This window comes from Phyllobates terribilis, unplaced genomic scaffold (genome assembly GCF_046119375.1).
Source record: "Phyllobates terribilis strain yellow unplaced genomic scaffold, ASM4611937v1 Scaffold_12__6_contigs__length_324123572, whole genome shotgun sequence".
Taxonomy (NCBI): domain Eukaryota; kingdom Metazoa; phylum Chordata; class Amphibia; order Anura; family Dendrobatidae; genus Phyllobates; species Phyllobates terribilis.
Window position 1 is genome coordinate 28,547,999 of NW_027362772.1, and position 72,089 is coordinate 28,620,087.

General features: G+C 46.1%; 1 protein-coding gene across 1 annotated transcript; it reads right to left on the reverse strand.

Moving 5' to 3' along the window:
- Nucleotides 1-18,987: 18,987 nt before the first annotated feature.
- LOC141172975 (phospholipase A2 inhibitor gamma subunit B-like) lies at nucleotides 18,988-48,073 on the reverse strand. The gene is made up of 5 exons (XM_073657585.1): nucleotides 47,795-48,073; nucleotides 43,174-43,293; nucleotides 20,348-20,491; nucleotides 19,951-20,106; nucleotides 18,988-19,688 (listed from the first exon to the last, which is right to left on the reverse strand). Exons 1-5 carry the CDS (start codon nucleotides 47,847-47,849, stop codon nucleotides 19,480-19,482), a joined length of 684 nt encoding a protein of 227 aa, XP_073513686.1. The 5' UTR covers nucleotides 47,850-48,073; the 3' UTR covers nucleotides 18,988-19,479.
- Between the last annotated feature and the right edge of the window lie 24,016 nt (nucleotides 48,074-72,089).

The following is a 72,089-nucleotide window of genomic DNA, read 5'->3' on the forward strand; positions in this document are numbered from 1 at the left end:
GCATCACTGACTCCGTGTCGTTACTGCTGCTGCCCTGCACCATCACCCCCATCCTCCGCATACACTGCCCTGAGGCTATACTCCTCCCGTGGGGAGTTATGCTACGCTCTGCTGCACCCACAACACCAGCCTTAGCGGTCTGCCCTGTAGCGGCGGTTCACTCTGACCGCAATCCACGGGTGGCGTAGTCGGACATTTAAACATCAAAACCACATAAATAGTTCCGCCACTGGTTTGACCGCCCTGAGCCACGGAACCGGATCGCCGCCACGAAGACTACAACCACCAGCATCCACCAAAAAGGGTCCGGCTCCGGGTGTCCCAAGGCCCAGTGGGTGCGTCAGAACATTTTCATCACCTTTCACAATCACCAATGGGACAAGGCAGGGATGTCCTCTGTCCCCTCTCTTATACATCCTAGTGACGGAGCACCTGCTCTCATCAATTCGCCATAACCCCAATATTAGGTGGATTGAGGTGGGAGGCACCGAGTACAAGTGCTCTCTATTTGCTGATGATGTCCTAGTATATATCACTCAATCACATATATCGATCCCTGCTGTTATGGCTGAAATAGATCACTTTGTTACATGGTAAAATTTTAAAATCAATGCAGCGAAGTCTGAGGCCCTCGATGTCTCCCTCCCTAAATCCATATAGGATTCCATCCAGTCCAACTTTCCCTTTGCCTGGCCCTCACAGGGTATCAAATACTTAGGAATTCCTATTCATAGAGACCTCTCCCATCTATGTTATCTTAATTTTGGGCCCTTTATTGAACAATTCCATACAGACCACGGTTGGCAAGTTAGAACTGTAAGATTCACTACGTGAACCACTGGTGTTTTGTGGAAAAGCACATGTACACCGCGTTCCAAATTATTATGCAAAAAGTGTTTAGGAGTGATAAGGGAAGAATTTGTTTGTTTGTCAGTTAAACTCATTGATGGTGATGTGTGTCAGGGCTCTTTATATCACTGTAAGCAATTGCAGACACCTGTGCTAATTAGTTTGGCAGGTGTGTCCAATAAAGGCAAGACTACTTAAGAAGGCTCTCTCACATTATTAAGCAGCCTACATTTTCTGCCAAAATGGGAAAGAAAAAGGATGTGTCGGCTGCTGAGAAGCAACAAATTGTGGAGTGTTTAGGTCAAGGCATGACTACAATCAACATTGTGCGATGATCAGGATGAAGTGTCTTGGCAATCAAGAAGTATGTAGCTGATTCACAGTACACACGTGTGCGTGCTGATAAGGGCAAATTGAGGACTCTTTCCTACAGGCAATTACGTCAGGTTGAAAGAGCAGCGGCAAAAAAGCCTTGTCATAGCAGCAGACAAGTTTTTGAAGCTGCTTGTGCCTCCAACGTCCCCCGAACAACAAGATGCAGGGTCCTTCAGAGGTTTGCAGCTGTGCATACGCCATCCTGTCGACCTCCTCTATCCACTTCACACAAGCAGCAACGGCTCCAGTGGGCCAAACATTACATGAAGACTGATTTCAAAACTGTTTTGTTCACGGATGAGTGCCGTGCAGCGCTCGATGGTCCAGATGAATGGAGTGGAGGATGGCTGGTTGATGGACACCCCACGCAAACACGGCTACAGCGCCAACAAGGAGGAGGTGGAGTAATGTTTTGGGCTGGAATCATGGGGAGAGAGATTGTCGGCCCCTTTAGGATCCCTGAAGGCGCTAAAGATGAACTCCATAATGTATGTGGATTTTCTCAAACAGCACTTCCTGCCATGGTTCAAGAAGAAGAACCGTGTATTTCACAGCAAGATCATTTTTCTGCATGATAATGCACCATCTCATGCTGCACATAAAACATCTGCATCTCTGGCTGATATGGGCATAAAAGGGGACAAACTTATGGTGTGACCCCCATGCTCCCCTGACCTCTACCCCATTCAGAACCTTTGGAGCATCATTAAAAGGAGTGTCTATGATGGCGGGAGGCAGTTCACATCTAAGCAACAGCTCTGGGAGGGTATTATGTCCTCATGCAAAACAATTGAAGCAGAAACCATCCAAAACCTGACAAATTCAATGGACGAGAGAGTTCAGAAGCTCCTTTCGAACAAGGGGTCCTATGTGAAAATGTAACATCACCTAGAATAAAGTTTTGAGTTGAAAACTGTTTGATTTCAGTTTCTAACAACCTGCTAATGCTTATAATTTCAAAAATGACCATTTTTTTGGTCTTTATTAAAATGAAAAGGTTGATCGAAAAGTTTGGGGGATCTAAGAGTGTGGCAACCCAGTAGTCATGATTACTTCGAATTCTGACAATATGAGGGTCATGCTGCAGGTAGTGCAGCAAGAAGGCACTTATGTGTCTTGCGCATCTCGGAGCCCCAAAATTATTTTCCGGGCTAGATGCAGCTAAAAATTATTTTTAATTTTAAATCTGGTGAAGCTTATTATAGATGGCCTAATAGGATCAGTGCTGCACACTGCTACAAAGCCCAAATTATTTTCCAGTCAAGATACAGATAAACATGATTAGTAATTTGAAAGCTTAAAACGGTTGGTAGGGTGATTTTAACCAATCATCAAGCTTTTACTCTCCCCAGGATGACACAGGGGTAGAAAAGTCGTTTCGGATCCATGATTTGTTCATCTTTATGAACGTGAGTCTGTCTACATTATCAGTGGAGAGCCGCGTGCGCTTATCTGTCAGCACACCACCAGCAGCGCTGAACACACGTTCAGACAGAACGCTGGCTGCGGGGCATGACAAGATCTCCAAGGCGTAAGTGGCTAGCTCCGGCCATTTATCCAGATTGGAAGCCCAAAAAGAGCAAGGGTCCAGTGACACAGTCGTGGCTTCAATGTTTACTTGGAGATACTCCTGTACCATCGTCTCTAGGCGTTGACTATGTGTCAGACTTCTTGTCTCCTGTGGCCTTGCAAAGGATGGGCTAAAAAAGTGGTGAAATGATTCCGCAAAATTGATGTTACCAGCAGATACTGTGGTTCTGTTACGGTTTGAGTGCTGAACACTTGACGGTCCCACGGTTGGCAAGTTGGAACTGTGAGACTCACTACGTGCACCACTGGTATTTTGTGGAAAAGCACATGTAAGATTCTGCAACAGTCTCTGCTGATACTCCTGCATGCGTGCATCCCTTTCTATGGCAGGAATAATTTCTGCAAATTTACTTTTGTACCGGGGATCTAACAGTGTGGCAACCCAGTAGTCAGGATTATTTCTAATTCTCACAATTCGAGGGTCATGTTGCAGGTAGTGCAGCAAGAAGGCACTCATGTGTGTTGCGCATCCAGGAGCACCAAGTCCCTGTTGTGTTGGTGGCGAGGTAACAATCATGCTTCCTTCCTCTGTCCTCTCCCCCCAACCTCGCACAACAGAAATGTGATCAAGGTCTCCCTCATCTGATGAGTCTTCCATCAGTTCGTCCTCCACTTCTTCCTGGGCTCCTGCACCTTCCTCACTAGTTTGGCTGCTACCATGCGCCCTGGTAAAATCATCTCCCCCACCCTCACATGCCTGCCGCCCTGGTGCTGCCGACCGTCTGGACCTTGCAGATGTTAGCCCTTCCGCATACAACTCCTCCTCCTCTACTTCCTCCACCTCCTCTTGTGCCACCACCTGACTCCGAATTCTGTTTAACATGTGCTCCAGCATGTAAATCACCGGAATAGTCATGCTGATAATGGCATCGTCAGCACTAAACATCTTCGTCGCCATTTCAAAACTGTGCAGAAGGGTGCATAGGTCCCTGATCTGAGACCACTCCTCCAGCGTGATTTGCCCCACCTCTGAATCTCGTTGGCCCAGGCTATACGTCAGAACGTATTGCACCAGGGCTTGTCGGTGCTGCCACAGTCGCTGCAACATGTGCAGAGTTGAATTCCACCGGGTAGGCACATCGCATTTTAGCCGGTGAAGTGGCAGGCCCAACGACTTCTGTAGAGATGTAAGTCGCTGAGCTGCGGGATGCGAACGGCGGAAGTGAGCACACAGCGACCGTGCCCTCTGCAGAAGGCCATCTAGTCTGGGATAGTGGGCTAAAAATTGCTGGACAACCAGGTTCAACACGTGAGCCATACAAGGCACGTGTGTGACATTGCCCCGGCGAAGGGCCGCACCCAGGTTTGCAGCATTGTCGTACACGGCCTTCCCTGGTTTCAGGTCCAGTGGAGACAACCATTCATGAAATTGGTTCTCCAGAGCTGACCACAACTCCTCAGCTGTGTGACTCACATTTCCCAGACATTTCAATGTAAAAGCCGCCTGATGACGTTGAGCCCTACTGCCAGCATAGTAAGGAGGTGTGCAGGATCCCTTCTGCGCAGTTAGAAAGCTTGTGGCATGACCAGACAGGCTTTGGGTGCAGGTGGAAGACCGAGAGGAGGTTGAGGAGGCAGAAGCAGTGGAGGAAAAATGACATAAAGAGGATTGACGCACAACTCGTGGGGACGGCAAGACTTGGACAGCAGCCCCTTGTCCTGCTGTCACCATAGTTACCCAGTGCCCAGTCAGCGACATGTAACGCCCCTGTCCATGCCTACTCGTCCAAGTGTCTGTGGTAAAATGCACCCTGTCACACACAGAGTTTCTCAAAGAAGCGGTGATGTTGTGTGCGACATGCTGGTGGAGCGCAGGCACACCGTTCTTTGAGAAGTAGTGCCGACTGGGCATCTGGTACTGGGGCACTGCGACGGACATAAGGTCTCGAAAATCCTCTGTGTCCACCAGGCGGAAAGGCAGCATTTCTGTAGCCAAGAGCTTGCAGATGGTGAAATTCAACCTCTTAGCTTTCTCATGGCTAGGAGGAAATGGTCTTTTACTTGTCCACATCTGAGGGACCGAGGGCTGGCTATTGTGCTTAGACGGGGTTGATAAGGGTGTCCCCGGCAAACTGCCGGTCTGTGAGGAAGATGCAGGCGGACATGTTAGGTTGCCTTGATCCAAAGGTGGTGCTATTGATGTCGGACAGCGCTCAAGACCAGCTGGTGTTACCACCTCCAAAGAAAATGATGACCTGCCAATCACGCTGGCTGTTGCGGGTAAAGAGGTGGCAGGTCTGCGCCCCAAAACAGGTGTGACTGCTGTCCCCCCCAGTCACAGAGGATGAAGAGGCCGCGGATGCACAAGATATGGCAGACGGTGGTTGGCCCGGCCGGCTAGACCGCATTGTAGCACACTGAGCTTCCCACTGCAACTTATGCTTCATGTCCATGTGCCGGTTCATGCATGAAGTACTCAAACTATGTATTTTTTGGCCTCTACTTAGCTTTTGCTGACAAATGTTACAGATAACACGAGTTGGGTCATCTTTATCGATCTGAAAAAATGCCCAGGCTATGCAAAGCTTAGCACCCATGCGACCTGAAGAGCCACCACGACTTGTGGTGAGAGGCAGAGTTGTGTTTGAGGATGCAGTTGTTGACGTGCTTCCAGTACTACGTCTCTGTCCAGGAAGGCGCAACCTGACCTCGTCGTCACTAGCATCTTCCTCCACCTCCTCTGCTGACCTCATCTCTTGGCTGACTGTGGGTTGACAGTAAGTGGGATCTCCGACCTCATCATCATCACCCTGTGCGTTATCACACCCGTCGTCCTCAGAGCCAACCTGTTCCTGCCCTGACAAAAAACTAAAGTTGTCGCTCCAATCAGGTATTTGAGTCTTATCATCGTCTTCCTCATTGTCTCCACCAACAGGAGTTACAGTTTGGGAATGAGGGTCTACATTATGGTCAGAACCTTCTGCGTCTGGTCCTGGATCCGACTCATAAAGATTCTGGGCATCAGTGCAGATCATTTCCTCGTCTGGATTCACAGAAGCGCTGGAGTCGACCTCTGATTCCCAGGCTATAGTATGAGTAAACAGCTCTGCAGACTCAACCATCTGTTCTACCTCATACTCAGACGGGCAGCTGGAGATTTGGGAGCTGTGAGGAAGCAAGTGCGATTTGGGTGACACCTTTGAGGACTGGAGTATTTGTGATGTTGAAGTTGATGTGGAGGAGAGCCCACTTAAAGGAGCACTTGACATCCGTTGAAGCACCTGCTGTTTTTGTGCCTCATCTGGAATTTGTAGCGATTGGCTTGGCCGTAAGAAAGGGATCTTATCACATTGTCCGCTAAAAGAAGTAGACATTTTAGTTTGGCTGGAAGATGGTCTTTCTTCTGCACCTACCCCACGGACACAACCTTTTTTCCCCTTCCCAACACGCCTATTCCCCTTTCCACCAGCAGCAGGCCTTTTTCCACTCATTTTGGTGGTTAACTAATTCACAACTCTGGAGTTGTTTGCACAAAAAAACAATGGATGGTAACCGAGCAGAGCTGAGTGGCCAAACTGTGGTATTAGGCCAAAACTATTGGCTGGGTTAGATGCAGAAAAAAATTATTTTTAATTTGCAACCTGATGGAGGTCAGTATAGATGGACTAATAGACCAAGTCCCACACACCGCTAGAAGCCCGAATATTTTTTCAGAGCTAGATGCAGAAAATTTTTTTATTCAATTTGCAACCTGATGGAGGTCAGTATAGATGGACTAATAGACCAAGTCCCACACACTGCTAGAAGCCCAAATATTTTTTCAGAGCTAGATGCAGAAAAAAATTATTTTTAATTTGCAACCTGATGGAGGTCAGTATAGATGGACTAATAGACCCAGTCCCACACACTGCTAGAAGCCCAAATATTTTTTCAGAGCTAGATGCAGAAAAAAATTATTTTTAATTTGCAACCTGATGGAGGTCAGTATAGATGGACTAATAGACCAAGTCCCACACACTGCTAGAAGCCCAAATATTTTTTCAGAGCTAGATGCAGAAAAAAATTATTTTTAATTTGCAACCTGATGGAGGTCAGTATAGATGGACTAATAGACCAAGTCCCACACACTGCTAGAAGCCCAAATATTTTTTCAGAGCTAGATGCAGAAAAAAATTATTTTTAATTTGCAACCTGATGGAGGTCAGTATAGATGGACTAATAGACCCAGTCCCACACACTGCTAGAAGCCCAAATATTTTTTCAGAGCTAGATGCAGAAAAAAATTATTTTTAATTTGCAACCTGATGGAGGTCAGTATAGATGGACTAATAGACCAAGTCCCACACACTGCTAGAAGCCCAAATATTTTTTCAGAGCTAGATGCAGAAAAAAATTATTTTTAATTTGCAACCTGATGGAGGTCAGTATAGATGGACTAATAGACCAAGTCCCACACACTGCTAGAAGCCCAAATATTTTTTCAGAGCTAGATGCAGAAAAAAATTATTTTTAATTTGCAACGTGATGGAGGTCAGTATAGATGGACTAATAGACCAAGTCCCACACACCGCTAGAAGCCCAAATATTTTTTCAGAGCTAGATGCAGAAATTTTTTTTATTCAATTTGCAACCTGATGGAGGTCAGTATAGATGGACTAATAGACCACGTCCCACACACTGCTAGAAGCCCAAATATTTTTTCAGAGCTAGATGCAGAAAAAAATTATTTTTAATTTGCAACCTGATGGAGGTCAGTATAGATGGACTAATAGACCAAGTCCCACACACCGCTAGAAGCCCAAATATTTTTTCAGAGCTAGATGCAGAAAATTTTTTTATTCAATTTGCAACCTGATGGAGGTCAGTATAGATGGACTAATAGACCAAGTCCCACACACTGCTAGAAGCCCAAATATTTTTTCAGAGCTAGATGCAGAAAAAAATTATTTTTAATTTGCAACCTGATGGAGGTCAGTATAGATGGACTAATAGACCAAGTCCCACACACCGCTAGAAGCCCAAATATTTTTTCAGAGCTAGATGCAGAAAAAAATTATATTCAATTTGCAACCTGCTGGACGTCAGTATAGAAGGACTAATAGAACAAGTCCCACACACTGCTAGAAGCCCAAATATTTTTTCAGAGCTAAATGAAGAAAAAAATTATTTTTAATGTGCAACCTGATGGAGGTCAGTATAGATGGACTAATAGACCAAGTCCCACACACTGCTAGAAGCCCAAATATTTTTTCAGAGCTAGATGCAGAAAAAAATTATTTTTAATTTGCAACCTGATGGAGGTCAGTATAGATGGACTAATAGACCAAGTCCCGCACACTGCTAGAAGCCCAAATATTTTTTCAGAGCTAGATGCAGAAAAAAATTATTTTTAATTTGCAACCTGATGGAGGTCAGTATAGATGGACTAATAGAACAAGTCCCACACGCTGCTAGAAGCCCAAATATTTTTTCAGAGATAAATGAAGAAAAAATTATTTTTAATTTGCAACCTGATGGAGGTCAGTATAGATGGACTAATAGACCAAGTCCCACACACTGCTAGAAGCCCAAATATTTTTTCAGAGCTAGATGCAGAAAAAAATTATTTTTAATTTTCAACCTGATGGAGGTCAGTATAGATGGACTAATAGACCAAGTCCCACACACCGCTAGAAGCCCAAATATTTTTTCAGAGCTAGATGCAGAAAAAAATTATATTCAGTTTGCAACCTGATGGAGGTCAGTATAGATGGACTAATAGAATGATGCTATGCCCAAAAGATTTTACTTCACTAGGTGCAGTAAAAAAATTGGTATTCTATACACAGGTGGTATATCTTGCAACACAGATAGGCTACTCCACTGACTAACACACTCTGCAATAGGCCAAAAAGGATTAGCTTTGCTAGATTCAGCCAAATGCTGTGAAAATACTTGCACAGCACTGGCACAGACCTGCCTGGCAAAAACTGATAGGAACTGATGTAACCTAGTCCTGAAAAGGACTCCAATTACAATTAGTCTTTACTCCCACAATCTATCTATTTAAGAGCACAGACCTGCCTGATAAAAGTTGTAGGAAATGCTGTAACCTAGTCCTTAAAAGGACTGCAATCACAACTATTCCCTACTCCCAAGCTATCTGTATATTTGTGCGAAAATTGGCTTGAAATTAACAAGGTATAGCGCACACAGCAACAGCGGTGCCGTCTAACACGCAGCTGCAGCAGTGAGAAAATGGTGGCGACGGGGAAAATGGCTTGGTCTTATAGGGCAAGGACATGTGACATACACTGCCAATCACACATGCCCTTGCTTGTGTGAAAAAAAGCACTTCGCTCCGTGTGTGTGCTGCTGATAGGCTGACAGATTGCACCTCCCCACTGCAAATGCGGGAAAGAGAAAAAAAAATGGAGATCTTCATTGTTCCTGCAGAGATCCATCCCCTGCCCCTCCCCCCGCCCCGCTGTACACTCAAACTGCGTATTAACATTAATTTTCATCATTACTGAGAAAAAATCCAGTTATGATTTTGGTGCACGAACAGTTATCGAACATAACCTCGAACAGCCGAATTTTTCTCAAATTGTTCGTGTTCGCCGACCGGCTCGAACACCGCCCAAAACAGCTCGAATTTGAGATTGGCGAACAGTTCGAGTAGAACAACGCTCATCTCTACCGCCGAGCTCGATCCTTATAAAAGCTTTTTAACTGCAGCAGCTTTAGTGGACGCTACTGGAACTGGAATTACGCGGCTGCTGGCAAGAGACTTGCCCTCCAATAGATCCTTGTAAAAGGATTTAAAGTGTATTCATTCAAATTAGAGAGACAATTTAAATTAAAAAGCTTAGACCTGCCTCCACCGCAGGGGGGCTCGCTCGACCCACCAGCGGACAGGCACCAGTATTGGGAGAGGGGGGCTGGCCATCCGGGTCCCCTGCAGCTCTGGCACAAACCCGGCGACACGGAGGTCGCACGGGCAGGAACGGATTGGCCATGTCGGATTCACACTTTTTTTGTTTTAGAAGGGCATGACATGCCTATATCTGTGTCTCCCCCTCCTTTTACTCCTCCACCTCTTTTCTTTTCGCATGGCTACATGTACTTGTCACTTTTCCATGTGTTAGTTGTGTCTTCTGAGCAGTTTGTCAGCTTTTGGACACCTTTGAAGGTGTTTTCTATGTGTTTCTATGTGTTTTTGTTTGCCTGCCATTGGTTTTAACGGTGTTCGACGGTGTTCGACGAACAGTTCAACGAACAGTTCGGCGAACATACGAGTGTTCGACGAACCGAACCGAACTCGAACACTACGGGGGTGGCTCAACACTACTTTTTATTACCCTTTTTCCATTGATAGTGCGAGTGTAAGCTATTTTACTTACTTTGCAATGGGCAAGGCGCGTGGCAAGGGACGTGGAAATGGACATTCTGGTGATGTTGCGTGCAGAGGACGGGGCCGTGGCCATGGCAATAATGTGTCACAACCAACAGCCACATCTTCTCGCTCCCACTTTTTGACCGAATTACTAGGGAAGCACAGAACAACACCAGTATTGCGAACTGATCAGAGTGAACAGGTTATTAATTAGATAGCAGATATTACTTCCAGTTACCTGGGCACCACCACCTCCGGCCTGTCTTCCACACGGTCGACTCTTAGTAGCCATGAGTCTCAACCGCATCCTCCTCCTCACCTTGATGCTCCTTCCTCCCACCATGCCGAGTGTCATCAGACAGCAACTGATCCCACACTTGAACACTTTGAAGAGCTGTTCACTTGTCCATTTCCAGATTTGTGCCCCTCGCCTGCTCCCCTTGAAGTGGTGGAAGAGGAGATCCCATGTAGCGATGCACAAATATTTGAACAGCCACGGCCACAGAAAGTAGACGCTGGCAATTTGTCACAAGAGGTGGACGATGACGAGACACAATTGCCTGGAAGTGAGGAGGAGGATAGTGGTGCGGAAGTGGAAGAGGAGGAGGTGGTGGATGATCTAGTAACTGACCCAACGTGGCAGGAGGACATGCAGAGTGAGGCCAGCAGCACACAGGGTGAGGGAGGCAGAGTACCCCAACAGGCTGGAAGAAGCAGTGTGGTGGCCGCAGACAGAAGAGGGGCAACCATTCCCCATAACACCAACACGAGGGACGTTGCCAGTACAAGCGGTAGGTCTTCCAGAGTCTGGAATTTTTTTAAAGACTCAGCTGATAACCCCAAAAAGGCCATTTGTACCACCTGCCATGCCAGCATCAGCAGGGGTGACAAAACTACCAGCCTTACCACATCCAGCATGATCAGGCACATGGCAGCAAAGCACCCGACTTTGTGGGGCGAACCCCAGGGTCCACGACCAGTGTCAGCGGGTGTCACCACTGCTTCTTCCGCTCTTATGCGTGCAATAGAACCCCCTGTTGTGTGTGCAAGGCAATTCCCTGTCCATACTGCATGCAAATATGCCCCCTCCTCTCAGTCTTCACTTGTTATGGCAGTTTCTCAAGAAACAGCATCAACGTCCACGTCCACGTCCCACCGCAGAGTTCAATTGTCCATATCCCAAACCTTTGAACGAAAGCGGAAATTCGCAGCTAACGCCCCACTGGCCACAGTCCTAAATTCACACATTTCATGACTGCTTGGTTTGGAAATGCTGCCTTTTAGGCTGGTGGAGAAGGAATCCTTCTGCAACCTTATGGCGGTGGCCGTCCCTCGGTACTCGGTCCCCAGCCAACACTATTTTGCCCGGTGTGCCATCCCCGCACTACACAAGCACGTGTCCCAAAACATCTGCCGTGCCATCAACAACACAGCTACTGGGAGAGTCCACCTGACAACGGACACGTGGACAAGTGCTTGTGGCCAGGGATGGTACATCTCCCTGACTGCACCCTGGGTAAACATAGTGGAAGCCGGGACCCAGTCGGACCTTGGGACGGAACACATCCTCCCCACACCGAGGATTGCGGGCCCTATGTCAGTCAGAGTTGCCCCCACAGTGTACAGCTCCAGCGCATCATCCTCCTCCTCCTCAAGTTCAGCCTCCATCTCAGATATCAACACATCAGTTACAAGCTGCAAGCACTGCAGTACTGCCTCCGCCCAGCGGCAACAGGCTGTGCTGAAACTCATAAGCTTAGGTGAGAAACCTCACACTGCTTGTGAGTTGTGGACAGCTGTGAAAGAGCAGGCAGATCTATGTCTGAGACTGCTGAACCTACATCGAGGCATGGTCGTGTGTGACAATGGCCGTAACCTGGTGGCGGCTCTGAGGCGAGTCGAGATCACACACGTACCATGCCTGGCTCATGTGCTTAACCTCGTGGTTAAACGATTTCTTAAATCGTACCCCGAATTGCTAGATCTCCTCGTGTCAGCTCATTTTTGCAAGTCGTCTACAGCTTCCGCCGCCCTTGCTGTGTTGCAGCAGCGTTTGCAGCTTCCGTCACACCTACTGGTGTGTCATGTCCCCACACATTGGAACTCTACCCTCCACATGTTGCAAAGGATTTGTGAGCAGAAGAGAGCAGTTGTGGAGTACCAGCTGCAACAAGGCCGTCGATATTCAGGTCAGACTCCACACATAAGACCTCAGGAGTGGACCTTAATGTCTGACATCTGTACCATCTTTACAAACTTTGAGGAGTCCACCCAGATGGTGAGTGGCGATGATGCAATCATTAGCGTAGAAATTCCACTTGTCTGTCTTTTGCAACGCTCTATGCAGAGAATTAAAGAGGAGGCATTGCAGCCAGAGTATGATGAGATGGATCAAGAAGCAGTAGCGGTCGCTTACACACAGCCCAGCCTCATCTCATCCCAACGTGCATTGGGGGACAATGAGGGAGAGGAGGAGGAGGAGGAGGAAGAAGAACAGTAGCTTGTGTCATGCGCTGTAGACGTTAGGAGGAGGAGGAGAGTATGGTCAGTCATCATCTTGATGAGGACACGGAAGTCTTGCCAGTTACCAGTCTGGCACGCATGGCTGATTTTATGTTACGCTGCCTTCACCGTGACCCTCGCGTTGTCAAAATGTTGGGTGACAGTCATTACTGGTTGGTGACACTTTTAGACCCCCGCTACAAGGAGAACTTTCACTCTCTTATTCCTGAGGTGGAGAGGTCTACAAAAATGGGGCAGTACCAGAAGGCCCTTGCTGCAGAACTGTTAAAAAAGTTCCCATCTTAACACGCTAGCGGCAGAGGTCACAGTTCATTGACCAACCAAGGCGTACATGCGAGAGAGTGGAAACTCCAATCCAGCAGAGGCAGGGGAACACTGTCAACGTTCTGGGACAGTTTTCTGAAACCCGCCCAGCTTACAGGCCCTGAGGCGCGGGGTACTCTCACAAGGAGTGGAAAGTTTCAAAAGATGGTGAGGGAGTATATTGCCGACCGTACCAGCGTCCTCCGTGATTCATCTGTGCCTTTTAATTTTTGGGTATCCAAGTTGGACACTTGGAATGAACTCGCTCTGTACGCCTTGGAGGTCCTGGTCTGCCCTGCCGCTAGCGTGTTATCGGAGCGTGTTTTTAGTGCCGCTTGGGGAATTATAACTGATAAGCGCACTCGCCTGTCAACTTACAATGGTGACAAGCTGACCTTTATCAAAATGAACAAGGGCTGGATTGGGCCAGACTTCTCATCACCACCAAATGACAGCAGAGTAACATAAAGTCAAATCCACTGTGTTTTTTCAGGAGGTGTATTCACATGCACCGCTTCACACCCACACATGGGTATACGCTTCCTCATTTCGGATGTTTTATGTTCTTCTCCTTATCCTCAGCCTCCACTATACCACCAGGGTGACCGTGGTCCGTGCTGCCATTATTGAAAGTTCCTCCGTCCTTATTTTTGTCAGCTTTTGCTTGGAAGGCATAAGCAAAGACTGTGGGAGACCCACTCCCCAATAATGAGAATAATATTTTTAAGATGCTGCTGTACTGTATGGCTCCTGTAAGGGGCATTGCAAGTTCCTCCATCCTAATTTTTGGCAGCTTTTGCTTGGAAGGCATAAGCAAATACTATGGGAGACCAACTCCCCAATCATGGGAATAATGTTTGTAATATGCTGTACTGCATGGCTCTTTTAAGGGGCACTGCAAGTTCCTCCTTCCTAACTTTTGGCAGCTTTTGCTTGGAAGGCATAAGCAAAGACTATGGGAGACACACTCCCCAATAATGGGAATAATGTTTATAAGATGCTGTACTGTATGGCTCTTGTAAGGGGCATTAAAAGTGTCTTGTTAAGCTACTGCGACCTCCACCACTTTTCCAATCGCCATTAAAAGCATCTTGTTAAGCTGCTGTGACCTCCACGTCTCTTCTGAGGGGCATTAAAATCGTCTTGTTAGACCACTCTGACCAGGAGAAATAGGGGCGGCTGGGGACCGTTTATGGACACCCGGCCGCCCCAGGCGCCTGGGGACCGAGTATGGATAAAAGGGCCGCCAACGCAGCCATGACATGGTGGCCGGCGTCTGCCTCCACATGCCTAAAAGGCCCAATTTCAAGTACAAGAAAGCTAGCAGTATGGCATTGCAGCCTGGGGGTGGGTGGGTGGCAGGTTGCACAGTTACGCTTGCATTCCAGCAAAACAAAGCAGATGCTAACTTCTATCATCATCATCATGCTCCTCACCTTGGCACTCTCAACTGCCCTGATGGAGAAGCCAGGGCCCACCGGAGGAGTCTGGTTCTCTGGTGGGCTCGTCCAATGCTGCCCTAAAGTACGCTGGGCTAAGAAAAGTCTGTGGGGATGTTCCGCAGAGAAATCGGGGCGGCTGAGGACCGCTTATGGACACCCGGTCGCCCCCAGGCGGCTGGGGACCGTGTGTGGACACCCGGCCGCGGAGTGGCTGGGGACCGAGTGTGGACACCCGGCCGCCCCCTGGAGGCTGGGGACCGAGCGTGGACACCTGGTCGCCAGGCGGCTGGGGACTGAGTATGGATACCTCGCTGCCGAAGCAGCCATGAGGTAGTGGTCAGCTTCGGCCTCCTCAAAACTAAAAGGCCCCATTTCAAGTGCAAGCTAGCAGTATGGTATTGCAGCCTGCGGGTGGGTGGGTGGTTGGCTGCATATTTGCGCTTGCATTGCAAAGAATGGGGGAGGTACAATTTAACACTGCCCTCGGACAAGGACTTGCACGGGGATAGTTGCAAGTCTGCATCTTCTGATGCGGCAAGGATCACTTCTGATGGGCACACTTTTATGTAGTGACCTGGGAGTCAGAGATGCTTCCAGGGGTCTTCCCCATGCTGTACCCATATCTTTTCAGCACTGTATGCATGTGTCACACAGAACATGGCCAAATAAGGTTGTAAAATGTTAAAATGACATTTCCCGGTGAATGCATTTGTCACAGTTAAAAGCAATGCAAAAGTGCAAAACCGCATAAAAAATGCTACTTGTGAACCTTTGACCAAGCTGTGGAGGAGTATTTTTGTTTTTGGTTATTTATTTTACCTTATACACAAGTCTTTACCCTGGAAAAGAAATTCCTTAACATATTTCACAGGAAAAAAGTTTCACTTTCGTTTTTGAACGTTTTATTATGAGCCTGTAAAAGTGGCTTAATACCTCTGACCACGTTGTTGACAACAGTGACCTAGGGGTCAGAAATGCTTCCTGGGGCGATCCCCATGCTGTCCCCATGTCATTTGAGCACTGTCACTATCGCTTTGGGCACTTGTTAGGCTTTTAAAAGACTGCCGGGGGTGCCGCCGCAAAAATGCTCGGGTCTCCCATAGACTAACATTGGGCTCGTTGCTTGGGTCGAGCACCCGAGTATCATGGCGAGCTCGGCCCGAGCTTCGAGCACCCGAGCATTTTAGTGCTCGTTCAACACTAGTCTTCCTGCGGGGGAAGAGGAGGTGGTAGAGTTGTTATGATCGTATTGGGCTCTGTGATGTGACCCCCTGCTGCCCCGCCATGTTCTTTTGGCTTTTATAGTATATGTCATGTTTTCTTTTTTCCCCCATTTTTTTCCCTTCCCCTTTTACCCCTTCTTTTGTTTCCCTCTTCTGTTGTTGTCTCCCTCCATATGGACATTTACATACTTCGTGCTTGTAGCATTCAGCTGCGGTGAATCACTCATTAATTCACGTTCTTTATCCCAGTCCCCAGTTACGCAGTGGAACGCATAGCTTGCATTCCATTGCTGGATCTGGCCCGGCAGTACGCATCCCGCGCATGCGCGGTGATGCGTTCCACCAAACCGTAACTTGCGTTCCAAAAACTGGAAACAGGAAATACAGCGCATGGTATAGCGCGATTTAAGGCCAGATGGTCGCATTTACAACACACCACAGCCACCTCCATAAGACGCAATCCGGTTCCACAAATCACACAGGTATGATCTACCCATATGGCAAGATCTTTATTTTATGCAATGATGCATCTCTGAACCATCTTGCTTATAAGGACCTATTTCATTTTTAGACTGGCAAGCACAGTTGTCTTGCAGTCCTTGGTGGCAACACCACGAGCACCCACTTTAGGTGACACACTGGACACCTTAATCCACTAGTATGTAAAGTTTCACTAAGCTCTATTTAACGATACATCCATTATATTGCTTTTTCATATGGGTCTCTTTTTGATTATCAATAGCAGCAGCATTAGCTGCCTGGGTATTCCACATTGTTCATGAAGACTCTCCAGCTTCATTGGTCTAAAAACCTACAATCCTGGGAATTTACATACTTCTGTCATATTTCCCTTGCCTCTCTGGTCCATATTTTTTGCCTATTTCTACTATTTGATGTTCCATATGGAGTATATACATTGAAGATATACAGTACAGACCAAAAGTTTGGACACACCTTCTCATTTAAAGATTTTTCTGCATTTTCATGACTATGAAAATTGTACATTCACACTGAAGGCATCAAAACTATGAATTAACACATGTGGAATTATATACTTAACAAAAAAGTGTGAAACAAGTGAAAATATGTCTTATATTCGATGTTGTTCAAAGTAGCCACCTTTCGCTTTGATGACGGCTTTGCACACTCTTGGCATTCTCTTGATGAGCTTCAAGAGGTAGTCACCGGAAATGGTCTTCCAACAATCTGGAAGGAGTTCCCAGAGATGCTTAGCACTTGTTGGCCCTTTTGCCTTCACTCTGCGGTCCAGCTCACCTCAAATCATCTTGATTGGGTTCAGGTCTGGGGACTGTGGAGGCCAGGTCATCTGGCGTAGCACCCCATCACTCTCCTTCTTGGTCAAATAGCCCTTACACAGCCTGGAGGTGTGTTTGGGGTCATTGTCCTGTTGAAAAATAAATGATGGCCCAACTAAACGCAAACTGGATGGAATAGCATGCCGCTGCCAGATGTTGTGGTAGCCATGCTGGTTCAGTATGCCTTCAATTTTGAATAAATCCCCAAAAGTGTCACCAGCAAAGCACCCCCACACCATCACACCTCCTCCTCCATGCTTCACGGTGGGAACCAGGCATGTAGAGTCCATCCGTTCACCTTTTCTGCGTCGCACAAAGACACGATGGTTGGAACCAAAGATCTCAAATTTGGACTCATCAGACCAAAGCACAGATTTCCACTCGTCTAATGTCCATTCCTTGTGTTCTTTAGCCCAAACAAGTCTCTTCTGCTTGTTGCCTGTCCTTAGCATTGGTTTCCTAGCAGCTATTTTACCATGAAGTCCTGCTGCACAAAGTCTCCTCTTAACAGTTGTTGAAGAGATGTGTCTGCTGCTAGAACTCTGTGTGGCATTGACCTGGTCTCAAATCTGAGCTGCTGTTAACCTGCGATTTCTGAGGCTGGTGACTCGGATAAACTTATCCTCAGAAGCAGAGGTGACTCTTGGTCTTCCTTTCCTGGGGCGGTCCTTGTGTGAGCCAGTTTCTTTGTAGCGCTTGATGGTTTTTGCAACTGCACTTGGGGACACATTCAAAGTTTTCGCAATTTTTCAGACTGACTGATCTTAATTTCTTAAAGCAATGATGGCCACTCGTTTTTCTTTACTTAGCTGTTTTTTTCTTGCCATAATACAAATTCTAACAGTCTATTCAGTAGGACTATCAGCTGTGTATCCACCAGACTTCTGCACAACACAACTGATGGTCCCAACCCCATTTATAAGGCAAGAAATCCCACTTATTAAACCTGACAGGGCACACCTGTGAAGTGAAACCATTTCCAGTGACTACCTCTTGAAGTTCTTCAAGAGAATGCCAAGAGTGTGCATAGCAGTCATCAAAGCAAAAGGTGGCTACTTTGAAGAACCTAGAATATAAGACATATTTTCAGTTGTTTCACACTTTTTTGTTAAGTATATAATTCCACATGTGTTAATTCATAGTTTTGATGCCTTCAGTGTGAATGTACAATTTTCATAGTCATGAAAATACAGAAAAATCTTTAAATGAGAAGGTGTGTCCAAACTTTTGGTCTGTACTGTAGGTCCCATGAGTTTATTATTATACGTATATTATTCCTTAATATATCCCACAGCACAATATTTGTTCGACGTTATTTATTTGTCTTGTGGGATACCGATTCATTCACCATTTCTCTAGCTTCATTGTTGTTATAATCACAATGTACACATATTGGTGGTTTTCTAACTACAATGATGTTAGCCTATAAAGCATTAATATTATGTTTTTCTTTTTTTTCTACTGTTTTTATGGTCTTGTATTAGTTGATTTGAAGCCCCCGATGAAAACCCCGGTGGGGTTGAAACGTTGGGCAGTCACTTACCGGAGAATCATTAAAAGAAATTTTGATTTGGAATTGAAACTACTGACTCTTTGTATCTATTTTTGAGTGCCGGAACCTTATTCTACTTACAAAACCTTAGGATCTGGTGTTCTCAGGGGTTCAAGAACTTCTTCAGATATGGGGCCAGTTTGAAGTCTCTCTTAAAGTCCCTACTTATCTATTATCTATTTATCTATATATCAATCCAAGTATTTATCTATTTATCTAGCCCTTAAGTATCTATCTAATTTATCACATCCATCTATCCTTCTATCTATCCATTCCTTAAGTATCAAACTATCTATTTATCTATCCATTCATTCATTAAGTGTTTATAAAATTAAGTATCTATCTATATGTCTGTTTATTCCTCTGTCTCTCCCTACCTACCAATCATCTGTCTGTACACCCTTCACCCACCGCTCTCTAATGAACCTCAGTGGGATAACAGAAAATCACCAGGTTAATTCTTATTTTAAATATATATTTTTATTATAGATCTAGCGTATAATTGACTGCTTTGCACACAACATATAAAGTCACTGTAGTAGATCAAATAGGTAATTTTGAAAACTTTTTTTAAAATAAGGTAATTTTGAAGTTCAGGTACTCTTCTCTCCATAGATCTCAGTAAGCAGCTGTAATCTGATCCCTGAGTGAGCTGATCATCTTTCTTATTTTGATCAGGATGTTTTTTAGTCGTTTTTCAGAGTCAATTATGAGAACAGGAGTTAGAACAACTGGCTCATTAGTGGAGAAAGAATCATATGTCTCTTATGCGTATACAGGTACCTAACAATAAGGTCTGATTCAGCAAATGTCTCTTTTAATATATATACATACATATATAAATAAAGTTTTTTACAAGCTTTGGATGTGAATGGAGAAGAAAGCATTATTTATCTGAATATTATCCATAAGTATATTTGCAGTAGTATTATTCTTAATTCTTTTAGGGATCAGTAGTTTTGCTCTGCTCTTCTTGATGTGCTGACGGACATCACGTGTCTGTCGTAAACTTGGAGAATAGGGCGGCCGCAAGGACAAGCAATAATAGACTGCTGTGGATGCTCTCACTGTCATCCGAGCATGAAAATTTGGAAATTATTTCATTGTTATCTATGTTCATGATCATTTCTGTGCTTTTTGTGACTCCACACATTTCCGTCGTGGCGCAGCCACGAACGACAGCTGCATGGTTGTGAGGCCCTAGGGGAAAAAAACGAAAAAACGCTGCATTATATGTCCTTCTACTCAAAATATGCATCTTACAACATTGCATTAAGCTAAACCTAATCATAATAATTTTAAATATTTTCCTAATTCACCAATCTATGGAGGAGGATTTGCTTTAATTTTTTCATGTGACTGCAACCGGACAAAATTTGAAGAACAGCAAGATTCATCCAGAAGACAAAGTATCATGTTTAGATGCGGTGGCAAAGATGATAGATATTTCTGTAGAACTGACCTGATATATACCGTGACATACATTTTTTCTCCTCTCCGATGCATTCCAAAAAGATATTACAATCACATTTTGTAACGTTGAAGACGTGGCACGTATTACATGATTTCCCATTGCTCTTGAATTTGTCATCTTTAATGACAGGTTTATCGAGTGGAACTTGTAGTGAAAGAAAAGAAAATCATGAAAAATACTTAACTTAATACAAAACGTAATGCTAGTTTCTCCTTTTCACTAGTAAGGCAGGAAAATTATTCTATTATATGACCAATTCTAATGTGTGCATGCTGGGTCACAATAATACACAAATATAGTGTTGTGCATTCCCACCCAGAATTGTAATTATTCTATACATTTTATATCAGGTAAATCATGCAATAATATTCTCTACATCACCTACCGGTGGGGACAGGAGGAGTGCAGTCGCTGTTATTGCAGCAGGTTGCATTAATCTTCAGGATACCTTTGTCAAACCGAACAAACCCCCTCTGTTGTTGTGAGCAGTTACCGCAGAATCTCATAAAGAGAGTAGTCGTTCTCATTTCTGTGCAAAATATTAAAATAATCAGTGATGTCAATGGAAGCAAAAGATTTAAAGAAATTGTCATGCATTACATGATATAGGACTTGTTGGCATGACCGGCGCGTAGTCGCGACTGCTCATTGCCATATGCAGAGGACTGGAAGAAAGCTCCATGCACTAAGAATACAATGTTATTTTTTTGTTTTCCCTTTTTCTGATTCCTACGACACATGAGATTATCCAAAAGGTGACTATGACCCAAGACAGATCTTCTTTTACTTATCTAGGAAATTGTGACCTGACAGGTTCCCTTTAAGCACCTTTTATGTGCACTGTAGAGATCTGAGGTTGTGGGTTGTAAGTAATCACCTAGGCAGGTTAACGATGAAACAATATTTTATTGATCACAGCCATGGTAATAAAGCAATTCCAGGTAAATGGCCAAAATACAGTTCTCTCAGTACTTAAGTTCCCAATCTGGGTTCAGTAGTTCCACTGGCTTTGTATAAGGCCATACTCACAGTCTCCCAACTGTTGGTTGGCCCACAGATTTTGTATCTCCAGCCAGTGTAGTCTGTAGCCACAGTCCATTATCCTCTATCCAGTAGCAACAGTTCTTGTAAGAAATTTTAAATCCAACTGACATAATGCATAATGGTAACATGTTTATCCACCCATCCTTCCAAATCCATGGTCTCCATCCTCTTCCTTCAATCCTTCCACACAACTCTCTAAAACATGTCTCCACTTTCTTCCACAGGCATCAGTCCCCTCCCAGGTCAGAACCCTCCCCCTTAAACATTCACTGTTCCCTAAAACAATGAAAACTATTCTAGAAGCCTTAATCTGAGACTGCATGTAAGACCCCCTGTGGTGACGGCTCCACTGTGTCTACAATCTACACACACATAATGAGATTATTGGCTTTTGGAACAATGGTTAGATACTCCTGAGATACATATATCCTGAGATACAGATTAGTGGAATCCTGGACATTTTACAATGGAATATAGTGCACATACTGACAAGTTAGCAGAACTACATAAAACATAACAAGTAAGTCACTAATAAAACACAATAATAATATTAACAAAAATGGTGGTCCGTTGCTGGAAAAGTATCATAGTCTTCAGAAAGTGGGCAGCTCCTCACATGCACAAATTGTATTTTATCCATACACTGTAATGTAATCTCATATATATTAATAATTACAATGTTATATCTGTTTTACAGCAATAATAGAATTATAAATATTTAGTCAATCGAATGGTATTCCAGCAACTAACTCAGCCACGAAGTGGAGTCCCCATAAAGTTACAGAGCGGGGGCCGAGTGCTGAGGAGCAGAGGGCATAAAAGTCTCCACCGTTCTCCTGACTCCATAATTGCAGAGTCCAAACCTCCTCTGGTATCAGCACAAACACTGCGCCCCCGCCGGGATCTTCATGACTGAGCAGCTGCATGCAGCCGTACATCACCAAGCATGCTGTGGAGTGTCAGATGGAGTGGTGTAAAGCCGCCACCACTGGACTCTGGAGGAGACGTGTTCTGTGCAGGGACAGATCGCACTTCTCTATCTGCTGATGGAGGAGTCTGGGTTTGGTGATTCCAGGAGGACGTTACCCCATGACTGCATTGTGCAGCTGTACATATGGTGGAGGATAATGCTATAGGCTGTTATCAGGGGTCGACCGTGACCTCTTAACACTAGAAGTCCCAGAAATTTCGGGCTCCCCCCTGAAGTCCCGAAAGAGGGTCAAATGACCCTTAGTCCAAACTGACAACTCTGATGGCTCCAATTAGCATCCTTTCATTTGTAAATGTGGCCATTGCCTGAGGAATCTGCAGGGGGCAATTGTGTTGTGTTGATCTGCCTCAACAAAGGTCTTGTAAAAGAGTGTAAACAAAATAATGTAAGCTGCTCCTGAGTGTGTCTGCCCACACCCCAGCTGCATTGTTGTTTAGGGGATATGCATAAGGTTGCTAACACCTTAGCAAATTTGCATGCAGCCTTTTGTGCTGTGGGGGATAAATAGGTGACTGCTTCACCTATTTTGTTCACAAGAAACAAAATGCAGAGAAGGCACACCATTCAACAGGCATTGGAACTGATCCTGAGCAACACCAACCCTTCTGACTCAGATGGAGAAGACATAGTTCTTCAACCGGATTCAGACTCTGAGCTGTCTTCAGGTTAGATTTTTCAAATTACCTATTTTTATTTCCTGACTATTTATTTTATTTAGAACCAAAACAAAATGTTAATTTGAAATTATTTATCTTGCAGATGAGGAGACTCCTCCTCTACCGAAAAGAGAGCTCGGTTGGCGAGTGAGACGACAGAGACCGCAAAAGATGGCACAGTGTGGCATGAAGTACAAGTGGGGAAACATCTCCATTTCACCCCAATAGAACCATACCCTACAGATGGAGAGCCAAGTGCTAAGGCCAGACAAAGTGTCCGGAGTCGCCTTCAGAGCTTCCTCTGTTTTATCACTCTTGACATGCGTCGTAGCATTCAAGAATGGCCTACTCAACATGCACGTAACACGGAGCAGGTGGATTGGTTCATGGGTCTCCCGGAACTAATGGCATTTATTTCAGTCATTATCTTGCGGGGGTGACCAAGGTTCCATCACTACGTGACAGCTGGTCAGCAAACCTGGCAAACCCAAGGATGATGGCAACTATGACCCGAAACCGCTTCCAAGACATCATGCAACACCTACACTTTGATGACATGTTCACACGCAGTGAGCGAGTGGAGACCGATAAGTTTGCTGCAATCTCCGATGTGTGGAGATCGTTTGTCACCAACTGCATCGCATCCTACAACCCTGGCCGACACATCACTATTGATGAACAGCTTTTCCCGTCAAAGACTCGCTGCTGTTTTCTGCAATACATTGCAACAAAACCAGACAAGTTTGGCATCAAGTTTTGGGTGGCTTGCGACTTGAAATCAAAGTACATCTGTAATGTCCTCCCATATCTTGGCAAGGACCCCAGTCGTCCCAGCGGGGAGAGACTGTCCGAAACTGTTGTGATGAGGCTGATGGAACCATTCATGGACAAGGGCAGAACTGTAACCACGGACAATTTCTTTACATCATTGTCACTTGCACAACGACTGCTTAGCCGGAAAACCACTATCCTCGGCACAGTCAACAAGAGTCGCCGGGAAATTCCTCATTCTGCTAGACAGATGGACCGCACTGAATTCACCACTCAGGTGTTTTCAACCACTGGTGCCACACTGACAGTGTATGCACCCAAACGAAAGAAGGCCGTCTACATTCTCAGCAGCATGCACAGCGTGGTTGAGACTGAGGATACTAACAAAAGGAAGCCAAACACGGTCACACAATACAACCACACAAAGTGCGGTGTGGATGTAATGGACCAAATGGTGCGGGAGTACAGCGTGCGTGCAGGAACACGGAGATGGCCAGTCGCCGTGTTCTACAACATGATTGACATGGCAGCACTGAATGCTCATGTTCTTTATCAGGCATGCACTGGGGTGCAGGAGAGACGGGTGGACTTCCTGGTTGAGCTTGCAAAAAAGTTAGGTGGCTCTCATGTGACTGAAAAGAAGGAACGCAAGGAGAAACTCCTTCGGCAACAACCTTCCACACCAAGCCCTGGCAAAAGGGCGAAGTGTCAGGTCAACCATTGATGCACGATCAATTGTGCAACTGAGAGATGTGTTGACTGCTACAAATACACATGTGGCAAATGTACTAGGGACATACCCAGGCAGTGCCAGGTATGTTCCGACAGTGCAGACAGACTGCTGTGTGAGTGCTGAAATGCTAGTCGCACAAGAAGGACATGCCACTCACACACACACATGCAGCCCCCCACTGCAGCCTATTGTAAATATGTATGGAATTGTTTTATTCCTTGTATTTTTTTTATTATTTTTATAACAAAAATAAAAAGCATCCTTTGATGCGTGCTCCTTTACTCCCCTACCCACATGTATTTGTCTTTACCCTCCCCCCCTCCCCTCTTCCCACTTCTCCTCCCCCAACATCCCTCCCTGTTGTATAATTTGATGATATTCTTGCTCACTGTCTAGTCACATTTGTTTGGCCATACACTGCTCATCTTGAAAATGTGACTATTGTTTGATGTTGGTGTGAAATAACCCTTTACTGAAAATAAAAATAAAAAAAAATAAAAAGCATGGAAACAAATAACAGTTGTTCTTTTGTATATTTTTCACACTGAAATTTCAGTCCTCTGTGAATTTCGCGTGAAAAAATCACACAAAAAAAATCGCAGCTTATTCAAGTCAATGGGTGCGGAAAAAAATCGCAAAAAAATCGGAGCTACTCGCGATTTTTTTGCGATCTGTCCCATTGGTCATATAGATCACTCCTCTGGGATTTTTTCGCACGGAAATCGCAGGAAAATCGCACCTATGAAAAAAATCGCACAAAAAAAATTGCAGGTGTGCTTGGTGCCATTGAAATACATTGGCAACTCGCAGAAAAAAAATCACATCGCATTGCGATGCGATTTTCACGCGATTTTTTTTTTGCTAGTGTGCTTGAGGCCTTAGACACAAATGCTTCTGGTCATTACTCACAGCTGTACCTTGCTCTAAAATTTCTAATTCTCTATTTAAAATATATAAAAATTATTCATTGTTTCAGTGCTTTTTTGCTTAAATAAAACTAAACTAAATACAATATGTATAGTCTTTATATTATCAAATACAATAAACTGAATAGAACTAACTAGAAACTAAATGGCTAAACTCAATGGAAAACAACAACCTCCTGTGGTGCGACAGTAATGGCCTTAATTACAGAAGAAAAGACGGTGATTATAGGATGTTAGCTAAAATCCTTCAGGTCATTCGACCCGTCTCTGGGTTCCAAAAGTAGAAATGTTAAATGACCCCTCTCTGGGACTTCTAGTGTTAATTCCAGAGAGGGGAAATCTAATGCTTCAGCACATTACATTGTGGACAATTATAGCTTTGTGGGAAATGGGAAGACCCTTTTCTGTTCCTCATGACTGTGCCCACTGCACAAGCTCCATAAAGTTATGGAGGGGAAATCTGGTGGAAGAACAAGGCCGGCTGCAGAAAGGGCCATGCTAATCTACATCTAATCCCTCTGGGATGAACTAGAACAAGACCATGAGCCTGGTCTCTCCCCAGCATCAATGTCCGACCACACAAGTTCTCTACTGGATGAAGGGGCAAAACATCTTACAATCACCTCCAAAATCTTGTAGAAAGTCTTCTCAGAAGAGCAGGAGCTGTTATATCTGCAGAGGGGGTAACACCAAATTAAATGTCTATGGATGTAGAATGGAGGAAAACTCCTGGAGGGGATGTGAAGAGGGCACCATACTTCTGTCCTCACATTATAGTTTTATATAATAATATTTTTGATTTTCCATTTTTCTAGTTTCTAAAATGATGTTTAAAAGTTTCTTCTACTGATTTAATGTTTTATGTTGTTGTGTCTCTTGTAATTAGCGGCTTCAGATCCGCAGCCTGATGTCCTTACTTTCAGGAATTCATAGCTTACTCATTAGCACAAACCTCGGTAATGTGTGCGCTTTCTTTCTTTCTTTCTTTCTTTCATTTTTTTAATGTTTCCTGTTTCTTCCTAATGATTTTCAGATCTTTAACCACTTAAATTGCAGAGGAGACTTTACCAAGAGAAATGCCAGGTGCATGTAATACTGGGAGTATATGGGCAAGTCATGGGGGATGCACCAAGAAAGGCATCAACTTACTCTAAACTTAAGAATAACAGCAGATTTTTTTTAAATGAAGGTGACAATACTAAGCCATAGAGGCGAAGAACTAGCTCATGTCACAGATACACCAAACACACAACATACACACATACACTATACACAAAACATACAGACAGATACTGTACATACTACATACACAAATACACTATGCAGACAGCATATACACATACACTTATACTGTGCATACTACATACACAGATACACTATACATACAACATACACTGTACATAGTACATACACACACAACATACACACATACACTATACACACACATACTGTACATATACATGCTATACATAATACACACACAACATACACATATACTGTACATACACATGCTATACATAATACACAACATACACACATACAATATACACACACTATACATACAACACAGTATACATGCAACATACACTATACATATATACTGTACATACACATGCTATACATAATAGACACACAACATACACATACTATACACACATACTGTACATGCACACATATACTGTACATACTACATACACACATACACTATACACACAACATACACACAAATACTGTACATACTACATACACTGTATATGCAACATATACTGTCCATACTGTAGTGCCGGCGTCCCTGCCCTCTGCTAGGCAGGGACGCTGTTCCCCTCACCGCTCTGCTCCGTGCCCGGCGTCCCTCTCCCGCTCTGCTGGCAGCGCGCGCTCCTTCCCGGCCACTGTGCTTAGGGCGCGCGCGCGCGCCCTCCCTCCCTCTTAAAGGGGCCGCGCGCGCCGTCCTAAGGAGTCTCCGGCCAATGGCCGGAGGACTTTACCATATATAAGGCACCTCCTCCAAAATGGAGGTGCCCGAGCAATGTTGTTGCACCGTTCTACTCTGCTTCAGCCCTCAGGTCCCGTTGCCAGTTACCTGCCAGTTACCTGCCAGATTCCTGCCAGCTTGCTGTCCTAATCCTGCCTGATTTCCTGTTACCTGCCTGCCTGCCTGAGGTCCGACGGTCTGCCTTACAACTCCGGTCAGTCTGTCTAAGGACCAACTTGCCCGCTCACCTGGGAGCGCACATCAGCTACCTGCCTGCTTGCCTGAGGTCCGACGGTCTGCCTTACAACTCCGGTCAGTCTGTCTATGGACCAGCTTGCCCGCTCACCTGGGAGCGCTTCTCCGCTACCTGCCTGCTTGCCTGCCCGGAGGCTCCGCTGTCACGTGCTGTGACCACCAGCTATTCCAGACTCTTGCCCGCTCACCTGGGAGCGCTTCTCCACTACCTGCCTGCTTGCCTGCCCGGGGGTTCCGCTGTCACGTGCTGGGACCACCAGCTATTCCAGAGACTCTTGCCCGCTCACCTGGGAGCGCTTCTCCGCTACCTGCCTGCTTGCCTACCTGGAGGCTCCGCCGTCACGTGCTGTGACCACCTGCTATTCCAGAGACTCTCGCTTGCTCACCTGGGAGCACACATCCTCCATCTGCCTTGCTAGCCTACCTGGAGGTTCAGCCATCACAGGTCGTACCTACCCTTTACCTAGAGACTGCCCCGGTCACTTGCCGTGACCTCCAGCCCGTTCTTCCAGAGACTGCCCTGATCACTTGCCGTGACCTCCTGCCCGTACACCCAGAGACTGTCCCGGTCACCTGCTGTGACTGCCTGCCTGGTCGCCACCCGCTCCCTTACAAGGACCGCTCCCTTGTATAGTAGCCCAGAGGTTCCGCCTCCCAGACCCGTTACAGTTTGCTCGGGCCATGGAACCCGGTGGCACCCAAGCTCCCTCGCTCTCGGACCTGTGTCATGAACTGTCCCGTCAAAGGTCCCAACAGGAGTCCATCCTGGGTCACCTGCGGAATGTCAATACTCGCCTGGACACTCTGACTGTTCCACCAACAACCTCCGCCAGTGCCATGTCTCGCAATCCGGCAGCTCCGCTGTCCACTAACACCATGATATCCTACCCCGGACCTCGGCTTTCTGCACCTCCTCGCTTCGGAGGCGACTCAGCCCAGGCTCGGGGCTTCATAAATCAGTGCACCCTGCACTTTGAACTATTGTCCCACCAGTTTAACTCCGACCGAGCCAAAATTGCATTCATCATGTCCCATCTCACCGGGGAGGCCCTGGCCTGGCTAAATCCTCTATGGGAGAGAGGAGACCCCCTGGTGTCCAACTTGCCTGCTTTTCTCACGGCGTTCCGGAAAGTCTTCGACGAACCCGGACGGAAGACCTCATCCGCATCATCGTTGCTACGCCTCCGTCAGGAAAGTCTCACCGTGGGCCAATATGCCATACGGTTCCGTACCCTTGCCTCGGAGCTGGCCTGGGATAACGACGCTCTGGTTTCCGTCTTCTGGGAGGGTCTGTCCGGCCGTATTAAAGATGAACTTGCCGGTCGGGACATTCCTACCACTCTCGATGACTTAATAACTCTTGCCACCCGGATTGACCTACGGTTCCAGGAGCGTGCCAGAGAGGTCACCCGTGAGAGGAGGTTACCACGTCTAGCTCCTACTTTTCAGAAACCCGTCACTCCTTCTGTCTCTAACCAGGTACACCCTCCTGAGCCTATGCAGGTCGACCAGACCAAGATGGTCAAGACCCGTCAGGACTTACGCCGTGCCGAGGGGATCTGCTTCTACTGTGGCAGTAAGGAGCACCGGATCCGTGCCTGCCCGGAGAGGTCGGGAAACGCCTGTGTCTAGGTTCGCTCAGAGAGGTCCACCTAGACAAGAATAAATCCTCTCCATCCCTGCTGTTGTCAGTTTCAATCGTCTACGGGGAGAACCGTTATTTCGAACTAGCCCAACTGGACTCTGGAGCAGCCGGGAATCTTATTTCACAGTCCCTGGTAGAGAAATACCGCATCCCCACCAAACCTCTGGCTGTACCCTTGTCTGTTGCTGCCGTGGATGGGGGGCTCTTACCACGCCCCATCCAACTCATCACCGAATCCATTACTCTGCAGGTGGGAATGCTGCATTCTGAAAGTATCTCCTTCCATGTTCTGCCTGGACTCTCTCACGCCCTCTTGCTAGGCCTACCTTGGCTCCAGAAACATGCACCCGTTCTTGACTGGCAGATGGGAGAAGTCCTTCGCTGGGGACAGGGCTGCCATAAGACCTGTCTGGTTCCCGTTCATCCCGTCCGTCCTTCTCCTACCCAAGCTAATCTACCTGGACTTCCGATTCCTTATTGGTCTTATGCTGATGTCTTTAATAAAAAGGAGGCAGAGACACTACCCCCTCATAGACCATACGACTGCCCTATCGACCTGTTACCTGGTACTTCTCCTCCCCGTGGGCGTATTTATCCATTATCCGCTGCTGAGACCCGGTCGATGTCCGAATATATTGAGGAGAATCTGGCCAGGGGATTCATCCGGAAATCTACCTCCCCGGCGGGAGCAGGCTTCTTTTTCGTCAAAAAGAAGGACGGCTCTCTCCGTCCCTGTATAGACTATAGAGGCCTTAACCAGATCACGGTGAAGAATAAGTACCCCCTTCCGCTCATTCCGGAGTTATTTGACCGTCTGAGGGGGGCTAGAATCTTCACCAAACTGGACCTCCGTGGGGCGAACAACCTGGTTCGTATCCGTCAGGGGGATGAATGGAAGACGGCATTCAACACCCGGGACGGCCACTATGAATATCTGGTAATGCCCTTTGGCCTCTGTAACGCTCCTGCCGTCTTTCAAGAGTTGGTCAATGACATCTTCCGGGACCTTCTCTACTCCTGCGTAGTGGTGTACCTGGATGACATCTTGGTCTTCTCTCCGGATCTCCAGACTCACCGGAGGGATGTTCGTCAGGTCCTGCTCAGGCTCAGGCAGAACCATCTCTACGCTAAATATGAGAAGTGCCTCTTTGAGAAGACCTCGCTTCCGTTTCTGGGCTACATTATCTCTCAGACCGGCCTACAAATGGATCCTGAGAAACTGTCTGCCATCGAGAAATGGCCCCGACCAGAGGGGTTGAAGGCTATTCAACGGTTCCTGGGCTTCGCCAACTATTACCGCCTCTTCATCCCACACTTCTCTTCCCGGACTGCCCCAATTTCCGCGCTCACCCGTAAGGGTACTAATCCCAAAGAGTGGCCGCCCGAAGCAGAGGAGGCCTTTCTTTCCCTAAAACAGGCCTTCTCTTCCGCCCCGGTGCTGCATCGCCCGGACGGCAACAAGCAGTTCTTCCTGGAAGTTGACGCCTCCTCCTCTGGAGCCGGAGCGGTACTTACTCAAAAATCATCTTCCGGGAGAATGGTAACTTGTGGCTTCTTCTCCAAACTGTTCTCCTCTTCTGAGCGCAACTATTCCATAGGAGACCGAGAGTTATTGGCCATCAAGCTGGCGTTGGAGGAGTGGCGTTACCTACTCGAGGGGGCTCTTCATCCGGTAATAATTTACACTGACCACAAGAACTTGGCTTACCTCCAGCATGCCCAGAGACTTAACCCGCGCCAAGCCCGGTGGTCCTTGTTTTTTGCTCGCTTTGATTTTGTTCTTCATTTTCGCCCGGCTGACAAAAACGTCAAAGCAGACGCCTTGTCCTGATCCTTTCTGGTGTCCGATCTCGAGGAAGAACCTAAACATATCATCGATCCCGCCAGAGTAATGCAGGTGGCTCCCGTGAGTCTAAATCGTCTCCCTCCCGGTAAGACGTTTGTTTCAGTACCTGATCGGGAGAAGATCCTACACTGGGGCCATTCGTCTAAACTAGCTGGCCACGCCGGTCAGAAAAAGACCCTCCAGCTTATTGCCCGGCACTATTGGTGGCCTACCCTGCACAAGGACATAATAGACTTTGTTTCTGCCTGTGTGTCCTGCGCCCGCAACAAAGTCCCGAGACATCTGCCAGCCGGACGCCTCCTTCCGCTTCCTGTACCTGCTGCCCCCTGGCAGCATATAGCAATGGACTTTATAACTGATCTCCCCGTCTCTGCCGGTTGTACGGTCATTTGGGTGGTCGCTGACCGCTTTTCCAAGATGGCTCACTTTATTCCCCTGCCAGGCCTTCCGTCTGCACCCGAGCTGGCTAAAGACTTTATCCGCCACATCTTCCGTCTTCATGGCCTGCCCCTCCACATCGTGTCGGATCGTGGGGTACAGTTCACCTCACGTTTCTGGAGAGCCACTTGTAAACTACTAGACGTCACCCTGGACTTCTCTTCCGCTTACCACCCACAGTCCAATGGTCACGTGGAGCGGATCAATCAGAACCTGACCAGTTACCTCCGGCACTTCGTTAATGCCCACCATTCTGACTGGGTGGATCTCCTACCATGGGCCGAGTTCTCTTATAATAATCACGAGAGCGAATCCTCCTCCAAATCCCCGTTTTTTGTAGTCTTTGGTCAGCATCCTCGGATTCCTTTTCCTGTCTCCACCTCTGTGGACAACCCGGCTGCGGAATCTCTCGTTAGCAAATTTTCCTCCATATGGGAGAGTACCCGGTCCGCACTACTTCTGTCATCCGAGCGTATGAAAAGACACGCTGACAAAAAACGCCTGGATCCTCCACAATTTCGTCCAGGAGATAAAGTCTGGCTCTCATCTAAATATGTTCGACTCAAGATACCTTCTTACAAGTTAGGGCCTCGGTTCATCGGTCCTCTGGAGGTCATCAGTCAGATCAACCCGGTGGTCTATAAATTGAAACTCCCGGCCAACTTACGGATCCCTAACTCCTTCCATGTATCTCTCCTCAAACCCGTGGTGCTTAACTCTTTTTCCAAGTCTACAGGTACGCCTCCTGCTCCGGTTTCTGCTGAGGACGAGTTTGAGGTAGAGAACATTCTTGCCACCAAAAGGGTAAGAGGAAAGACCTTTTTTCTGGTAGATTGGAAGGGGTTTGGTCCTGAGGAGAGAACGTTGGAGCCCCGGGAGAACATCCATGCCCCTCTCATCCTAGCTAAATTTCTATCTGGCCTAAAAAAGGGGGGGCCTAAAGGGGGGGGTACTGTAGTGCCGGCGTCCCTGCCCTCTGCTAGGCAGGGACGCTGTTCCCCTCACCGCTCTGCTCCGTGCCCGGCGTCCCTCTCCCGCTCTGCTGGCAGCGCGCGCTCCTTCCCGGCCACTGTGCTTAGGGCGCGCGCGCGCGCCCTCCCTCCCTCTTAAAGGGGCCGCGCGCGCCGTCCTAAGGAGTCCCCGGCCAATGGCCGGAGGACTTTACCATATATAAGGCACCTCCTCCAAAATGGAGGTGCTCGAGCAATGTTGTTGCACCGTTCTACTCTGCTTCAGCCCTCAGGTCCCATTGCCAGTTACCTGCCAGTTACCTGCCAGATTCCTGCCAGCTTGCTGTCCTAATCCTGCCTGGTTTCCTGTTACCTGCCTGCCTGCCTGAGGTCCGACGGTCTGCCTTACAACTCCGGTCAGTCTGTCTAAGGACCAACTTGCCCGCTCACCTGGGAGCGCACATCAGCTACCTGCCTGCTTGCCTGAGGTCCGACGGTCTGCCTTACAACTCCGGTCAGTCTGTCTATGGACCAGCTTGCCCGCTCACCTGGGAGCGCTTCTCCGCTACCTGCCTGCTTGCCTGCCCGGAGGCTCCGCTGTCACGTGCTGTGACCACCAGCTATTCCAGACTCTTGCCCGCTCACCTGGGAGCGCTTCTCCACTACCTGCCTGCTTGCCTGCCCGGGGGTTCCGCTGTCACGTGCTGGGACCACCAGCTATTCCAGAGACTCTTGCCCGCTCACCTGGGAGCGCTTCTCCGCTACCTGCCTGCTTGCCTACCTGGAGGCTCCGCCGTCACGTGCTGTGACCACCTGCTATTCCAGAGACTCTCGCTTGCTCACCTGGGAGCACACATCCTCCATCTGCCTTGCTAGCCTACCTGGAGGTTCAGCCATCACAGGTCGTACCTACCCTTTACCTAGAGACTGCCCCGGTCACTTGCCGTGACCTCCAGCCCGTTCTTCCAGAGACTGCCCTGATCACTTGCCGTGGCCTCCTGCCCGTACACCCAGAGACTGTCCCGGTCACCTGCTGTGACTGCCTGCCTGGTCGCCACCCGCTCCCTTACAAGGACCGCTCCCTTGTATAGTAGCCCAGAGGTTCCGCCTCCCAGACCCGTTACACATACTACTTACACAGATACACTATACACACATATACTACACAAACACTATACTTCTTATATACATACTGTGAGGCAGTGACCGGGATCGCAAACGAGGGATGTTATATATCCCCCAGAATGAGTACAGAGACCTATTAAACCCGTTGGAGTGCATTGCAGTCACAGACACCGCTGCGGCTGCAATGCAGGAATAAAGGTGAGCATTGACCTGGTCAGGCTATCTGGCTAAGGCAGATTAAGGAAAACCCGGCAGGGCCTTCATTTCTTGGAGGAGGCTACATGAAGGCAGTGGGGCGGCCTCCTCCCTCCAACCTGAGTTTTCCAGTGGCTCTTGCCACAGGTCCTTTAAAAACCTTGCATTAATGGTTAGTGTTGTTCAGTGTTGGGACCTGCTAGGAGCATAGCAGGAAAGCTCGGCGGGTCTGTGAGTAGCTGAACCCACGCCTGAGAAGGCTCTGCACCCGACAGGTGCTGAGCAGCCCAGCGCGGCCGTTGCCCCGGCAACCATTGTTCATGGACTTATGTTAACCCAGCTGCGAATCGGAGGACTTTCTGTTTTACCCGTGAGTTGCTGAATACAAGCTGCTTATGTTGGACTTGCTTGGGTCTCTGCCTCGCCTCACTTACTGTACGGTGTGAACACTGCTACCTTACAGCTTGGTGGAGAATGCGAGCATAACCGCCGAGTCTCAATGTACTCCCAGAACATCTGCACTGCGAGTGCTGACCCCCCGGTCAGTGAACCCCAACTGTGCCAGGTACTGGTTAATGGGTACCCCACGGAGGCCCTCCTAGACTCGGGGAGCCTAGTGACCTTGGTACATGGGTCGCTGGTGGCAGGAGGCAACCCCAGTGGACGGACAGTCGGGGTTGTGTGTATCCATGGGGATCTCCAAGAGTACCCAACCCCGGAGGTAGTTTTGTCCACACCATGTGGAGACATGAAACATGTGGTCGGGGTGGTAAAAACTCTTCCCTATGGGACTGTGTTGGGAAGAGACTTGCCCCTGTTCTGGAAAAACAAAATCCACTCTCCCCCAGTAAAATTTATTACAGGAGCTGTACCCGAAGAACCCGAGTCAGGGATACCTGCCGTAGGGGTGTCCAACCTAGGGACAGAGTGTGACCCCGAAAGGTCTACCCTAGAAGTGTTGGCAGGAGAGGTCGATGAGACCCCATCGATCCCCGAGCTGGAAGTGTCCCGGGGCACGTTTGGGACAGCTCAGCTACAGGATCCCACCCTGACTCGAGCGCAGGAAAGAGTGTTAGAGGTAAATGGTGTAGCTCAACAGCCCAGTGCAGATACTGTGTTTCCCTGCATGGTGGTCAATGGTGAGTTGCTCTATAGGGTAGACAAAATCAGGGACAAGGTCATGGAACAGCTAGTGGTACCTCAGTCGTACCGTCGGGTGGTTCTGGAGATGGCACACGCACACCTGCTGGGTGGACACTTAGGGGTTAATAAGATGCAAGAGCGTATCTTGCAGCAGCTCTTTTGGCCGGGGATTTACGCGGAGGTCCAAAAGTACTGCGAATCCTGCCCCTAATGTCAGCTGACCACACCCACCGCAAGTTTCCGCAGCCCATTGGTACCTCTGCCAGTGATAGAGGTACCTTTTGAATGGATTGCAATGAACTTGGTAGGGCCCATTGTAAAATCCGCTCGTGGCCACCAACATATACTGGTGGTCGTTGACTATGCCACCCGGTACCAGGCGGCTATACCGCTTCGTCACACCTTGGTGAAACTGATTGCACGGGAGCAGTTTGCCATGTTCTGTCACCATGGGCTACCTAAGGAGAACCTGACGGATCAAGGGACCCCTTTTATGTCCAAGGTGACGAGGGAATTGTGCAAACTGCTAAAAATAAAACAATTGCACACCTCGGTGTACCACCGTCAAACAGACGGGCTAGTAGAACGATTCAATAAAACCCTCAAGTCCATGTTAAAAAATCGGTAATGGTTTGGTAGAACCCTCAGGCAGAAGAAGCGTTTCAGTCCATGAAATTGGCCCTGTGTGGACAGCCAGTCCTCATCAGCCCCAACTTCAAGGAAACCTTCATTGTACAGACAGATGCCTCGAAAGTAGGCCTAGGGGCTGTATTGTCACAAAAAGTGAATGGTGAAGAGCACCCGGTCACCTATTTGAGCAGAAAGCTTACCCCGGTGGAGAAAAACTATAGCGTGGTAGAGAAGGGGTGTTTGGCTATTAAGTGGGCCTTGTAATCCCTACGTTATTATTTGCTCGGGCATCAGTTTCACTTGGTGACGGACCACTCACCCTTGGTATGGATAAGGAAAGCCAAGGAGAGGAATGTGCGAGTCACCAGGTGGTTTCTGTCACTGCAAAATTTCAGTTTCTCTGTAGAACATTGCACTGGGATGTCACAGGCAAACGCGTATGCCCTGTCCCGGGCACCCTGTGACAAATGTTCAACCCCACAAGTTTGAATGGGGGGGGGGGATATGTGAGGCAGTGACTGGAATCGTATACGAGGGACATTATATATCCCCCAGAATGTGTACAGAGACCTATTAAACCCGTTGGAGTGCATTGCAGTCACAGACACAGCTGCGGCTGCAATGCAGGAATGAAGGTGAGCATTGACTTGGTCAGGCTATCTGGCTAAGGCAGATTAAGAAAAAATCTGGCAGGGCCTTCATTTCTTGGAGGAGGCTACAGGAAGGCAGTGTGGTGGCCTCCTCCCTCCATCCCGGGTTTTCCAGTGGCTCTTGCCACAGGTCCTTTAAAAACACTATATTAAGGGTTAGTGTTGTTCAGTGTTGGGACCTGCTAGGAGCATAGCAGGAAAGCTCGGTGGGTCTGTGAGTAGCTGAACCCACACCTGGGAAGGATTTGCGTCCATTAGGCTCTGAGCGTCCCGGTGTGGCCATTGCACCCGGCAACTGTTGTTCATGGACGTATATTAACCCGGCTGCGAACCGGAGGACTTTCTGTTTTACCCGTGAGTTGCTGAATAAAAGCTGTTTATGTTGGACTTGCTTGGGTCACTGCCTCAGTTACTGAACGGTGTGAACACCACCGCCTTACAATACCTACACTGTATATGCAATATGCATATATACACTATATACACATTCACTCTAGACACACAACATACACACATATACTATACACCAACATACACATATACACTATACATACAGTATACACACCTACACTATACACACACAACATACCTGTATAAACTATACACGAGTACAGACACTATTTAAACAACATACACACACATTCACTATACACTGTAGCATCGGCGTCTCTGCTCCTTGCTAGGCAGAGACGCCGTCCCTCTCACCTCCCCGCTCCTGGCGCGGCGTCCTCTAGCGCTTCTCTCCCCGCTGCTTCCGGCACGCGCTCCTTCCCCGGCTGTGCGCTTAGGGCATGCGCGCGCTCCCCCTCTCTTAAAGGGACCGCGCGCGCCGTCCTAAGGAGTCCCCGGCCAATTGCCGGAGGACCTCCCATATATAAGGCACCTCCTCCAAAACGGAGGTGCCCGAGCAAAGTTGTTTGCACTGTGTCTGATCTGTGCTTCAGCCCTCAGGTCCCGCTGCTAGCCTGACTTCTCGTCCTGCCTGCCAGCCTGTTTTCTGCCCGTTACCGGCCGAGCCTGCCAGCCTGCTCACCTGGAGCGCTCACCTGTTACCTGCCTGTTACCTGCCTTGGCTATCTGTCCGCTCACCTGGGAACATCCGCCTGCCTTGTCTGTCAGACCGCTCACCTGGGAGCGCCCACCAGTAACCTGCCAGCTACCTGCCTCGTCTGTCTGGCCGCTCACCAGGGAGCACCCGCCTGTTACCTGCTGTGTTCGTCAGCCCGCTCACCTGGGAGCACCTGCCTGTTACCTGCCTCGTCTGTCTGCCCGCTCACCTGGGAGCGCCCACCTGTTACCTGCCAGTAACCTGCCTCGTCTGTCTGCCGGCTCACCTGGGAGCGCCCACCAGTTACCTGCTAGTTACCCGCCTCGTCTGTCTGCCCGCTCACCTGGGAGCACCTGCCTGTTCCCTGCCAGCCTGCCTGGAGACCCTGCGGTCACTTGCTGTGACCACCTTCCTGGTAAACCTAAAGACTGCTACTTGCCCTGCTTTCTCGAACTGTGACCACCTGTCTGCTACCGCCTGCTTGCCGTGTCCATCCGCCATACCGGTCAGTCCCAGCCATCTGACCCGTGGAAGCCACCTGCTCTCTTACAACGTCGTCCCTAGAGTAGCACCTGGTCCCTCAGCCTGGATCCTCCCTGGTCACGGTGTCGTTAGCTGCCGTACGACTAGGGTCGGTTCGGGTGGATACTTAGTCACGCCCCTCTGGGTCCCTCCTTGCACCTCGGCACAGAGGTTCCACCACCCGGACCCGTAACATACACAGTACACACACTATACACATACAACATACACATGTACACTATACACTCAACATAAATATATACACTGTTAACATACCATATACACATATACTTTGCACACAACATATTGTAAGGCAGCGCCAGTCATCATGCTGGGGGACACTCGCTTCACTGGGTCAATTAAAGCACACATGCAGCGTTTTCCAGTAACATGAAATCCAGCAGTTTATTACACTTCATAACTGCTTATCACACAGTCCATCTCAGTGGCTCACCGGCATATTTACACACATAACATCGAAGAGCCTTTCAAGTGGCCCACTTGGCTCCAGTTACAGCCTTCAGCAACGTAACTATATCAATGTCCATAACGCACCGCTTTTACCTTTTGCCGGGTCTAGCGGTTTCCATCAGATTTGTTCTGCCACAGCTGTGGCTTTACGGCTTCCCCGATGGGGGTCTCCAGCCCTCGTACCTTCCAAGGCTACTGGCATCTCTTACACACATAGGGATCCAGCCTCTGCCTTTCAGGACTCTTGCCTTCCAAGCCTCTTGCCCTCCAAGGCTACTGGCATCTCTTACACACAAGGATCCAGCCTCTGCCTTTCAGGATTCACCAGGCTTCACCAGGCCTCTCTAGGCCTCATTAAGCCTCACCCGGCTAACGGTGTCCCACACACGGGGAACAGGCCTCACGCCTTTCACGGTTTCAAAAGCACCAGGATTTATATATCCTCCAGCGCATACAGGACCTGTGCTGATGTCACAGTCATGTGATCAGTCCTTCTGTGTGCACAGGACCTGTGCTGATGTCACAGTCATGTGATCAGTCACCTGAGGGAGAGGTACATGGTCAGCCAGAACACACCCTGGACCATTACAGTAATGCCGCAAGCCGCTGCATTGCATATCCCCCCCCCCCTCTGTTCAAACTTGTGGGGTTGAACACATAATATACACAATCACATTATAACCCACAGTTCACACAGAGACCATGTACTTGACAATTGCGCTGCTCAGCCCCTGGAACATTAGTCATCAACATTAGTCCATTCCTTAGGGACCTACCATCTGTCATTGTCACTGACTTCGTCAAGTCACATTTTCGGGTCGTAACCTTGTCAGACCTCCCCCGCTCCCAGCGGTCAGTCGTAACCTTGTCAGACCTCCCCCGCTTCCAGCGGTCAATACAGCAGTGTGACTCACATGCCCTGGTATCTAAGGTCCAGTTCGACTCCGTACTGTCCCGTACTCTATTGGGTCGTTTATATGGGCCACTCAGACCTGAGTTACTGGAGGTCTCACTACCTCTAAACCCATGCCCACTATCCTCAGGACATCTTGGAAAGTCTCTAACTTCTACTGTAGCCGTTCTATTATTTGAAGGGCCCTTTCTCTGTCTGGTCTCACAATTTCTAGATGGCTGCCATCTTCTGCTGCTCAGGCGATTCTGTCTTTCCACTCGCAGTCTAGCGAGATTCAACTGTTCTACCTCTCACAGGTAGGTCACTCGGTACCCCATCAGCATGCGTATATATGCAAGACTTTCTTCCGTTCCTACAGCGGAGAATGACACCATGCCGTCTTCATCTGGTATCCAGTCCTGTCGATCACGTGGACTGCTTACTTTCATCACACCAGACTTCTTTACCATCATCTGAATGGCTCGGCCATTTCTCCCAATGAGCTTTCTTACCAGAGCATGAGGCACCCGGATGACCTCTTCACGCAGACTTTGAGCTTTACTCATAAGCTCCAGTTGTCTAATGGCTTGTTCCGTCTTCAACCGGACAAACCGCTTTGTGCGAATACATCGCCAGTGCATGTCACTTAGGATAGCCATCCTCTTCACTGTGACTTCGGTTGTGGACAGGACCACCAGCTGTTTAGCTTCTGAGGTCGAGTACACCTTACAGGCTCCCACGGCCTTCTTAAACTCTTCATGCACGGACTCACTGGTGCATTCTTCTCTCAAATCCTTGGGTACATCTATGAGGCACTTGTACCAAGACGTTTCGGTCTCACCAGTGGTTTCCAGACGATCAACCGGCTCAAGTTTCAGGGACAACTGACTTACAGCTTCTTCACCCTGTATGCTTCCCCTGAGCTGACTCACAGCTACAAATTCAAGAATTTTCGTCTTGACCACTTCCATTTCATATTTATCTTCTGTTAACACTCTCTTAGCTCTCCTCAGGTCCACTTTCTCATGGTATGAAGGAGTAAGTGCAACTTGTTTGCCCTTTTCCTTCTCCAAGGAGGCCTCGTTCACTGAGTGATACTTTGCTAGGCAACCTTTGAGCTCAAAAACTTCTTCCTCTAGCTCAGCTACTCGCCTCTCAGCAGCCCATCTCTGAAGCTCTTCCTGCTTCAACTGCTCCTTTAACAGTAGAGTTCTGTCAGACCTCTCTGTCTCCAATGCGCCCACTCGGCTCTCAACAGCCAGTCTCTCAAGCTTCTCTTGCTTCAAATGGGCTTGTAGCGTCTCCTTGAACTCCTTGATCTTGGCTTTTACATCCACCGAATCATCCGAGCTCGCATTATTCGAGGAGGTATTTGCTTCATACGTCCCATCTCCAGTGGCCAACTCCTAGCCCTGGTCTGTGGCTTCTTGGATAGACTCCTCCATCTTTTTCCGCTCAGCTTCCATCTTGCTGATTCTTTCCTTAAGGCATGTCTCTGCCCTCTGGAGATGATCACAGAATGTCTGCAGCTCCTTCACTTGAGCTTCCAGACCTAGGGTCTTTCTGCGGAGATCATCATTTTCATCACGGGTGTCCTGCAGAGTGGTCTCAACCACTTGGCGCATGTGCTCTGCATCAGCCTTATCCTCCTCTAGTTTTTCCTTAACCTTGAGGAGTTACTCATAGTCTCTCTTAATTTGTTGCAGTTCCTTACTGAGTTCACCATACTCCTTCTTGGATTCACACAGCTCTTTCTTCACTTGGTACAGCTCTAACTGTACCAGGGTGAAACGATCTTTCACCTCGCACAACTCATCTTCACACTCCGCTTTGTCAATCTCCAATTGAAAAACCTCCTCCTTGGTTTTGCGACGGTCCTCCTTAATTTCCTGGAACATTTCCTTCCATTGGTTAACTTCCTCGCCGCTTCCCTCCAGTTCTCGCTGTAAGTTCCTCACAACCAGGTATATTTTCTGTCATTCAGACTCCAGGCTCAGCTGGTCTGAGGACACGTTCTCCAGGTTTTCCCATAGTTGCTGCACGTCACTCTGACACTGCATCCTGATAGGCTCCAGCTCTTGGTCATGACTGGCCACCTCCTCTTTCCGGGCTGTCAGATCCTGATCCTTCTGTCTCAGTACTGTACCGGAGGTTGCTACTGGCAACGTCACCTCTTCTTCTGCCTCTAAAGGAGGATCCACACTTGGAACAAAGGCACACAGCATTACATTTTCTTTATTTTCACTTTCAGCAAAGACTACAGGAGCAACCTTTTAGTGGCCCTTGCGCCGTCGATGACGAGAGGGGGACTTTCTCCCCTCGTCTAGCCCCTCCTGACTGAACTCTCTTTCTACTTTCGTAGTGTCTACATCAGTTACTGGGTCTGTGTCACTCCCCATGGTGTTGTGGACTAACAGGTCACCTCCCACTTTGACGTCAACCCCTTCTACAGGAGCTACCCCGTTATCAACGGTCAAATTGTCATTTTTAGGCGGTACCAACCCCCAACCAGTAACAAATTTTGGTTCTCTATACTCCATGCTTTTTTGAAAATCTGCCGCCTTTTTAGACTCTGCCCCCTTTTGCACAACCACACCTAAAGGGGGTACTTTAACAAAAAAACCTGCAAAAGTCTTAGGACTCAGTTCACAACATCTCTTACCACCTCCCCGGGCACTCTGGGACAATACTGGTGCCCCCGGAGAGTTCACAGAATGGTCCACTGCCGCCATTCTATACGGTGCCAACAGCTCCTGCCGTTCCTGCACCATGCCGTTTCTCAAATACCTGTTGTGGTTTTAACCGACACTTTAATCGCTCAATAGCTTCAGTCTCATTTGCTGCTCCGTTCACAGCCATCGCGGTACGCTCTTCACACTAGACACTTCACACCGCTCTTCCCGGAAAAATTTTCGTGGCCCCGCCGAGCCACAGCAAACCAGGTTTGGGTGCGACAAAAATTTTGGTAAACCTACCGAGTTACAGCCAGATGCTTTAATCTTCGTGACCCCGCCAAGCCACAGCAAATCAGGTATGACAATTTTCGTAACCCTGCCGAGTTAAAGCTAGATGCGTTAATCTTTGTGACCCCGCCGAGCCACAGCAAGATGCTTGCATCCACACTCGTCGTCCTGTACCATTTCCCCTAGCAACAAGGCTGCATTTGCCCCTAGCAACCAGGCTGCAGTTGCCCCTAGCAACCAGGCTGCATTTGCCCCTAGCAACCAGGCTGCAGTTGCCCCTAGCAACCAGGCTGCAGTTGCCCGCACTCTCCAACCACATGTAAGGCAGCGCTAGTCATCATGCTGGGGGACACTCGCTTCACCGGGTCAATTAAAGCACACATGCAACGTTTTCCAGTAACATGAAATCCAGAAGTTTATTACACTTCATAACTGCTTATCACACAGTCCATCTCAGTGGCTCACCGGTATGTTTACACACATAATATCCAAGAGCCTTTCAAGTGGCAGACAGGCCCACTTGGCTCCAGTCACAGCCTTCAGGAAAGCTGTGGCTTTACGGCTTCCCAGATGGGGGTCTCCAGCCCTCGTACCTTCCAAGGCTACTGGCATCTCTTACACACAAGGATCCAGCCTCTGCCTTTCAGGATTCACCATGTTTCACCAGGCCTCTCTAGGCCTCACTAAGCCTCTCCAAGCTAACGGTGTCCCACACACAGGGAACAGGCCTCACGCCTTTCACCGTTTCAAAAGCACCAGGATTTATATATCCTCCAGCGCATACAGGACCTGTGCTGATGTCACAGTCATGTGATCAGTCCTTCTGCGTGCACAGGACCTGTGCTGATGTCACAGTCATGTGATCAGTCACCTGAGGGAGAGGTACATTGTCAGCTAGAACACACCCTGGACCATTACAGTAATGCCGCAAGCCGCTGCATTACAATATACACCTACACCATACACACAACATATACACTCTATACATACAACATATACACATACACTATGCACACAATATATACACACACTATACACATAACATATACACATACACTATGTACACATAGACTATATCGACAACATAGACACTGTACATACACTATACACAAGGACCCAACTTTAGATTTTTTCATACATGCAGAAAAAAGAGAAAAAGAGAAAACATAGTAGTTTGACAATAAATGGCTTCACTCAACCAATAACCATGAGTGGAGAAAAAGTATTTTTGTTATTATTCATATTCTCTGAAACAAGGCCAAGAAAGGAACAATTCTGCAGGGGTATATAAAGTTTTGAGCACAACTGTATATATACACACACACATATACACATAGCTTACCTACTTTAGCTTCCTCAAACACTGAGATGCACTCTTCAGTAGCTGAAGAACAGTTCTGTACACTTCCATAACAGGAGTTTACAGTTTCTCCCACACAAGTTAAGCAAGATATAGGAACATCTGAAACAGATAGCAGATTCACACAGCTGAGACAACCAAATGTTTAGAACGTTCATGGGTGAATGCAAAAATGTCAAACTATTTGCTAAACCTTTTCATTTTGCAAATATATTCTCTTATTCATAGGTGCAGCTGTCACAACACATGTTCTAGCCCAGCCAATCAAGGGACCATCTCATCCAGTAGACAAAATGGGTTTGGCCAAGGAACGCTAATTTAAACTTTTCCAGCAGAGGCATAGAAGTCAGACCAAAAAGCTCATTCCATATAGTGACAGAATAAGGCCAAATCTGATTCTGGAATACTACTACAGTGCTAAATCACAATGGAAATTGTAGCCGTAGTCTAAGTCCCTGAATAATAATCCAAAAATTCAAGTGAAAGGGAGGTGCAGGACCTGAATAGTAGGTGTGATGATGAATTGATTGATCTGTGATATACTGCAGTACCAACACTTTAATAACAGATTTTTTTGTTTCTTCGCATATTGCAAACAAGGAGGGGACTTTAAAACGCCCTCAGTTATAATTTTATTACTGAAGAAAGATCTTGAAACTGAGACTTGTGTGTCACAGAAAGCAGAAAGTGTTCCTCCCAGATTATGAGATGGGCGAGTCATATATATATATTTCTTTTGTTTATTTTTTTATTTATAGACAAAAGAAAAATCTACACAAACTAGAAATTTAAATGCAACTTTCTACCTCTACCTCACAATGTAAGTGGTATAAAAATAAATATATCTAGGTGTAAATATATATATATATGTGCACAGATATATTTACCACACATATTTATATATATTTATATATACATAAATATATATATATATATATATATATATATATATATATATATAGCTTGAGAAAGTTCCACACTTGGAACGGAATGTGGCCCTGACATGATGGGTCAATAAACCACCACTTTTTGAACTATGGAGGGTTGCCTTTGTCTTTTTGGGGTATCTTGAGGTTTGGTTTTACCTGTAAGGTGTTTTTGCACCCAACTGTTTTGCAATAATTTTGCTTGTTCTGCACCTCTATTTTTCTAATTATATATATATATATATATATATATATATATATATATATATATACACATATTTATAGATTTTTTTGCATTCTTCATCATTATAATAGTACATTATTCGATCCATACAAATGTCACGTGAATAAAGTGGCTTGTTGCAGGTGCTTCCTATTGAGACGTAAACCTATCTTGCTTTAAAACTAAAAAAAGTTTACAGTTTAGCAACTGCTTTTTCAGTCCAACTTAAGAAACATACGTGTCACACAAGCACACAAGTAATGCTTGATTGTTCTCCAACTCACTTTCTCTGCATGTACCTACATTGCAATAACATTTTATTTCTGCTAAGGAATTTTTGCAAAGGGGTTTAGAAATGAAACCAAAGAAAATAAAAAAAAAAAAAAACTAAATTTGAAAACATTATACACACATTTTACTTTTGGCACTCCATTTTTTTAGCACAATAACTATACAACCCACAACTATACTGGGTGCTGTTGCAGCATTTTTAGGCAGTGTTTCCGCCTCCCGGCATTTGTTGAACCATCGTCTTTTTTTTGGCCAGGGGGAATTCATGTGCTTTAACCACAATATATACACACAAATTATTACTGTAAATTGAGACATTTATCTGTGCAGGACTGTTTTGCCAGTCCTATTTAAATTGTGAAATTGGAGACACACTTATCACACTGATCTTACAGGCAGACTGTTGATCCATTAGCTGTTTGGACCATCATGTCTAGCATTTCTTATTAATTCCATATTTTTCCTGGATTCACAAAGTGTGGTCAGAAAAATGTTGACAACAAATTAAACTTTTTTTTTGGTGTCTATAATGTATGTTAAACCAAACATGGCACTGGTAACAGACATGGTAGCATGAGATAAAAAAACATACATGAAAAAATGTGGGAGTAACTAAGCAGTGGCAGCATCTTGACACTGCTGACAGCAACCATCCTGGCACTAGTAGTACCCAACAAAGATCACACTTGGCCATCTTTATCTCTGGCATATCTGTGGGGAGAATGCAAAGGGCGTTATGGAATATATATCAGAGATAACTTCTCTCAGTCACAGGAGGATGATGTAGCCTCTGGCAGTGACCCCATCAGCTCGAGTCAACTAATTGCTTAGGCAACTTTTTCCACTGCCATAACACTTAATGTTGTACATAGCATAATATCCATTGCACCAATGACACCTGTTTCTTTTCTGTCCCGTAGTCCTCTAACCCAGTTCATCTTTGGGTTCTAAAGAACATACTACGCCTGAACAATTTCTTCCAGTTGATCTATTCTTAGAGATGAATACATAGTCTTTGTACCTGGATGACAAGAAGCCAAAGGAGATGGAGGATAAGATTTTAATGGCAAGCTCTGTTGCTGGCTCTGAGGCAAGCATCAGTCAAATCATGTTTAACGATGATGATGATTCTGTAGTGGAAAAGGGACCTGGGAACCAGAATTGGATGCCGAGGAGGTGTTGTCATCAGCGGAGGAGGGTTTTGGCATCAGTGATACACAGTGCAGGTGACATGAGGCTAAAGAACTTATGGAGCAATATTTGCTCTGCAATCATCTCTGGAACAGGTGATGCCACACATGCTGCGTATGGAAGAAGCACAACAGCATGGTCATGGTGTTGGCAAATCATGCATGCAGGTATCTTGTCTGTGTGTGTTGTTTTGCACATTGCCACCAGTTGCTTTTCGGCTCAGCAAGAAGAAAATAAGTTAGCATTCTTGCCCTTATAGACTAAACACTACTGATGTCCATCAGCACATGAGACAACATCATCTGCTCCTGATGTTCTAAGTATTTATTATTTATGTTCAAAAATTCTAACCTTAAATTTTCTAATTATGCAGGCTAAATAAAATTTACATCTTAAATACAGATCCTATTCTAGTGACACATATTTTATACTCATTAACATTGAATATTTTCTTGCCTGTAACTTTTTTATGTTTAAAGTCAGCTATTTTCTGCAGGTGGAGGGAACATAATGGGGTCTAAAATCTCCCCTTTAACTTGTAAGTCTAGTTATGTAATGATGGGAGGAGTTTTACATGTTTTTTATCAATAATTCTTTTACTTGTTGCAGTGGGTGGTGTGGACGCTACATAGACGACCTTCTATTGGCATGGTGTTGCGATGTGGAATTCATGCAATGCTTTCTTTACTTTGTTAATGATAATTGCAACCCAAAATTCTAAATCAATGTTGAATCAGGAAGGTAAGTCAATCCTATACCATCTTTGTGTCTGTCTATGTGGCTATTTTATATGGAATTAAGCTATTTATGAATTTTAGAGAAACCCTGGATTACGTGAGTGGTAACATTTCTTTGCATTCTTTCATGTCCTGCAGACTGGCAAGTCTATCTTGAGATTCAATAGATAAAGATGAACAGTTGGGCACTGAAATATATAGATGGGTAAGAACTTTAAATCTCACATGTATTATATACGATCTTGTCTTTTTCTTTGGATAATAAACCTGCTATATGTGTTAATGCTTCTGGTTCTGCTTGGCTCAGACTTTGTTCATGATTAATGCCTACACAAGTAGCTTTCTTTCTGCTTTTCTGGAAATGGCCTACACTTCACCCTGGTAGCATTGCCAATCCTTGACTATTTTAAGGACTGTGATCTGGGAAACCTTCTACAGCCAAGTCAATACCTCCTTGTCATAGATAAGGGTGAAGACTATCATTCCACTCTCCAGATAAGAGGGCATCAAATAGACTATATATGTCTAAGACAGTCCACATCCCAAGACATAACACAATCCCTTTAAAAAAATTATATCTCACTATAAATTGGTCTCGTTTTCAAATATTTGCACAAATTATTTAATTATTTTAGCATTTCATGTAATAAATCTCCAGTTAGTGCAGGATAAAAATATCTTGAAGATAAAAGGATGTCCGAATTTAAATTTGAATCCAAGTTAGACGTCATCTAACTTTGAGTGCTGGAAAACTTTTTAAAGATGTATTCCAATAACACCATACCGTAAATGTTTATTAGTTGTGAATCCTATCAATGGGACCCACATGTATCTTCAGAACACAGTTATTTGATGGACCATAATTATGGGAGAGGGAAATTCTAAATGATTTTGATTTGTAAAAAATAATTTTGCTAATCTCGATGTTTTTTGATAATAGAAATATGTAAAATACTGCAATTTTAAACATTCTATAAATGTATTAAAAAACATTAGCAAGCTGAATAAACTGAAAAAAATAATTACCCGTTATTAACGGTATAATATTAGAAATGTAACAACTGTTTTATTTGTATTTCAAATATTTAATTGTATTTACTAAATTACAATTATTATTAGAATTGTATGTAAAGGTATTAAAGATTTGTTTCTGGATGTACCAAACAAATACAAATTATAAATAACAGCTTTGGACCATTGAGGTCAATCCAACATCCCCCTGTCTAGGTACCCACCTGTAGCTGCGATGCTCCATAAGACACAGAAGAACAGGAGACATGAGCTTTTCATGACTTTGGAGTTCCCGGAGGATGTTCTGCAAACAAGTAGTTTACTGTGCTGTCTGTGTTCTGATTTACTTTACAACAGGGTGTTGTCTTCATAAGGTTATACCATAAAAAACACTGGGGGAGGTGGTACACAAAATGGAAATGGCTAAGAGTAGGACAGTAAAAGCCTCAGTATTACATCAGGAGTGACTGAACTATCAGGGAATATCCCGTCTGCTGTCTTATTGTGATGATTGTGAGCAGGAGAAATACCAGTGAGCATAGCAACAGCTGAAATATAATGTCATTATGTATAATGGAGAATCAGCAGCAAGAGAGAAAAGAAAATGAGAAATAATGATGTTAACATGAGTATTGTAAAATTTTCCAGACATCAAAATACATAATTATAATTAGTGATGAGAGAGAGCAGTAAAATACTCAGGTACTCGTTACTTGAATCAAGCACTTTGAACTGTTCTGGTGGTTAACTCGAGTAACGAGAATAATGAAAGTCAACGGGAAACTCAAGCATTTTTCCGGCAGACCCTCCCCCGGAGGTCTGGGGGGCAGTAAAATAGCTGAAATGGATTTCATGACTACAGAGTTGGGAAATGGCCTGACCTGCAATGCGTTTTGAGAAATAACGTGCATAAACAAAGCCACGGCTTAGGCTACTGAAGGTCATCAATAAGCAAAACTTAAACAGCTTTCCCACATGTTGAAAGAGGGGTATCAAGCCTTCCAAGACAGCCAAGACTTCCCTGCCCTCACCAGGAGGACGACTGTCCATGTTCTCCTCCTCATCCTCCGCTTCTTCCTCCTCATTATCACCCAATCCATGCTGAGATGAGATGAGGCTGGCTGTGTACCATCAATCTGTATAGTTCCTTGCTCCGCCTGCAATGCCTCATCTTTAATTGTGATCAGTGAGCGTTTCAGTAGACATAGAAGCGGGATGATGATGCTAATTATGGCATCATCGCTGCTCACCATGCTGGTGGAGTCTTCAAAGTTTTGGAGGACGGCACAGATGTCACACATCCATGCCCACTCATCAGCTGTTATTTGTGGAGGCTGACCTGAATTCCAACAGATGTGTTGAAGCTGGTACTCAACAAGTGCCCTTTGCTGTTCACAAATTCTTTATAACATCTGCAACGTTAATTTTCAAAGTGTGGTCACATTACACAGCAGTGTCACGGGTGTGTCAGGTGTAATAGACAGTCACTCTGGATCTGGCTGTAGAAGGTCACTGCGCTTGGCATTGCAGACACCTTCTTAATCCTTCTTCCTTTAAGACCCAGCCGCGACCTCCCTCCTGCTGCTGATTGACACACGCTTGCATGGGAGTTAAAAAACCACAGTTTGCTACAGGTAATCACTGGTGATACTTCTTTTTACCTTTGTGCATGTTTGGAGCACTAGCTGTTGGCTGGCTTCCTCTCTGGTGGCCTTTCAGGACAGTTGGCATTACTCCTCTGGTGTCTGCTCAAGCTAAGTTAATCCACTTTGTTTGTCTTTAGTATGCAGTGGGACCTGACCAGTATTCACCCCTCCCACTCCCTATCTAGGCCCTAGCTCTAGGGACATACAGGGTTTAGGGTCCTGCTCGGCGATAGATGTGGAACCTATATAGGGACGGTTGGGTAGACAGGGTGTTATTAGATCTGCCTAGGGGTCTCTGCTCTCCCTTTCCCCAGTATTTGGGCTTCCTCCCGCTCTTCCCTTCGTGTAGCGCTTAGTCTTTCCCACACCTTGCGTGACAACCAGTCGGTGAGCTGGAAGCTGCAAACGCTGCTGAAACACTGCCATGGTGGCGGAAGCTGCAGCTGACTTCCTGAAATGGGCACACAAGCGACATACTTTCACAAGCAGCTCTGGCAGATCTGGGTAGGTTTTGAAAACCGCTGAACCAATAAGTTGAGCACATTTAGTGCTCGCTCATCACTAATGTGTACATCTGTATGGAGAACAATATCAGCACCAAATAATTAACAAAAAAATGTAGCCTGCTTTATACCATGGTAGTAAGAAAATCAATTTCGATTACATCTTGTGTACCCCTGTGACAACAAAATATGCAACAAAGAATTAATTTCACTAGAATAGAACTAGTATAATGGGGACCGACAACTCTTCCACTACAGCAAACCCAGCATATGGAGACCCAACAAGGAGTGTTCACATTTCAAAAAATTAGGGCCTGACACCACCATTTCCTTGGCCAACAGATTGGAGATGATGGAGTTCAATCTCTTAGCTTTGTCATATGTAGGAGGAAACAATCTTTTACGTGACCACAACTACGGGACCGAGGGCTGGCTGCAGTGCTTAGAGAGAGCAGAGTATGGTGAACCGGATAAACTGCTGGTGTCACGCAAGGTGTAGGAAAAACTAAGTGCAACACAAAGGGAAGGAGGAAAAGGGGGCCCAGACTGTAGGGAAAGGGGGTAGTGGAGACCTCTTAGACTGACCTTATATCACCCTGTCTCTTCTAACATCCCTATATTGGTTCCGTACCAATCGTCGCACAGGAAACTCGCCCTGTCTTTCCCTGGCGTTTGGCCCTCACTAGGGAAGGAAGAGGATGAAAGCTAGTTGATCGCCACTGACAACTAAAGACAACAAGGGGAAACAAAAAGGGAAAATAGTTTAGCTTTAGTCGACTTCAGAGAGATGCACACGTCTTCTTAGCGCTAGAGAGGAGGAAATACTGCTCTTGCTCAAGCCTCCACAAGGAGTCATGTGCATATAGCCATCACCTCCCTCTAGCAAACAGCAGGTATTTATACACCCACATCCAGGCCAGGGTGTTAATTAGCAAGAGGAAGGTAGCTACTAGGTCCTAGAGAGACAGCTTCTAAGTAGGTGTCTGTAATGCCAAACGTAGAGATCTCCTGCAACCAAATACAGGGCGACTGTCTCTCACTTCTGACACACCCGTGACAGTACCCCCCCTACGAGTGGCCTCCAGACCCTCAGGACTGGGTTTCTCAGGATAAAAGGTGTGGAATGAGCGAACCAACCTGAGAGCGTTCACCTTTGATACTGAAACCCACATCCTCTCCTCTGGACCATAACTCTTCCAGTGCATCAAGTATTGTAGAGAACGACAATGAAGGCAAGAATCTACAATCCTCGAAATCTGGAACTCCAGATTACCATCAACCATTACTGGGGAAGGTGGTAGAGGTGAGGGCTCAAGAGGTTCCACATACTTCTTTAGTAAGGACCTATGAAACATGGTGTGAACCTTAAGGGCCAGAGAAAGTTCAAGACAGAATGCTGCTGGGTTAATGATGGTAGTTCTTTTATAGAGACCCATAAACCTAGGTCTCAGCTTCCAAGAATGAACTTTCAATCTTATATTCTTGGTAGACAACCACACAAAGTCATTCACACTCAGGTCCGGACTTGGCAAGCGTTTTCTGTCAGCCATATGTTTATACCTGTCTCCCATGATCTTTAAATTACTCATAGCATCCAGACCATACTGAGGAGAGTGATAAAGCAAACGGTTCCTCCTCAGGAACTCCCGAAGCTCCTTCCCTACTAAAGGCACCCAACTGTGGGTGGTAACCGTATGCACCAAAGAATGATGACCTGCCAGTAGATTCTTGTGAATGATTATTAATGGCAAATTATGCCGGTGGTAAGTAGGATGCCCAATCCTCCTGATTTTCGAGACGAAACACCTGAGGTAGGTCTCCAAATTCTGATTGACATGCTCGGTCTGTCCATTCTGCTGAGGGTGGAAGACCGAGGTGAAGGACAGCTGCACCCCAGGTCGAGAACAGTATGCCTTCCAGAACTTGGAAACAAATTGGGTTCCCCTATATGACACCACATCGGAGGGAACCCCGTGAAGCTTCACAATCTCATTTATGAACACCTGAGCAAGTGACTTGGCATTAGGAAGTGCAGGTAATGCGATGAAGTGAACCATTTTCATGAACTTATCTACAACCACCAAAACCACTGTTTTGCCTGCCGAAACCGGTAGGTCAGTAATAAAATCCATGGACAAGTGTGTCCATGGCCTACTAGGGATAGGTGGTGGAAGAAGAGTACCAGACGGACGGGTAGGTGAAACCTTAGAACACGCACATATACTACAAGCAGATACGTGTTCAATCACATACCGATGCAACAGTGGCCACCAAAAACGAAGAGAGAGGAAGTCCATGGTTGCCTTACCACCTGGATGACCAGCAACCACAGAGTTATGATGTTCCTTAATTACTTTGCGGTGCAGATTAGATGGTACAAATAACCTTACTGAAGGGCAGGAGGCAGGGGCGTCCCCCTGAGCCTCCAACACCTCACCCTCCGGTTCAGGATATTATGCCGTAATGACTACCTCCTTTTGTAGTATCAGAGCAGAGTTCTCATGGTCACCGCCACCAGGGAAGCTCCGGGACAAAGCATCAGCCTTGACATTTTTGACGACTGGACGAAAACTGACAACAAAATTGAACCTAGTAAAAATCAGGGACCATCTGGCTTGCCTAGGGTTGAGACGTTTAGCTGAATGGAGATATGACAGGTTCTTATAGTCAGTGATAACAGTAATAGGATGGACAGCCCCCTCCAAACAATGTCGCCATTCTTCGAACCGCAATTTGAGAGTTCCCTATTACCCAGGTCATAATTTCTCTCAGCCGAAGACAATTTTTTAGACAAGAAGGCGTATGGACACCATTTACCAGGTGACAGACCTGCAGACAACACAGCCCCAACCTCCACATCTGACGCACCAACTTCCACAATAAAGGGCTGGGAAACATCGAGTTGACTGAGTATAGGTGCAGTGCCAAAATAATTCTTTAAGGAAGACTAAATATCAGACCCCTTCTTAGTCATGTCAGTAAGGGGTTTCTCAATTACTGAGTAATTTTCGATGAATTTAAGGTAAAAATTACTAAAGCCCAGAAAACATTGTAGAGCCTTCAGGTTCTTGGGACGGTCTCAATCAAGGACTGCACGTATCTTCTCCGGATCCATCTGAAAACCCGAAGATAACAACAAAAACCTCAAAAACTGCACCTACTGAAAGGTGAAAACTAGTGTTGAGCGAGCATGCTCGACACTGCTCGTTACTCGCCCGAGCATCTCACTACTCGGGATGTTCGGAGAGCACCGAGCATTTCCGGGTTACTCGGGCGGGAGCTCAGGTCTCTGCCCTGAATGTTTGGCGCTCTTTACAGAGCCAATGAACATGTAGGGATTGCCAGGCAGTCACTGTAATGCCGCAGCCATGTTGGTTGGGGGCATTACAGTGATTGGCTGGCCGCACCTCGTCACCTCGAGTATTTAAAACTGGGCGACGCCATCTTGGACACAGTCGCTCCAGATCACACAGTGTAGGGAGAGTGCTGCTGAGCTAGGGAGAGATTTCTACTGCAAAATAGGTAGTGTAGGGTCTCTAAAGCCTGCAAAATCAAACAAACAGTCCTTCTCAGGACTAATATCCATCCCAGATATCAGGCAGGCAGGCAGGCTGTAGAGGAGACGCATTGGTTATACCAACAAACACTGCATTACAGTTCTGCGTGCTGCTGCTCAAATTGCTAGACATAGCCCCAGGTCTCAGGGGCCCGGAAACATCCTTTATTTTTCATCTAAATCCTCTTTTTTTTTTTTTTCCTCAGTCAAACTGTACAAATACCCATCTTAGTAATCTTTTGGTATCCCCCCCCAAAAAAAAAAAATTGAGTGTGCCTGTGAGTGTTCAGATACAAATATATCTGTTTAAAAGAGTCTGGTTTTGGCCAGATAACTAGAACTGTGGTTTTGCAGTTCCACAGTTCAAATTTCTTTATTATCCTGCTTTTGGCATTTTTTCCGTGTAAAAAAACGGTAATAGTGTCTCCCTGACTGTTCAGACACAAATATATGTGTTTAAAAATTCTGGTGTAGGCCAGAGAACTAGAACTGTGGTTTTCCTCTTCCACGGTTCAAATCTTGGTGTAATCCACCTTTTTACATGAAAAAAACAGTTTGAGTGTCTCGCTGACTGTTCAGACACAAATATATCTGTTTAAAAGATTCTGGTGTAGGCAAGAGAGCTAGAACTGTGGTTTTCCTCTTCCACGGTTCAAATCTGGGTGTAATCTACCTTTTTGCATAAAAAAAAACGTTTCAGTGTCTCGCTGACTGTTCAGACACAAATATATCTGTTTAAAAGATTCTGGTGTAGACCAGAGAAAGAGAACTGTGGTTTTCCTGTTCCACGGTTCTAATCTCCTTTTTATTACCCTTTTGCCATTGATAGTGTGAGTGTAAGCTATTTTACTTAATTTACAATGGGCAAGGCGCGTGCCAAGGGATGTGGAACTGGACGTTCTGGTGATGGTGCGTGCAGAGGTTGGGGCCGTGGCCAAGGTGAAAATGGCCCACAACCAACAGCCACATATTCTCACTCCCAGTTCTTGACCGAATTACTAGGGAAACACAAAACATCACCACTATTGCGAACTGATCAGTGTGAACAGGTTATTAATTGGATAGCAGATAATACTTCCACTCACCTGGGCACCACCACCTCTAGTCTGTCTTCCACACGGTCAAGTGTTAGTAGCCGTGAGTCTCGACCGTATACTCCTCCTCACCCTGATGCTCCTTCCTCCCACCATGCCGAGTTTTGTAAGACAGCAACTGATCCGACAGTTGGATACTCTGAAGAGCTGTTCACTGATCCATTTCCATATTTGGGCACCTCGTCGGCTCCGCTTGAAGTGGTGGAAGAGGAGATCCCATGTAGCGATGGCCAAATATTTGAACAGCCACGGCCACAGGAAGGCGACGCTGGCAATTTGTCACAAGAGGTGGACGATGACGAGACACAATTGCCACGAAGTGAGGAGGAGGACAGTGGTGCGGAAGTGGAAGAGGAGGAGGTGGTGGATGATCTAGTAACTGACCCAATGTGGCAGGAGGACACATAGAGTGAGGCCAGCAGCACACAGGGGGAGGGAGGCAGAGTATCCCAACAGGCAGGAAAAAGCAGTGTGGTGGCCGCAGACAGAAGGCGGGCAACCGTTCCCCGTAACACCAACACGAGGGACGTTGCCAGTACAACTGGTAGGTCTTCCAGAGTGTGGAATTTTTTTAAAGACTCTGCTGAAAACCCCAAAAAGGACATTTGTACCACCTGCCAGGCCAGCATCAGCAGGGGTGACAAAACTACCAGCCTGACCACCACAAGCAAGATCAGGCACATGTCAGCAAACCACCCGACTTTGTGGGGCAAACATCAAGGTCCACGACCAGTGTCAGCGGGTGTCACCACTGCTTCTTCCGCTGTTGTGCGTGTAAGAGAACCCCCTGTTGTGCATGCAAGGCAATCCCCTGTCCATACTGCAAGCAAAGATGACCCCTCCTCTCAGTCTTCACTTGTTATGGCAGTTTCTCAAGAAACAGCATCAACGTCCACGTCCACGTCCCACCGCAGCGTTCAATTGTCCATATCCCAGACCATTGAACGAAAGCACAAATTCGCAGCCAACGCCCAACAGGCCACAGTCCTTAATTCGCACATTTCACGACTGCTTGCGTTGGAAATGCTGACTTTTAGGCTGGTGGAGACGGAGTCCTACCGCTACACTATTGCAGTGGCCGTCCCTTGGTACTCGGTCCCCAGCCGACACTATTTTGCCCGGTGTGCCAGACCGCACACTACAAGAGCACATGTCCCAAAACATCTGCCGTGCCCTCAACAATGCAGTTACTGGGAGAGTCCACCTGACAACGGACACGTGGACAAGTGCTTGTGCCCAGGGACGGTACATCTCCCTGACAGCACACTGGGTAAACATAGTGGAAGCTGGGACCCAGTTGGACCTTGGGACGTAACACATCCTCCCCACAGCGAGGATTGCGGGACCTATGTCAGTCAGAGTTGCCCCCACAGTGTACAGCTCCTGCACATCATCCTCCTCCTCCTCATGTTCAGCCTCCATCTCAGATATCACCACATCAGTTGCAAGCTGGAAGCACTGCTGTACTGCCTCAGCCAAGCGGCAACAGGCTGTGCTGAAACTCATAAGCTTAGGTGATAAACCTCACATTGCTTGTGAGTTGTTGACAGCTGTGAAAGAGCAGGCAGATCTGTGGCTGAGACCGCTGAACCTACATCCAGGCATGTTCGTGTGTGACAATGGCCTTAACCTGGTGGCGGCTCTGAGGCGAGGCGAGATAACACACGTACCATGCCTCGCTCATGTGCTTAACCTCGTGGTTAAGTGGTTTCTTAAATCGTACCCCAAGTTTCCAGATCTGCTCGTCAAAGTACACCGCCTGTCAGCTCATTTTCGCAAGTTGGCTACAGCTTCCGCCGCCCTTGCTGTGTTGCAGCAACATTTGCAGCTTCCGGCACACCGACTGGTATGTGATGTCCCCACACGTTGGAACTCTACCCTCCACATGTTGCTAAGCATTTTTGAGCAGAAGAGAGCAGTTGTGGAGTACAAGCTGCAACAAGGCCGTCGATATTCAGGTCAGACTCCACACATAAGACCTCAGGAGTGGACCTGGATGTCAGACATATGTACCATCCTGACAAACTTTGAGGAGGCCACCAAGGTGGTGAGTGGTGATGATGCCATCATTAGTGTCAGCATCCCACTTGTCGAGTCTTTTGCAACGCTCTCTGCAGAGAATTAAAGAGGAGGCATTGCAGCCAGAGTATGATCAGATGGATCAAGAAGCTGTATCGGGCGATTACACACAGCCCAGCCTCATCTCATCCCAACATTCATTGGGGGAAAATGAGGGAGAGGAGTAGGAGGAGGAGGAAGAACAGGAGCTGGTATCATGCGTTGTAGATGGTAGTACCTGTACAACTGTCATACCGTCGGTTCAGCGTGTGAGGCCTGAGGACAGGGGGGAGGAGGAGGAGGAGGAGAGCATGGTCAGTCGTCATCTTGGTGAGGACACGGAAGTCTTGCCCGTTACCAGGCTGGCACGCATGGCTGACTTTATGTTACGCTGCCTTAACCATGACCCTCGCGTTGTCAAAATGTTGGGTGACAGTCATTACTGTTTAGTGACACTTTTAGACCCCCGCTACAAGGAGAACTTTCACTCTCTTATTCCTGAGGTTGAAAGGTCTACAAAAATGTGGCAGTACCAGAATGCCCTTGCTGCAGAACTGTTAAAAAAAATCCCATCTGAACACGCTAGCGGCAGAGGTCACAGTTCTTTGCCCAACAAAGGCGTACAGGCAAGAGAGACGCAACTCCAATCCAGCAGAGGCAGGGGAACACTGTCAACATTCTGGGACAGTTTTCTGAGACCCGCCCAGCTTACAGGCCCTGAGGCGCGGGGTACTCTCACAAGGAGTGGAAAGTTTCAAAAGATGGTGAGGGAGTACCTTCCCGACCGTACCAGCGTCCTCCGTGATTCCTCTGTGCCTTTTAATTATTGGGTTTCCAAGCTGGACACTTGGAATGAACTCGCTCTGTATGCCTTGGAGGTCCTGGCCTGCCCTGCCGCTAGCGTGTTATCGGAGTGTGTTTTTAGTGCCGCTTGGGGAATTATAACTGATAAGCGCACTCGCCTGTCAACTGACAATGCTGACAAGCTGACCCTTATCAAAATGAACAAGGGCCGGATTGGGCCAGACTTCTCATCACCACCTAATGACTGCAGAGTAACATAAAGTCAAATGCACTGTGTTATTTCGGGAGGTGTATTCCCATGCACTGCTTCACACCCACACATGGGTATACGCTTCCTCATTTCAGCTGTTTTTTGCTCTTCTCCTTATCCTCAGCCTCCACCACCACTAAACCACCAGGGTCCATGGTCCATGTTGCCAGCATTGCAAGTTCCTCCGTCCTAATTTTTGGCAGCTTTTGCTTGGAAGACATAGGCAAAGACTATGGGAGACCCACTCCCCAATAATGGGAATAATGTTTTTAATATGCTGTACTGCATGGCTCTTGTAAGGCGCATTGCAAGTTCCTCCGTCCTAATTTTTGGCATCTTTTGCTTGGAAGGCATAGGCAAAGACTATGGGAGACCCACTCCCCAATAATGGGAATAATGTTTTTAATATGCTGTACTGCATGTCTCTTGTAAGGGGCATTAAATTCATCTAGTTAAGCTACTGTGACCTCCACGTCTCTTCCAAGGGTAATTGATATTGTCTTTTTATTCCACTGGGACCTCCACTTCTCTTCCAAGGGGCATTGATATTGTCTTTTTATTCCACTGTGACCTCCACGTCTCTTCCAAGGGGCATTAAAACCGTCTTGTTAAACCACTCTGACCTCCACGTCTATTCCAAGGGGCATTAAAACCGTCTTGTTAAACCACTCTGAACTCCAAGTCTCTTCCAAGGGGCAATAAAATCGTCTTGTTAAGCTACTGTGACCTCCACTTCTCTTCCAAGGGTCATTGATATTGTCTTTTTATTCCACTGGGACCTCCACCACTCTTCCAAGGGGCATTGATATTGTCTTTTTATTCCACTGCGACCTCCACCACTCTTCCAAGGGGCATTGATATTGTCTTTTTATTCCACTGTGACCTCTACGTCTCTTCCAAGGGGCATTAAAACCATCTTTTTATTCCACTGTGACCTTCACCACTCCTCCAAGGGGCATTGATATTGTATTTTTATTCCACTGCGACCTTCACCACTCTTCCAAGGGGCATTGATATTGTCTTTTTATTCTACAGGGACCTCCATGTCTCTTCCAAGGGGCATTAAAACCGTCTTGTTAAACCACTCTGAACTCCACGTCTCTTCCAAGGAGCATTAAAACTGTCTTGTTAAGCTACTGTGACCTCCACGTCTCTTCCAAGGGGCATTAAAACCATCTTGTTGAACCACTCTGAACTCCACAGCTCTTCCAGGGGGCATTGAAATGTTGTTTTTAATTACCTCTAACCTCCACGACTCTTCCAACGGGCATTGCATTTCCTCCTAATTTTAATCAGCTTTTGCTTTTCAATGCATAGGCGAACACTAAGGGAGACCCACTCTCCAATAATGGGTAGAATGTTTTTAGTACGCTGTAATCCATGTCTGTTTCAAGGGGCATTGCAGTTCCTCATAAGTTTTGGAAAGCCTTCCATTCACTGCTTAGGCCAACAGTGTACAGGAGACCCAGTTGCTAAAAATGGAAAAAATGGTTTAGTTAAGGCCCTCTGACCTCCAAGTCACTTCCAAGGGGCATTGGAGTGCCTCGAAATTTTTGGTAGGCATTGCACTCACTGTATGCCCTATTACTGTGTAGCCAAACTGCTCCTTTTGGTACAGAAACATATCCTACAAGACATGTGTGGTTGACTGGCCTGATATTGATGTGAATGGTCCCTGTTCCTCCTGCTCTTTCTCCTTTGCCACCACCTCATCCATCATTCCTCACCTGAAGCTTTGTTTTAACAGGAGTCATAGAACTGGGATAGTAGCAGGAAAACATCCAGCAATCCTCGGAGGAGGTAGGATATGAGTCAAAACGCTGACCACCTCAGGCCTAGCCGCTGCTACATACATGCGCTTGCATTCCAAGGAACAGAAAGCTAAGGAGATGGATGGCCTCATGATCATGAATAATTTACTCGTTGTGTAGGAGGCCGACCACTGCTGCTGTCTACCTTCTGAACTTTGTGTTGAAGCCTGATTGACCCAGGACCCGCAATCCTCTATGTCTGGAGGACGTGTTGCATCCCAATGTCCAACTGTGTCCCGGCTTCCACAATATTAACCCAGTGTGAAGGCGTCAGTGAGATGGACCATCCCTGGCCACATTCACTTGTCCACGTGTTTGTGGTTAGGCTGTCCTTCCCACTAAATGCACTGGGGAGGGCACAGGTAAAGTTTTGGTATGCGCGCTTGTGTATAAGGCGCACCGGGACAAATAGGGGCGGCTGCGGATGGTTTATGGACACCCGCCCGCCCCCAGGCGGCTGGGGACCGTGTGTGGGCACCCGGCCGCGGGGCGGCAGGGGAACAAGCATGGACACCCAGCCGCCGGGTGGCTGGGGACTGATTATGGATACTTGGCCGCCGACGCAGCCATGACGTGGTGGCCAGATTTCGCCTCCACATGCCTAAAAGGCCCAATTTCAAGTGCAAGCAAGCAGTATGGTATTGCAGCCTGGGGTGGGTGGGTGGCAGGCTGCATACTTGCGCTTGCATTGCAAGGAATGGGGGAAGTACAATTGAACACTGTCCTGGGACAAGGACTTGCACGGGGATAGTTGCAAGTCTGCATCTTCTGATGCGGTAAGGATCTCTTCTGATGGGCACACTTTTAGGCAGTGACCTGGGAGTCAGAGATGCTTCCAGGGGTCTTCCCCATGCTGTTCCCATGTCTTTTCAGCACTGTATGCATGTGTCAAACAGCACATGGCCAGATTGTAAAATGTATAAATGACATTTCCCGGTGAATGCATTTGTCACGGTTGAAAGCAATACAAAAGTGCAAAAACACATGAAAAATGCTACTTGTGAACATAGCCCAAGGTGTGGAGGAGTATTTTTGTTTTTGGTTATTTATTTTACCTTATACACAAGTCTTTACCCTGGAAAGGATGTTCCTTAACATATTTCACAGGAAAACAGTTTCAGTTTAGTTTTTGAACGTTTTATTGTGAGCCTGTAAAAGTGGCTTAATACCTCTGACCACGTTGTTGACAGCAATGACCTGGGGGTCAGAAATGTTTCCTGGGGCGATTCCCATGCTGTCCCCATGTCATTTGAGCACTCTCACTATCGTTTTGGGCACTTTTTAGGCTTTCTACAGACTGCCGGGGGTGCCGGCCCAAAAATGCTTGGGTCTCCCATAGATTAACATTAGGCTCGTTGCTCGGGTCGAGCACCCGAGTATCACGGTGAGCTCGGCCCGAGCTTCGAGCACCCGAGCATTTTACTGCTCACTCAACACTACTGAAAACACATTTTTCCAGTTTGGCATAGAGTTTGTTATACCTTAGTATCTGGAGCACCTGTTTAACATGCCCCCGTTTTGTCTCAAAATCAGGTGAGTAAACCAATATATCATCCAGAAAAACCACCACAAACCTCCCCTCCAAATGATGGAAAATATCATTTATGAAATGCTGGAATATCGTAGGTGCGTAGGTCAATCCAAAAGGCATAAATAGACTCTCAAAATGACCTTCAGGGGTATTGAATGCTGTTATCCATTCGTCCCCTTCTCTGATTCTAACCAGAATGTAAGCTCCCCTTAAATCCAACTTGGAGAATACCTTAGCTCCTACAACCTGGCTAAACAAATCAGGAATCAGAGGAAGAGGATATGGATCTCGGATGGTAATTTGATTTAATTCCCAGAAATATAAACAGGAACGTAGACCACCATCTTTTTTCTTCACAAAGAAGAACCCTGCCGCCACTGTCGAAGATGAGGGCCTAATTTGTCCCTTCTCCAGACTTTCCGCAATGAAATCCTTCATAGTTTGTCTCTCAGGGCCAGAAAGATTAAACAGTCTGGACTTTGGTAGTCCAGCTCCGTGGGTCAGGTTTATAGGACAGTCATATGCACGATGAGGAGGCAATTCCTGACACCCCCTCTCAGAAAGAAACATCCTCAAAACCAGACAGAAAAGCAGGTAATATTTCTGTAGAGACAGTAGCAAGGGAAATATCTAAACAGTTCGAATGGATGTAATCTCCCCATTCAATGATATCCATGGCTTGCCAATCCACCAACGGATTGTGTTTCACCAGCCAGGGGAGACCCAAAACGATTGGGGTTGGAAGACTGTCCAGGACATAGCAAGGGATTATTTCACAATGACCAGACCCCACCCTCAGTTTTACATTATGTACAATCTGAGAAAAATCCTTTCTGTACAAGTGGCGCAGAGTAAATGGCGAAGATTAAAATAGGTAAGCAATGTCATGAGTAGTGATGAGCGAGTATGTTCGGTTAACCCTTTTGGCGAGTATGCTCGGGCGAGTACTGAGTATCTTCAGCGTACTCGGTAATATGTTTGAACCACTCCCGTGTGCATGATTTGAGTGATTCAAACATATCACCGAGTACGCTGAAGATACTCGGTACTTGCCCGAGAATACTCTCCGAAAGGGTTAACTGAACATTCTCACTCATCACTAGTCATGAGATTTCACAAACTCGACATCAACCATGCTGACACCGGCTCCACTGTCACCAAACACAAATTTTCTCGGTTTTACTTTCTAGCACCACCTCTGCTGTTAGAACAATCCAGGAACTGCAGGTTGGCAATAAATGCACCTCTTGCTTATCCAACTCCAGACTACCAAGAGTTAATTGAGTCTCCTTTTGTTTCCCACAAAAAAATGTACATCTTTTTTCTTGCGAATCTCCTGGGAAATGTATGATGTAAAGGCCCCCCTAACTGCATGGGTTCCTCCACCTTCCCCCGTACTAGTTCACCAGCAGAGGTACATAACCACAACAAGAAGGCCCCGGAAAAGGTGGTCTCACCTGTCTATCCCGAAGGCGTCTATGAAGACGTATGGCCAACGAAATGGCAGCCTCCAAGGAATAAGGGGTTTCATATACTCTGTAAACATGAAAAACCTCTAAAACTATAAATTTTATTCTGATTCTTTTTAAAAAACACCAAAAAACCCTTGTGATGTGCAAGTAAGAAAGTTCATAATTATATCACAATCCATCCAGTATCCGTTAGGGACTATTTTTTAGAAAATTTAGTCAAATAGAAATAGATAACCATATATGGGCCAGTAAAGTCTTAAACATGTTAAACGTTCACATACAATACAGACTTAAAACTGCCCTATCTTTAAACGCCTCAACTGATACTGCCTGTCATGGAGGTTGGCACCCTAATTTGCAAGTTTGGCGCCCCCATTCAACGGTGGCTGTCCCTCACTTTCAGAAACTGAATGGATTTTCAGACTAAAATCTGTGGCCCCTAAGGGGCTAAATGAGCAGCTTTCCTACACATGCTTCCTGTAGAAGCCTCACCCCGCTTTTCTCTCTATGCCCGCATATACTGCCTGTTCTGTTACGTAGTTGGTCTACTTCCACCCATGTCCTGTTATATGAGGATACATTGCTGAGAGGATGTCTTCTCTATACCTCCAAGTTGGAGCTTCCCCATTGGGGGAATATTATCTATATATACTAAATTTATATACATCAATTATAATCTCCTATAATCTCTCTGAGTACATCTCAAAAAATCTTTCATTCCATCCCTTCCTCCTTATTTCCATGATCTCTATAGGGTTCAGAACTTCCCTAGGCGGCAGTGGGCTAGATATGTATTTGTATATATAATTATACTTGATAAAGGTACTGCTTGCAAACATTGACAAAGCATTAGGCGTTTGCCCATATTTCTATATTCATTTGGGCTTACAATTGGGCCATGAGGAGGTTTTTTATCATAATTATTTAGCCTGGAATGAATGCAGGCAGGGAAGTCTCTACTATCTAGCGCCGCAGTGTTGAACGCAGATATCCTAGCGTGACGCGTGCGCAGTAATCTGTATTGTCTCCTACGCCTTAGCCTGGAGCGCAAGCACTGGGATGTTCCCGGAAGTGATAGTGGGGTGCAGGCGTGAGTCTAACTGACCCCTTTGCGAGTCATCGTGGAACGCAAGCGTCATTTCCGGTAAGGAAAGTGACGTGTGCTGCTTGTTGGAGAGGCAACCTCTAGCGTCCGGGGAACTGGGCATGCGCAGTATCATTTTGTAGACAGAAGACAACATAAGGAGGGGAGGATGATATTAGAAGTGGGTGTATGAGAATCACGGGGCTATGATTGAGTACGATATTTAAACACAGCCGTGGCATATAGCAACACAGCCCGCCACATCCTTTACTGAGTTATATCCTTACTCATGACTTTCTGGAGTCCTGTACATATTGCCTCCTGATGAACCCACAGGAAGGGGAAACGCGTTGGGGCAATTTCCAGAATAAGAGATACGTTTTCCATCATGTTGCACTCTCTTTATTTTATCTATTAGCACAGTATGAAAAAATGTATTAGAATAGGCAGTCACTCATTACCTGTTTATAACCCACATTATCACGGCCTAACAGGGAAAGTGAGGGACAGCCACCATTGAATGGGGGTGCCAAACTCACATATTAGGGTGCCAACCTCCATGACAGGCAGTATCAGTTGAGGCGTTTAAAGATAGGGCAGTTTTAAGTCTGTATTAAAGGTTTTTCATGTTTACACATACTCTAGTTACCTCTACCTCAATAGAGTTTTTGGTGGGTTTCATATACTGCCAAGGCATCTTTCAACCTTTTAGTAAGACCCTCACAAAATTGGCTTCTAAGGGCTGATTCATTTTATCTACGGAATTCAAAACTGTAAGTATCCACTGACCAATTCCCTTGCTGCAGGCAACGTAGCCTAGACTCAGCCAAAGCGACTTGGTCGGGGTCATCATAGATAAGGGCCAGAGCCCCGAAAAAACCCTCCACAGACTGGAGACAAACCGAATCCCGTAGTAAAGAAAACACCCATGACTGAGGATCTCACTGCAGTAGAGAGATCACAATCCCAACCCGTTGCTCCTCATTACCGGAGGAGTAAGGATACAGTTTAAAGTGCAGTTTTCAGGCCTCTTTGAATACAAGAAACTTGTCCCTACCTCCTGAAAACCTGTCCGGGAGGGCAACGTTGGGTTCAGGCTGGACAGACCTACTTGCAGAGACCCACACATTAGCAACCTGTAGCCACTGATGCTGTTGCCGAACCTCACAGCAGATACAATTCACCTCCAGAGACAAACTGCGCAGCCGCTCTGCGAGCTCTGCAACTGAACTCATACCAAGGGAGAAAAGGAAAAAATAAAGTCCACGCCCAAAAAGCAAACACAAAAATAAAAACCAAAGTGTCAGTTTTTTTCTTTTCAAAAGGTGCACGGCCGGCGATAATGTCACGTAAGGTGTAGAAAAGACTAAGTGCAACACAAAGGGACAGGGGGAAGTGGAAACCTCCTAGGCTGACCTTATATCAACCTGCCTCCCCTAACGTCCCTATATTGGTTCCGCACCAATCGCTGCACAGGAAACTCGCCCTGTCTTTCCCTGGCGTTTGGCCCTGGCTAGGGAAGGAAGGGAATGAGCGCTAGTTGATTCCCACTGACAACTAAAGACAAGGGGGAACAAACAAGGGAAAATAGCTTAGCTTTAGTCGACTTCAGAGAGATGCACACATGTCCTCTTAGCACCAGAGAGGAAGAAGCACTGCTCTTTCTCAAGCCTCCACAAGGTATCATGTGAATATCTCCGGCATCTCCCTCTAGCCAACAGCAGGCATTTATACACCCAGGCCAGGATGTTAATTAGAAAGAGGAAGGTTGCCACTGGGTCCTAGAGAGACAGCTTCTAAGAAGGTGTCTCTAATGCCAAACAAAGAGATCTCCTGCAACCTACTGCAGGGCGACTGTCTGTCACTTCTAACACACCTGTAACAGGCTGGACTGGGAGTGAGATGCAGGCGGAGATGTAATGATGGATTGATAAAGTTGGTCATTCTCTGAGATTGGTCAAAAACAGCAGGCATGTCCACTTTCGTTACAGCTGATGGGCTCTCACTCAGCCTGACTGGGGCGGGTAAAGAACCGAAAGTTCTGTGGTGGCTGATGGTTGTTGATGTCCGCATTTTATCGCCGTGGGATTGCCAGAGTAACGAATGTTGATTCCACATGTGAATGTTCATGTATGTATGTAACAGTAAAATTATTGCACTTTTTCCCTCTACTGAGTTTTTTCCTGCAAAGTTGCCAGACAACGTGAATTGGCTCATCCCTTGTGGCGTCAAAAAAGGCCCAGCCTAGGCAACCTTTGCAGCCTCTGCGAGCTGCAGACCCGTGACCGGTGCTGGTCACTGTCACAGTTGTGGCTAAGGATGTAGTGCCTGTTGCGGTTGCATCACTCCGTGTCTGTGCCGTAGGATGCAACGTAACCTCCCCGTCTTCCTCTTACTCCACCTACTCAGCTGTGTGCCTCTGGGTTCACATCAAGTGGGATATACAACCTCATCATCATTCAATGTGTTATCCCACTCCTCACCCTGAGAGTGACCCTTCTCCTCTTCTTACCCTGACAGCACAGTACAGTCCACTTGAGTCTCAACAGGATTACCTCCCTCCCGGTGGTTAATGTCTGGTGATGAGGGTCAGAAACCTGCTCGGACCCTAATTTGTCCTGCCCCGAATTCAATCAAAAAAAAATTTGGGCATTTGTGCAGATGCTTTCCTCCTCTTGACTTTGTGAATGTTTGTAGTACACTTTTGATTCCTATGGCATAGAATGTGTGAATAGTTCAGCAGACTCACCCATCTGTAGTTCCCTACAGTCAGTTGGGCAGTTGGACAGTTGTAATGCGGGGAGAAGCAAGGGTAATTGGGGCGCCACCTCTGTGGACTGTACTATGTGTGATGTTGAGGTGCAGGAAGAAGAAGAGAGGCCACTTGAAGCAGTGCTTGCCATCCACTGGACCACCTGCTCTTTCTGGTCCTTATCAACAAGGTGTATCGCTGTGCAGCTGCCAAAGAAATTAAATGGAATAGCCTGTGCAGTAACAGAAGTTGTCAGTTGTTTTTGGATAGGACGTGATGGCTTTGTTTCATTAGTGCTTTCACTAACATTACCACCTACCCCACGTATTCCTTGAACACAAAGCCTATTTCCCCTTCCACCACAGCCTTTTTTCCACTCATGTTGCTCAGGTAGTGTGGTAGCAGCATGCTATTAGCAAAAAAAAATTAGATTTTTTACTCTGCACCAGTTCTGCACACAGCTTAATTTCAGCGGCACTAAATAAATAGGTGAACTATGGTTTGCTGTATCACAATAGCAACTGAAAAATATATATATTTTTTGCTCTGCAACAGCTCTACACACAGCTGATTTTCAGCAGCACTAAATGGCAAGGTGAGATATGGCTTGCTGTATCACATTAGTAACAGAAGAAAGTATTTTTTTAATGTGGATGACGCTTGTATAACATAGCAGATATGCTACAAACTATTTCAAACTGAGATGTCCCCTGCTGTATAATGCTAGTAACAGAAGAAAGTATTTTTTTTTACTGTGGATAATGCCTTTATAACAGAGGAGATATGCTCCAAACTATTTGAAACTGAGATGTTCCCTGCTGTATAACATTAGTAACAGAAGAAAGTGTTTTTTTTAATGTAGATGACTCTTTTATAACAAAGGAGATATGCTCCAAAATATTTCAAACTGAGATGTCCCCTGCTGTATAACATCAGTAACAGAAGAAAGTATTTTTTTTACTGTGGATGGCGCCTGCATAACATAGGAGATATGCTCCAAACAATTTCAAACTGAGATATCCCCTGCAATATAACATTAGTAACAGAAGAAAGTTTTTCTTATACTGTGTGTGATGCCAGTATAACATAGGAGATATGCTCCAAACGATTTCAAGCTGAGATGTCCCCTGCTGTATAACATTAGTAACAGAAGAAAATATTTTTTTTACTGTGGATAAGACCTGTATAACATAGAATATATGAGCCAAGATATTTCAAACTCAGATCTATCCTGCTGTATCACAGTCATAGAAAAAAACAATGATTTTTTACTCTGCATACAGCTGAATTTCACTGCCACAAAATGACGAGGTGACATATGACGTACTGTATCATGTTTGTCACAGAAAAAAAATATATTTTTACTCTGGTTAGCAACAGAAAAAATATATTTTTTACTCTGAAAACAGCTGAATTTCAACGTCACAAAATGACAAGGTGACATATGAAGTACTGTATCATGCTTGTCACAGAAAAAAATATTTTTTTTACTCTGGTTAGCAAGAGAAAAAAATATTTTTTTAATCTGAAAACAGCTGAATTTGAACACCACAAAAGGACTAGGTGGCTTATGGTGAGCAGCGTCACTTAACTCACAGAAAAAAAAGATGTTTTACATCTGCATACAGCTTAATTTCACCGCCACAAAAGGACTAGATGGCTTATGGCAGACTGCATCACGTTTGTCATAGAAATTTTTTTTTTTTTCTCTGGTTAGCAACAGAAAAAATAGATTTTTTTACTATGAAAACAGCTGAATTTCAACACCACAAAATGACAAGGTGACATATGATGTACTGTATCACATTTGTCACAGCAAAAAAAATTTTTCTTTTTTTACCCTGGTTAGCAACAGAAAAAATAGATTTTTTTTTACTGTACATACATCTGAATTTCACCAACAAAAATTTACAAGGTGGGCTTCTATAGCTTGTGCTATCACATTAGCAAATGGAAAAAATATTTTTTTGTACTCTGCACTCAGGAGCTCTGCATACAACTGAATTTCAACCCCACAAAATGACAATGTGGGCTAGTGGGGCTTGCTGTATCACATTAGCAACTGAAAAAATATATTTTTTAATAGATACTCGTGCATGGAGCACAATAGAAGCAGTGCACAACAGAGTTCTATGACATGGGCCCTGCTGTTGTTGTCTTGACCTCAGTAATGGGACAAGATAAAAAAAATATGCTGGAAGGTCAATTTCACAGACACACAGGACACTAGTTATCTAAACTATCTGACTTAGAAGAAAACCGCCTATCTATCTAGCTAGAATCTCTCAGTATGCAGGAGCAGCATTCAGCAGCAGCGTCTGTGACCAGTTATAAGCAGAAAATGGCGGTGACACAACATGTATCCCAAGAGCACTAGAGCTGATTAAAATTCACTTATATCCTCCCTGACATGATTCGCCATGACTGGCTTCATCAGGGAACTGAGGCTAGACGGAGTTAAAAAACAGAGTGCAAGGTCTTTTAAGGCTTCTGTTGTGACATCATCAAATTACATCACCCCATCACATGGTGATCGCAGGCCAATGGCTAAACCAGGACTGTGATGATGTCACAGTCACATGCAAAGGTCCTGTAAAACAGAGACCACATTCAGTCCTATTGTATCATTACTGTGCAGGTCCTATTGAACACATCCTATTGCAGATACAATTGGACTCTAATCAATTTGCTAATTTTGTTACTGTGTTTATAAAGAAATCTTAATAAACTTTCATCTAACCACCAATATTATTCGAGATAAACTGATAAACCAACCATAATCATAACAGATCTGCTCTTTCCCAAATTTGTAGCTATGGAGTAATCTATAATATAATCAGAGATGTGTCCTTTGGTCTGGAGCCTCCATAGACTGCGCAAGTACACTGTGCCTACGCAGTGTGGCCGGACAGAATCACACTTTCCAGACAGGGAGGACGATGCTGGAGGAGGAGTGTGGCGCCGTTGATAGTGGTATGCGTAGGCGCTGACCGCATATCGCGATCTCCGGCACCAGTGGGGACATACCGTGATCTTCAGAAAGGCTGGAGGTGGAGAGTGGCACTGGAGTCCGTACCTGCGCATAGCACAAACAATAAAAATAAAATAGCGCCAGAATAGCGCGTATGCATAGCGTGCTATCTCACGCCATTTTGTGGAAGATGCTGAAAATTTGTCCTTAACAAAATGGCACTGGAGATCACGCTATATGCAGGCACTGACTCCCGCGCCACACTCCTCCTCAGTCTTCTCTGGAGATCAGTGTCTTCAACAAAATGGCACTGGATAGTGTGGTATGCTCATGCCCTGAATCCGGCGCCATTTTATTTAAATAACACAGACGATGCACTGCAGGGGAGCGGTGGAAAGGTGAGCAGGAGTGTTTTTTTTTTTATTTTTGGATGAATGGATGGTGAGCCGGGACCAGAATTGGGGAGCATATACCTGGATGGGGGACCAGAATTGGGGAGCATGTACCAGGATGGGGGGAAGCATATACCAGGCTGCGGGGAAGCATATAGCATAATGGGGGGGGGGGGCATATACCAAGACGGGGGTAGAATATACCAGGAAGGGGGACCAGGATTTGGGAGCATATTCAAAGCATATACCAGGATGGGGGAGAATGGATCAGGATGAGGGGAACATATATCAGGATGGGGGAGCACGGACCAGGAGTCCATTGATATATTCAATATGACATTTTCAATAGGACCTGCAAAGTAACAATACAGTATGACTGAATGTGGTCTCTGTTTTACAGGACCTTAGCATGTGACTGTGACATCATCTCAATCCTGGTTTGGCGATTGGCCTGCGATCACCATGTGATGGGGTGACGTAATTTGATGATGTCACAACAGAAGCATTAAAAGACCTTGCACTCTATTTTTCAACTTAGTCTAGCCTCATTCTCCTGATGAAGCCAGTCATGGCTAAACATGTCGGGGAGGATATGAATGAATATTAATCAGCTCTAGTCGTCTTGCATCTGACATCTATAATTGACCTTAGAAAAACTAACCTAGGTAGTGGACTGCAGCCATCAATCTAGGAAGGAGAAATATTAGCTTTAGGAGAATGATATCCCATAGAGGAGTCCCAAAGAAATGCTACACAGCAATACCACCTGAGTTATTTTAATCTTATTTGTTAGATCATAATAATTAATTACAATAAAAGTCAAGTTGTAATCACATTATCCCTGAAGTTGGGTCTATTTACCCTTTGGATAATTTGTTAGTATGATTTCTCATCCCTAAATGATTTTATTAGAAACTCCGTTCTCTATTAATTTTTTTTTATATCTTCTTGGATACCTTTGCTAAAGAAAATTTAAATGTTCTTTTTTTTCTGGTGTACTCCCATGCCCCCTTACCACCTTAAAAAGTGTATATGGTTCATGGTTTATTATTTTTGTTGTCCTCCTTCTCCTACAACTTATCAACAGGGTTATCAGGCAGCCCTCACTCATAAATTTTGGAGGGCTATAAGGCGACTCTCACTCATAAATTTTGGCGCGCCATCAGTTGGCTCTCACTCAAAATTTTTGTCAACACAAACTTGAGCGAAATCAGAGTCTCGTAGGCTGCATTTACTGCTCCCTCCATGCTTAAGTTGATTCCGTGGGATTTTTGTGCTGACGCGGGGCATAACAACTGATTAGCGCATCTGCCTGTCAACGGAAAATGCTGACAGGCTGACTATCCTCAAAATGAACAAGGCTAAGATTGGCTCAGACTTGTCAAACCCAGCATATGACAGCAGCGGAACATAAAGCAAAATCAAATGTTCCTTTTCTTTTCTGGTGCATTCCAATGTACCACTTTCCACCCCAAAAAAGTATATGGTTCATGGTTTATTTTTTTTCTTGTCCTCCTCCTACATCTTATCAACAGGGTTATCATGTGACCCTCACTCCAAATTTTTTGAGGGCTATCAGGTTGGCCCTCAGTCATACATTTTAGAAGGCCAAAAGGTGGCCCTCACTCATAAATTTTGGAGGGCCATCAGGTGGACCTTAGTCATACATTTTGGATGGCCATCAGGCGGACTTCACTCATAAATTATGGAGGTCAATCAGGCGGCCATCACAAATAATTTTTGTCACCAAAGACTCTTTACAGAGCCAATGAACATGCAGGGATTGCCTGCCACTCACTGTAATGCCGCAGCCATGTTGGTTGTGGCATTACAGTGATTGGCTGGCCGCACAGTGTCATCGGGTCTATGACATGCTCGTCACAGTCACTCTGGAATCAGGCAGTGTAGGGAGAGCTGCTGCTGAGCTAGGGAGAGATTCTCTTGTTTATTAGGTAGTGTAGGGAGAGCAGAAGTACATTACACATATCCATCTCAACAAACAGTCCTTCTGAGGACTAATCCATCTGCAGAGATATCAGGCAGGCAGTGTATATAGGCAGGCAGACAGTGTATATAGCAGACTGCAGTGCATATAGCACAAGAGGCTCCATTCCAGTTCTGTCTGCTGCTGTTAGATATTTCTAGACATACGCCCAGGTCTCAGGGGCTGGAATAATTTTTTGGGGGATCTTAATCCTCAATCTAAATCCTTAATCCTTATTTGCTTAAATAGCAATCCAGAGAACACGTTTTTTCTGCGCCATTTACTTGTTGGCACTGCAGAATACAGCCAGGTCCTTTCCATATTACAGCGCTATAAATCCAGCTATTTAAATCTGTGTTTTGTCCGTCACATGAATCACATATGATTGCGCTGAAAATACTGCCATTTCAGGCCTCCATTGAAATTTTGTTTCTGTGTGTCAGTGAAGCTATTGACACCAGTTTGCTGTTCAAAATAGTTTCCTACAGGCCAGGTATTTAAAACAGTGTTTTCTCCGTCACATATAAGCTGTCAGAAAATACTGCCATTTCTGGCTTCCATTAAAAATTTGTTGCAGTGTGTCAGGGAAGTTTTTGAAATCGGTTTCCTGT

What these genes read in the sequence shown, in the direction of transcription:
- LOC141172975 (XM_073657585.1), bottom strand. Translation starts at nt 47,849, where the DNA reads ATGAAAAGCTCATGTCTCCTGTTCTTCTGTGTCTTATGGAGCATCGCA. An exon ending in GTTTGAGGAAGCTAAAGTAG is followed by an intron (nt 20,492 to 43,173) that starts GTAAGCTATGTG and finishes TATTTTGCACAG; the next exon opens with AAATGAGAACGACTACTCTC. An exon ending in TATGTCACGGTATATATCAG is followed by an intron (nt 19,689 to 19,950) that starts GTCAGTTCTACA and finishes TTTTTCCCCTAG; the next exon opens with GGCCTCACAACCATGCAGCT.